General features: G+C 42.4%; 1 protein-coding gene across 1 annotated transcript; it reads right to left on the reverse strand.

Annotated features, from left to right (window-relative positions):
* Nucleotides 1-19599: 19599 nt before the first annotated feature.
* On the reverse strand, nucleotides 19600-32352 carry LOC127218282 (uncharacterized). The gene is given in 3 exon segments (XM_051179322.1): nucleotides 19600-22615; nucleotides 30046-31241; nucleotides 31243-32352. Coding segments are annotated over 3 exon segments (5322 nt in total).
* Between the last annotated feature and the right edge of the window lie 39737 nt (nucleotides 32353-72089).

A 72089-nucleotide genomic window follows, 5' to 3' on the forward strand; every position in this document is an offset into this window, starting at 1 on the left:
GATTGGCATTCACAAATAAATAACAAATCACTTGAAGAGCAGAAGATATAAAACCTTTAAAAATATATTCAGTGGCTAGTAGTTATGAAAAATCCAATCACTAGTTGTTGGGAAAGTGTACATCAAAGTAAACTATAGATACTGTTGCATTTGACCACTGTAATGGGGAAAATGAAAAAGAAGCGACAATATTTGTATAAGAGAGGATATTGGAATGAGCCTCTCCTTTATATGTTCCTGGTAGGAATTCCTAGATTAAGCGTGTGTATTGCTCTTCCAAAGGATCAACTTTGATTCCCAGCACTCATTTCAGGTGGCTCACAACCACCTGTAACTCTAGATCCAGGAGGATTCCCCTGGCTTCTTCAGGTACCTGCATTAACATGCACATCCACATACAGACTCATTGAAAATCATAGAAATAAATCTTAAAAAGAGGAGGAACAGGGAGATGGCCACTTGTTAAAAGCACTTGCCACAGAAGCCTGATGATCTGAGTTTTCTCCCCAGAACACACATAAAATGCCAAATGTAGCGGTGTTCATCCATAATCCCAGCTCTCCTTTGGGTAAATGGGAGGTGGAGACAGGAATAGACATTGCAGTAACAAGAGAGATCTTGCATCAGACAGAAGGTGGAGAGGACACACTCTTCCAAATTTCCTCTTTTCCACATCTGTGCCAAGGCACATGAAACACACACACACACACACACACACACACACACACACACACACACCACAAACAATAGCAGTAACAACAATTTGCAACATAGGTTAGTTGTGGGGTACATGTATGTAATCCCAGCATTTGGGATGTTGACACAAAAGGATCCCAAGTCTGAGGTCAGGTTGAACTGCACGAAGAGTTCCAAGCCATGTGGACCGAAAAGACTGTGTCAAAAATCTGAAAAGGCAAAAAGTAAAATGAACAAGACAGTGCTAAAAAAAGAGCACCTAACTAGTATGTTTCAAAACTCTAGGTTCAATCTTAGCAGTCTAAATATATAAATAAGGATAAAATATTAAGGAAAAAACAAAGAAAAGAAATAATAAAAGGGCAGATATAATCAAGGGCAAAATTTCATGACAAGACAACCATACATAAGGACCAGCCTACTTAAAAAAAATTTTTAAACAGTATTTCAGAAACAAGACTTGTTACTGACCCCTACGTGAATGAGGTCTGATGCCATAGACTTCTATCAGTTTTTCCCCAAAACACACCAAATGAATCCAAGATCATACGTCACAGACCTAACTCACCCTGCAGTGAATTCAGGGATTCTTCGTGCTCACTCACAGACACCCAACACCCTAAAGACCTTGGGTCACTTACTCCAGGGTTTCTTGCCATCTTTCTTCCCACACACTAAGTGATTGCACCACTTTCCCACAAACCCCAGTCAACTCATTGTACCTTCCCATCAGGGACCTCTGAGAAACTTTATTAATCCATGTCCCAACACCCCCAGTATAAAGATCTTACGTCAGTGCTTAACTAGGGTAAATCTGCCTAAGTCACTCAGGTCCTTCGGCTACTTGGAGCAGCCTGAGTCCCTGGACTCGCTGGGCACATGCGCAGTGTCAGCGAACAAGCCACTATTCTTCGCCAACAATAACCCAGGGCACATTTACCGTTATCTGTGTGGGCGTGCCAGTCAAAAGGGAGGCGGGCTTTCCGAGGTTCGTCAGTGACTTCCCTCAGGCTAGGAAGGTGGCTGGGTCCTAGAAAGAATCTCTACCAGAACCGCCATCTTGGGAAGATGGTCATTCGGGTCCCTGGGCACCACCGGTCTTCCCTAGTGGGGTTCCTTGGGAGCGGGAGATGGCAGGCACCATGGGGTTGCTCCATCAGACCTCAGGGGCCAGGGCCCTAGACAGTCAGTCCCCCTCCCCCAGCATCTGGAGTCCTGACACCGCCCATGCCTCTCGTGACACAGTACTGACACACGCGGCTCCTGTGACAGCCCTCAGAGCCCACCTGGCGGCGCCACTGTCATGAGCTCTAACACTGACTGGAGTAAAAAATAGAATGGGTTTTCTGCCGGAAACAACTAGCATCCGGGCAGTCACTGAACTTTTGAAGTTGCAGGGTGTGGGGGATGGAGCAGGGGAAAGGAGGATATGACACAGTGTCAGACTTAGGCCAGGAAGCCAAAGTCTCTGGCAACGGATGTTTCTCCTTTGTAGATGATTACACACTGGGGACCAAGGATCTGTGGAGGAAGTCATGGGGTATGGGTGACAGCTACAGTGGGGGCTACCTTAGCTCACTTTCCAGTTCCAGTCACTAGCCTTTTTGGTTTACTTTTGCTGTTCCTAAGTAGTAAGGTGAATGTTTTATTAAGATCCATCTTTTTTTTTAATGTATTACATTTAAATTGAGTTGACTTCCCTCAGAGTTTGCTTTCAAGTGCTAATTCGTAATGCTTTGACCCCTGAATTATTTAGGAGCCTAGTGAAAAACTTGCAAATATTTTCCAAGGTTCAAAGGGCAGGGGATTGGTGCTTTCTGGAAGGTAGAAAATGAACAGGGTTTCATTCTAGAAGGGTAAAAAGCAGTTAAGTGCAGATGTGTTCACTGACCTTTGCTTCCAGAAGTGAAAATGCTGCTGATGACGACTATTCCTGATTTGGCCTTGTTCACTCTATTGAGTCTCTGTTCTCAGAATTAATATCTCAAAGAAGGAATGTAGAGGGAGTACCAAAAATGTTACAGTTCTTAACACAATGTTTCATTTCCAAAACAAATAAAACATGAATTTTGTTCTCAGTGCTCTGGAGGCTGAGTATCACAAGTTTACGCCAGCCTGAACTACAGAGCATGACTTTGTCTCAAGAGAGAGAGAGAGAGAAAAAGGAAGTTAATCCTATGAGACTTGTTTCTTTCTTTCTTTTCTTCTTTCTTTTTATTATTATTTTTTCTTATTTTATAAATTGATCCTAGTTCCCTCTCCCCCTCATCCTCCCACTCCCCCCACACCCCACCCCAGAGAGTTAATTCTAACCTGGTTTGTGGACTGAAAGTTTGTTTAAATTATGCTGAGGATGAACTTCGATGAAACTCCTCTGAAATCTCAAGTACATGGCCAGTTTTCAAAACTATTTCATGTTTTATTTGAAAATGTTGTTGAGTTCAGCATTATGTGCACATGTTAGTTGGAGTGTTTAACTTGAGTTTATCTTGTCAGCTTCAAGAACATACAGGTGCTGGCAGCATTATAGATGGAAGCCAACCTGGGTAACATAGCAAGATCCAATGTCAAACAGCTGAAGGGCTAGAGGTGTAGATCAGTGGTGTATCATTGCCTAGCATGTGCAAAATACTGTAAAAAATGATTTCTGTTTGCTTATTAACTATGTGGTACAGATAAATATTCTTTTTATTTTTACAGGGTCTCTCTGTGTAGCCTTGGCTGACCTGGAACTCACTCTATAGACCAGACTGGCCTTGAACTCAGAGATCCACATGCCTCTGCCTCTTATGTGCTAGAATTAAAAGCATGTGCCACCACTATCCAGCTTCAGATAAATATTCTTTATTGTTGATTGGTCATGTTTTCTTTGTGTCAGTCAATTTGTGCTTCGGATAGTTTGAAGTTTAATTACTAAATGTATGTACCACAGAGGTGGGAGGACCAAATCATCCAGGGCTACACAATGAGAACTTATCTCAACGCGCCCCCCCCCTGCAACCATCTAACCTCAACATATTGATTCAACTTCCTTTTTAACCCTCAGCAAGGAAGAAACAAGAGAGACATAGAAAAGGGTTACTAACTGGAGACTTACAGCCATTGCTTGAGCTTCTGATGTTTGCAATGAGACACAGGGAAATCTGTTCATTGATATGCCATAATCCAAGGTCATGATACACCTGTTAGCCTTGAAAATATATTAATTATTCTAGCTTTGGGATCATCAGCATAGGAGAGAAACAAGAGGTAAGGGAAATTCGAGGTATATTAATTTTGTTCCACCAGAGCCCCACAAATATTCATTTAAGGGTCAAGATGTCTACATGCAAAATTGAGCAGAAAGGTCTGTTCCAAAGAGTATAGTTGCAAACAAGACACTATGTATGCAGAGATGCCAGGTAGTACTAGAAAATAGTCTTGCTTGTTTTAATAGAACCCACCATTATGAGCTTCTTTCATACCCAAATGGTGAAGGTGGCCAGGATCGTCATCTAGAAGTACTACTACTATAGTTGGACCAGCTCCCTAGTAATGACACGGACACTTACTATTAATTATAAAATTATAAATTATAAAAGATCAGCCATAGCTTAGTCTTATCACTAGCTAACTCTTACAACTTAAATTAATCAATTTCTATTAATCTACATACTGCCATGGGCTTGTGGCTTTACCTGTCCTCCAGCATGCCTTGCTCTCTTTGCATCTCCTGGAGACCCTGTCTTTCTTCTTCGAAGCATCCTCTGTGTATGACTGTCCTGCCTATACCACCTGCCTAGCCTAATGGCTGTTAAGTTTTTATTAAGCCAATAAGAAGGAGCCTTGGCAAAAAGACACACCTTCACAGTGCACGAATAGATTATTCCACAACATACCTATTCTACAACATACCACTATATGTGCCTGGTTAAGCACTTCCACAATAAGATACCAAGAAGTGACTATACAATGACATTGCTATTATCCCCAAGAAGAAACTCCCCTATAAGCTAACAGGCTATGTTATGCATCCACAGCAGATTCTGAGGAAGTTCTATCAAGTTGCAGGAGAAGAAGAAAAATAATTATGTTCCTGAGATCTCAACCTTGGATTGGAAGATCATAGAGATAGATCCTGTAAACATCGGAGCTTCTGAACATTAGCAGTTTGTCCAATATGTCTGTGTGCCACCACTACCTGGCAGGACAACTTTTTAAAAAGGAAAATTGTCTTAACATTTTCTAAATATTTAATTAAAATTCCTTAATCTAATCGGAATTTAGTCTGGTGCATGGTATGACATGCAACATCAAGCTTCTTTCACTGAAGCAAATAAGGTAAGGAGAGACTGACTAGAAAGAAAAGCTATAAATGCAGTATAATTTAGAATCATGATAGCTTTATTGTGTTATGGTTTAGAGGAACATTCATTTTGAAATGTGACAGAATGACTTGAAACTTTAGAGACCTTACAGAAAATAAGTTGGCTGGTGGTACATGCCTTTAATCCCAGCACTTGGGAGGCAGAGGCAGGTGGATCTCTGTGAGTTTGAGGCCAGCCTGGTCTACAGAGTGAGTTGCAGGACAGCCAAGAAACCCTGTCTTTAAAAACCAAGTAAACAAACAAACAAATAAATAGAAATAAAAATATATAATAAATAAATTTGCAAGAACAAAATTCCTTTGAAACTGAATATATTTCAGCGGGATAGTTTCCTGTCAGAATTCTCCATTCATTTCTCTTGTTTATATAGTTTCTTGCCACATATTTGATTTATCTTTGCATGTCTCTATCTTACCTACTTTTTTAAAAATCAGAGTCTCTCTATGTAGCTCTGGCTAGCCACACCTGATTTTCTTCCTTACTTTCATAAAGCCTTTTATGTTTGGTTTTGAGATGCTTGCAGATTTCTAAGGTGCCATTGAACTGATACAATAACAAAAGAAATAAACCTGGCAGAGGCAGGCAGACCTCTGAGTCTGAGACCAGCCTGGTCTACATAGTGAGTTCCAAGGCAGACAGAACTATGTAGAGATACCCTGTTGTAAAAATAAAAATAAACACAAACAATGGAGCTGGAGAGATGGCTTAGTGGTTAAGAGCACTTACTGCTCTTTCAGAGGACCAAGGTTTGATTCCAGAACCCACATGATGGCTCACAACTATCCACAACTCTAGCTCTAAGGGATCTGATCTTTTTTTGAGTGGGGAGGAATCTGATCTTTGTGGACACTGGGAACACAGGTGGTGCACATACATTCATACAGGCAAAATTCTCATACACGTAAAAATAAACCTTTCAAAAAGAAATGATCTTATCAAATATCAGATAATATTGTCTATATTTAATATGATCGAACAATTAGAAAAGTAAAGGAAGCATACAATGAAGCTACCAGAATTGATAGGTAGTTTTAAAAGATTTGTTTTTAATGTATGTGTCTGTGTCTGCATGTCTGCCACATATGTGCAGGTGTCCACAATGCCAGAAGAAGATGTCAGATCTGCTAGAGCTGAAGATAGAAGCACTTGTGAATTTTTGTCAGTAGGCTGACTTGGGGGCCAAGGCACATGCGGGAAATGAAGCCTATGGTGCCTTACTATACCTGGCTTTTTGATGCTTTTGACCTTGGATTTTTTTCTAATTCAAAATAATATTTGAGATTATAATTTAATCACAACTTTTCTTCCCTTTCCTTGCTCCAAATCCTCACATTTACCCCTCCTTTCTCTCCTTCAAATCTATGGCCTCTCTTTTGTTTATTCGGCTTTTTTTTTTTCTTTATTGAGGTGGGGAAGTTTAAAGTTAGTCTGTGTTTTGGGGGATTGCTTTTTTGAGAAAAGATATATATATGCTGTCTTGGTAGTTGAAGCTGTCTTTGAATTTCTGATCCTCTGCCTTGGCCACCAGGCTCAGCGGGTGGATGCTTTGGGTCTTAGATTTGTTTGGGAGTAATTATTTTATTTGGGGAAGATTTTTGTTTTGATTGCATTGGAGTTTTGTTTGTTTTGTATTTGTTTGTTGAGATAAGGTCTCCTGTAACTAGGGCTGTGCTCAGACTTGCTCTGTAGATTAGGATGATCTTGACCTCCTGATCGCCTTTCCTTCACCTCACAAGAGCTGGGATTACAGGTGTGTGCCACTACACCTAGGTTTTGTATGTGTTAGGAAAGAAGTTTACCAACTGAAGTACATCTCCAGTCCTCTATGTGGGTATTGGGACCCCAACTCCAGTTCTCTGCGAGAGCAGCAGCATTCTCAACCTCAGAGCCATCTCTCCAGCACCTCCTTTGGTTTCTAGTAACTTGTTCTTTATTTTTTTTCTGGGCCCTCTTTATTAGCATCTGTATATTTATATAGCCTCCTGATGATAAATGAATTATCTAACATAGTCCATTGAGTTTTTCTACTACATTCCTCTCTCAAAGTGGTTTCAACATTCATGTTTCTACCAAAAGTTTGTTTTAGGTAATCTAGAATTTTAAAGTCATGTTTCTCAACAAGCTTACAGCCTCCACCTATTCCAAAGCTGCATTTTAGGTGTTTGTTACAATAACACTCTTCTGGTGTCTAACTGTGTTAGTTTCATATTTTAACAAACAAATCACTTAAAACAGAAATTTGTCCAGTAAGCATGATAGTTCATGTCTTTAATCCCAGCTCTCAGAAGGTGGAGGCAGACATGGATCTCTGTGAGTTTAGGGTCAGTCTGGTTTACATAGGAAGTTCCAGGCTAGCCAGGCTTACATTGTATGACCCTGTCTAAAAATTCATATCATGAATTTAAGGCTGGGGATACTTGCCTAGCATGCAGGAGACCATTCAGTCACTCCTCAGCATGGACAAACAAACACAAAACAGAAATTTACTTTTTCATAACTAGAGTTCATAAATCTAAAATCATACCATCCAACCAAGATTAGAATATTGACTAGGCAATGGTCCCTATGAGCTTTAAGGGAACCTATTCTTGCTTTGTCTAGTTTCTGGTGGTTGCTGGCTTTCTTTGGCTTGTGACTACATAACTCTAATCTTTGTCTCTGTTGTTGAGATGATCATTTTGTACACTGTGTGAAAATGTCTCTGTTTAACCTCACCTGCATAGGCACCTTCTGATGGGTTTAATAAGAGCTGAGTGGTCAATAGCAAGGCAGAAGAGGATAGGCAGGACTACTGGGGAGAGATAGGATCTCTGGGAAAGAATCTGAGGTGCAGGAAATTAGCCACCCAGGCACAGAGGAAGTCAGATATATGGTACAGAGGAGAGGTAACAAGCCATGTGGCAGAATGTAGATTAATATAAACATATTAATTTAAGATTTAAGAGCTAGTTGAGAACAAGCCTAAGATAAGGCCAAGCTTTCATACTTAATAACAAGTCTCCTGTGGTTATTTGGGAGCTGGCAATTTAAAGAAAGTCCTGTTACATTCTGTAGTCGCATTTCTCCTCTTCCAATTATGCCACTTATTGCTGCTTCTTCCCTGTGATTTGTATTTAAGGGCCAGATGGATAATCCAGGATAATTTCTCCATCTCAAAATGCTTAATGCAATCTCAGTGGAAAAACCTCTTTTGTCATATGACACTACTGACATGGTTAAGACATGGATCTCTATTAGGGTTACCAATATTAGGTTTGGGTTACCTTAGGATAAAAGAATGTCTATTTCAACATGGCGGAAGAGAGCAAAGAAAACTCATATTAACTTGCATAATTTTTAGCACTATGCAAAAACAACAGAAGAGGGAGCTCTGACATTTGAAAATCTACCCTGAACCCCACCTTCTTCAGAAAGTTTAGGAACATTAATTTAATATAAAGAAGAGCAACATAAATATACAGGGGATATCTCACACAGCTATAAGAGTGGGAGAGTAAGGGATAAGATTCCATTTTTACAGACAATGAAAGCATGCCAGGAACACTAGCTCACAAAAAAAAAAAAAAAACTGTAGCCAGCTCGTTGGAACAAGTTAAGAGACATCATGAAAATTATTCAAGACAATGAAAGAAAAACTTGGAAACTACCAGAAAAGCCTGGGTGGTGGTGGCATGCGCCTTCAATCCCAGCACTCAGGAGGCAGAGGCAGATGAACCTCATTGAGTTTAAGGCGAGCCTGGTCTATAAAGCAAGTTCCAGTATAGCCAGGGCTGTTACACAGGGAAACCCTGTCTCAAAAAAAAAAAAAAAAAAAAAAAAAACCTACCAGGAAACCTCAGAAATAATGGTAAGAGTTAAGTGAATATTTGGGAATGAAAGAAAAAAATTCAGACGAGTAGACTAAACTGCAAATGACATGAAGCAAATAAGCACTTCAAATAGGTGGATTGCAAGTTCAAGGCCAGCTTGAGCTGTCAAGTGACTTCAAGGCCAGCCTGAGACATGTAATAAGGCTCAAAAAGAGAACTAGAAAAGTAAAAGAGAAGTATTTATTTATTTATTTGTGTATGTAATTTTGTTTTTTCCAAGACAGGGTTTCTCTGTGTAGCCCTGCTGTACTGAAACTTATTTTGAGGCTGGGCTCAAAATAAGATATCCGCCTGCCTCTGCCTCCTGAGAGCTGGGATTAAAGGTGTATGTCACCACTGCTTGGCAAGAAATATGCTTTAAAATGAGAAAGAGGGGACTACGAAGATGGCTGAGTTGTTAAAGTGCCCAATGTGTAAGCATTTGGGTGTGAGTGGATTCTCAGTACCCAAGTAAAAAGTGGTATTACATGATGCCTATAATCCTAGAGCTGGAAAGGCATAGACAGGGCTGTTCCTGAGTTAAGGAAGTGCCTGGAGAGTGAGGCAGCTGGAACACATAGAGCAGGGCACCAGAGAGGAAAGCGCTAGGTGGAAAGAGAAAGCTCTGCAGACCTCTGCAGCAGGTCTCCTTGAATCTTCAGCTGAGTCTTCCTCAGCTCATGATCCATCGGGACAAAGAACTACCAGAAATGATCAGTCCTGGTGGTTACTACATTTCGGATTGGAAATAGTTTCTGTTCACTGTGACTGGAATAAAAAGCATTAGCAGGGAATTAAGTACAGCACTTAAAAGGCTTTTACCTCAGTACTGGGGACAAAAATCAACCTCAGACCAAATGTACTTGAGTATTTTTCCCAAGTGAGGTAAAATTTACTGTGGCTCACACCTAATCAAAAATAACTAGGCATAGAGTGGGAAATGAAGCTCATGAAGCTCAATGGTAAAATGCTTACCTTGCCTGAGTGAGGCTGTGGATTCCAACACACACACACACACACACACACACATACACACACACACACACACACACACACACACACACACACTAACCAATAGCCATGGCAGGAGGGGTAGTCCAGAACACAGAAAGCAGAGGCAGAATTTAAGGCTATGTGAGTTTGAGTTCAACCTGGGCTACACAGTCCTAATAATCAGGAATATTAAAACAATCACTATAGCTCCATCTCAGACGCTCAAAAGGATATTTTTAAAGGCTCAAATAGAAAGAAAAAATGCAATGAGTTAGATATTATTAAATGTAGGTTCAATTTTACAGATGCAAACCTCAAGGAATTTGATATACTAGTAGAAAGTATCCACAATTGAAATGCAGAAGAAAGACAAAAATGAACTAAATATCAGCTGAAGGATAAATTCAAGTGTGTGTTGGGGGAAAGGAATATTTTGTTGGAGAAATGTGTGGTACACAAGAAATAATTGAGATACCATGTATCTTAGAACAAGAATATCTATCTACAATAACAGGAAGAAGTTCTTCTCTCAGCAATTGTTAGACAATAGACCGTCATCAGGTTTGAAAGGAACTCTTGGTACCAGAATAAACTGGAATCACAGGCTATATCCAGAAATGAAATGTGAGCCAGGCATTGGTGGTGCATGCCTTTAATCCCAGCACTCGGGAGGCCCAGGTAGGACAGGCTCCAAAGCTACATAGAGAAACCCTGTCTTGAAAACAAAAAAAAAAACAAAAAAAAAAAAAAAAAAAAAAAAAAAAAAGAAAAGAAAAAGAAAAAAAAAAAAAAAAAAGAAAGAAATTGTGAGCCAAGGAACCAAGGGATTTCTACCAAGCAAAACTACCTTTTAACTCTATGGGACTTGGACAAACTGTTCTCAATGTGCAAGAATTCAAGAGCTGTTTTCATAAGTCCTTCCCGAGGCATCTATTAAAGAACAGAGCATCTGGATTGATGATAGGCAATACCAGCTAAAAACAAGTTGTGTGGCAATAGCTCTGGTAGAATAGCTACTATATCACTGAAATATATATTGCTGTGATTGGTGTGATAAAAACCTGAGTGGCCAATAATTAGGCAGGGTTAATTTAAACTGTAAGAGCTACTGGTACAAGCCTAAGTTAAGGCTGAGCTTTCATGATTAATAAGTCCACATGAACTGGTGGTCCAAAGAAAAATCCATCTACAAATAGCGCTCAACATGCATTTCCACATAGGGCCTAAGAAAGCTGAAAAAAATTTAAAAAGAAAGAAAACAAAACAAAACAAAATAGATACTGCTCCTTTAAGAGGCCTTGCTGTGCAGCAGAGCACTTGAGCAGCCAATGTGCTAGGTAAAAAAAAAAAAAACAAAATGCCTGCTGCTCAGACTCAGGCAGAGCCAGCTGCCAGAGCCACACAGCAGCTGCTTAGCAGTGTAAGGTTTGCCTTGCAGTCAGAGAATGCTACAGGCACTTAGTAAAGTCAGCTCCAGACCAAGAGAACCTTTGAACGGATACAGAATGTTTAAAAATGAGGTTTGCTGCTAAAGAAAGAAAACAAGTATAGGCAGTCTTAGAAAAAACTAGTTTTAAAATACTAAAGTAATGCATTTTAAGAAAGAATAAAGTAACATAAGAAGAATTGTTTCCAGATATTTGATTACACTGTGTAAAGATTTGCCAAGCATTGGGCTGAGATCCAGGAGTCCTCCTGAAGAAAGGGAGGAGGAATTGTATGAGTCAGGGAGGTCATGACAGAGGAACCCACAGAGACAGCTGACCTGAGCTCCTGGGAGTATATGGACTCTGGACCAAGTTAGGGAGTCTGCATAGAATTGATCTAGGCCCTCTGCATGTGTCTGACAGTTGTGTAGCTTGGTCTGTTTATAAGGTTCCTGGCAGTGAGATCAGGACCTGTCACTGGCACTTAGCTGGCTTTTGGGAGCCTGTTTCCCATGCTGGATTACTTCACCCAGCCTTGATGCAGGGAGAGAAGTACAGTCCTGCCTCAACTTGATATGCTATGCTTTGTTCAAGCTCATGGAAGGCCTGCTCCATTCTGAATGGAGAGGGAAAAGGAGTAGAAGGGGAGGTAGGGAGGTGAGAAGGGGGAAAGGGAGGAGAGGAGGGAGGGAAAGCTACTGTTGTTATGTAAAATAAATAAATAGTTATTTAAATAAAGGAAAGATATGTCAGTGTGATTGGTTTAATAAAAAGCTGAATGGCCAATAGCTAGGGAGGATTTGGGGGGCAGAGAGGACATTGGGAAGAGTCTTGAGGAGACACCATGGAAGCAGAGCATGCAGCATGGGCTTTACAAAGTAAAGGCAACCAAGTCATGTAAAAGATCATAGATTAAAAGATACAAACTTGGTACATGTGCTAGCTTGTTGGAGCCTATTTTCAATGTGGATGCCATGCTCAGCCTTAATGCATGGGACAGGGGTTTGGCTCTGCTCCAACCTATGGGAGCCCATACCTATGAGGAGGAGTGGACTAGGGGTGGGCTAGGGAGAAGATGGGGGGCAGAAGGATGGGTGGGAGTGAGAACTGTGGTTGGAATGTAAAATAAAATCTAAAAGAATAAATAAATTATTTCTAAAAAGATATGGGTTAATTTAAGTTATAAGAAATAGTTAGAAACAAGCCTAAGCTATCAGCTGAGCATTCATAATCAATAGGCACTCTCTGTGTGGTTATTTGAGAGATACTGGAGGGACAAAGAAAGACTCACAACAAATGGCTTCCAATGTGAGAAACATATTTCCACATAAGACCTGAGAAAGCTTTAAAACAAGGTTCCAAACACACAAAAATGGAGCCAAACAAGGTTTCCTGGTTTCACAGTCTTCTTATGTGGGCTGCAAAACAGAGACACATCTCTTGGCCACAGCCTGCAGGCTTGAGCCAGCAAAGCAACAGGAGCTAAGCCAAAGCCCTCATCTATTTTTGTCCTTGTCAACTCAAGGAAGGAAAAAATACAACTCAAATGATAACTTTGGGTTGTAGTCTGTCTTTGTTAGGGTTTTATTGCTATAAAGGGACAACATGACCACCACCATTCTTATAAAGGAAAACATTTATTGGGGTGGCTCACTTACAGTTTCAGAGGTTAGTACAGGTAGCAAGGTAGCACAAGGCAGACATGGTGGTAGAGAGGTAGCTGAGAAGTGTACATCTGGATCTTCAGGCAGCAGGAAGAGAGAGTCACCAGGCATGGCTTGAGCTTCTGAAACCCCAAAGCCATCTCCTAATGGCATACTTCCTCCCACAAGGCCACACCTCCTGATAGTGCCATGGGTCTCTCTCCCATGTGAGAGGAGAAAGGGCTCTAATGTAATGTCCCTCCCAAATAAGTTTCCAGTGAGCTAAAGACAACAAAAATATGTTAGTGGCTGTTCTCTTCTTGCAGTGGATAGTGAGTGAGGAATTGAAAAATTTCTGAAGGTGGGCTTTGGGAGAATCAGATATGTTTCTTGGGGGCTGGTGGTGGGGCAGTACTGGATGTGGTGATGCACACCTTTAGTCTCCTCATTCAGGAGGCAGAACAGAGAGATCTCTGTGGGACCGTAGAAAGTTCCATGCCAGTGAAAGCTGCATACAAGAGTCCTTACAAGTGCCACAGCTGCCAGGGAACACTCCAGGTGAGGTAAGCTCTGCTAGGTTCAGCTCTACTTCAGTTAGTAGGAGCTGAGCCAAAACTTCTGGAATCTGACACCAAGTCATTAATTTTATTACACATTTAAACAGTAAAACTTTGGGAAAGTTTCCACTTGACATCACTACAAAGCTTTAGGCATGGCTACATTGAAACTCCCTTGCAAAGTGCATCTCTTTAGCAAAGGACCTTCGACTTTTTCCACTAGAATGGGTTCTATTGACAGAGAAATGGCATACAGAAGTCAGGGCCTAGGGAGGAATGATTTGACTCTGCATAATAGCAAACTCTTTTGCAGAGTTTGTGGGACCTTTTCAGTCCTATCGACTGAGAAATAACACTCAGGATTCTGGAGGATTCGATGAGGGCTGGCTTTTACAGAATAGCAAAGATTCCCTGGTATTAGCACATCCAGTCACAGCCTTCTGAATGATAAGCAGGTATTGATTACTTCTGTTGAAGAAAAAAGCCTGTGTGTTTAACAATTCTTGTTTTCCTAGTGCTTATCTGAGCTCATGCCCTCTACAGCTGTACAGTGAGACTGTGTCTCAAAAAGAAAGCAAACATTTAAAGTTTGCATTGCTCTCTTCCCCAGTTGGAAGGACAACAGAAAAACTAATTTCCCTTACTAGAGTAAGGATTGAGATAAATCAGAGGCTTAAAGGGTTAAAAAGGAAAAACAAATGCCAGCTGGAATGGTAAAAATCTGTATCTTTGTAGTCAGGCAAGAGAGACCTACAAGTCTGAGATAGGTCTAAATGACATGAGTTCCAGGCTTGCCTGGGCAATTTAGCGAGAGCCTGTCTGAAAACAAGCAACCAAACAAAAGACAAAAATGGTAAAATGAAACAAACTACAACAACAACAAAAGCGAACTAAGCAGCTGCCTTTGCAGCATAGTTGCCTCTCCTTAATTCAGCTTAGATTTCAAGGACTCTATGAGGCTAAGAGGAAAAAAAAATTTTGGTACTGGACATACAATATAAATTGATGTAAAATGTTACATGCATCACATTTTCAAATACACGATGACTTGCTCTGATAAAGCTGGAAAGAGAAAAAGCCAGTGTTGGTGTCTTGGGGAGAGCTCCCTTGCTTTTTGCTGCCTGTGGGAGAATTGCAATTTCAACTGAGGATTGGAAATAGAACAAATCTCTGTAAGTAATTATTTCTGTCGATTGCAGCCTCAAGAAAAAGAAAACCAGAAGAGAGGAAATTTCTACATTGAAATCCACTGTTAGAGTCTTCAAAAGCAGTGTTAAGTTTGCTAATGTGTTCTTGTTGCCCTGGAAAGTCTGAAGGATTTCTAGACCCATGTACATGTTTTGAATGGGTCTGTTTGGACTTTCCAATTGATTAGATAAATAGGACTTTTAGGAAAACCTGGTCTGTTATTTGTGCCCCAAACACAGCTGTCTGCTTTGCTGCCATAGAAATTAAACCACTGCATTTGTAAAGTCTTTGGTTGACTGATCAAATGACCTGGGCTTGACTGAAACCAGATAGTGTATTCTGTGCTGGTTCTGCTCCTAGGTGGCAGAGCAGAAGTGGAAGATCAGCTTAACAATAACACAAAGCTTAAGACAGACTCTGTGGGGCCATAAAACGATGGAAATATGAGTGCTGATGGGACTGTCTGGGTCATAGACAAATGATGACAGGAAAGGGCATGTCCCCAAAACACCATTTGAAAATGCAGTGCTAAATGACTCTACAATCAGCTAAAAGACAAATTGCATTCCTGAACTGTGATTCCTCACACACCCTCTTGGGGGAGGACACATCACATGGAGCGTGATTCCTGTACCCACTCCCCATACATCAGACTTGGGACCCTACCTGGAGATGTCTCTTCACTGTTGACCTGTGCTCTGGGTGTAGATTAGCTACAGTTCATACTAAGGGACTAGAAGCCTGGGAGGGGGGGGGGGCTTTCCTGTGATACATGCTTTCCTAAGGTGTGATTAGCCACAGCAAGGGGTTGTATTGTGGTTTTTAAAAGGTTACTCCCTGGGTAAATGAGCTGGACAAAATGAATGGGAAGTTAAAAGTTGTAAAACAATGCTTTACAATTGTGAAACAATCCAATTCTTACCAATTCCTGTCTTTCCCGTTATATTGCCTAAAGGCATTTTCCTAGGGAAGTATGTCTTGCCTCCTTGCATTCAACTCTCCCAGGGAAAGTGAGTGAGACTCACTGCTTTTGTAACAATGGAGTAAAAAGGGAAACTCTGAGAGGCTCAGCAGAGGAGACAGTGAGCCAGTGACAAGCTTCAGTTTCCCCATAACTCCTTAAATTTCTCCCTTCTCCCTTCTGGAAGCCTAATGGCTTGTTTTCAAGCTGTTGCTGAGTGGTCTGTAGTAAAACATTTGCCAAGCCTCCCATCACCCATGGCTGCACAGATGAGACAGGAGTGAAGCTTACTCCTACGATTAGCACACAATTCATGAAGCCACCACCCACATGTGTGGGAAGGAGTGACCAAAGTTTTGGATAAGCCAAACCGATGGAACCTATCTTCCTTTAGACAGTTCCTCTGAAAACAATCAATAAACTGAATGATATGGATTGAAGTGGGTGGCAGGCTCTTCCAGAAACCGATAATCAGTAATACCTAGTGTCCACTGTGCTTCGTGCACACCCTTGAATTTTGCTTGCATCAGCACCTGCCTATGCTGGCCTTGTCTCAGCACTGGAGGGCATTCGGATCCACTTGAACTTATTGACCAGAGTTTGCCTGAGCCAAAACTGATGCTTTGGCTACGCAAAAGAGAAATTTAAGAAGAAAGCCACCTTGTTTTTGAAAGACCAAAAAAGTAATGTTAATGATGGACTGACCTGGAAACCAATATCTGTTCCTTGGAATTTGCTAACTTCCTCTCACAAGGTCCTGAGATAACAAAAGTTCACACTGCCCCTCCTTTCTGCCCCTCCTTTCCTGTGAGTCAACAGGTGGTAAATAGGATCCTTAGGAAACAAAGAGATAGCTGCAACTCTGGTTTGCCCAGACAAAATTAATTAGCACACCCTGAGGCCCTAAGGTCTGTTGACCCTAATAGCAGACCATCCGACCTCCAAGGGTCACGTACTCAATGGACAGAGGGTCCCACCCCCTCCCTAAGCTTGTGGGTTTGCCTTTAAAAACACCTGGGCCCAGGGGAGGAGGCTTCTTTCTAGCCTGCATGCTGGAGGAGACCGTTTGTGCAAACGTTTTCTGTTCATTAAAGCCTCTTGCGTGTTGCAGCAACTGGACTGGACATTGAGTTCTTGGGTATCGACCCAACCTGGAAGACTCCTCATTCTGAGGGTCTTACAGTTTTCTAAGGCAGAGTTTTGTGGCTAATGATGTTTTAAGTGGTTAAATCCAGGCTCTCTGAGGGTTGTGAATTGTTTTTAAAAAATCAGCTTAGGGACTCAAAGAAGGAGACCACAATTTTAAATGAAGCAAGCATCTGAACAAGGTGAGCTTTACTCTTGATCAAGAGGGTGTGCCAGAGAAGAGCAAACACACAGAGGCTGGACAAAAGTCCTGGGTTTTTTTATTCTAACTCAGGTGGTGACAGCGTCTTTTCCCCATTGGCTGGGCTCTGATCTCACAATCTTACTCATTTGACTAGTCTGAAAAGAATTGGAACCCAGTGAAAGACCCCCAGAGACCCCAAGAGTTTGGAGCCTGTCAGGGGGAAGGCCCTTGCCCCCAAGAGACGAGACCGGACCACTGGATGCAAGTGCAAGAGGTTATTTATTGTTTACACACAGGTACCTATGGACACCCCAGTCTTTTGAGAGACTGAGAGAGCGTGCCTGGTTAAAGCATATGCAGTTTATATAAATAAGGTTGGTGTGGCAAGAAGCAGGCTTACAGAAGCAGAAGCATGGTTACAGGGACTTCATTGTTTCATCTAAATGTAGCAGTTGTAGTTAACCAAGGACAGTTGGTTATTCGGGTTGGGCACAAAGAATACAAAGAATTCAGTTATGACTGTCTCAGCATACTGGACACTGTCCTGCTGACCTTGCTTTAGTCCAAGCTGCAGACCACAGATATCTGGTTGGCGTTGGATGAGAGCAGCACCTGGTTCCCTCCTGTACTTTTCTCATAACTTGACCTTGGCAAATTAGCAAGAGCAATTTAAACAGGCAATAAGCATAGTGGGGGTCTTTCATTCCCCCCTTTTTCTATTAAATGAATAAAACCTTTTATTCACTGTTGTTCAGTTTCTAATTGTTTTAGTCTCTGATATTGTTGGGTCAAAACTAAGGCTTGAATTACTGACAAGCGTTCCTTCATGAACTGTATTAGCCTGTTCAGAATGCAGGGACCAAAGGTGAGAATCAAAAGGAATATAATTAGCGGTCCCGTGATGGTGGATATCAGGGTTGTAAACCAAGGGGAGCGATTATAAAGTTTTTCAAACCATCCTTGTTGGGCCTCAAATTCTTTTTGTCTCTTCTCCAACCGATCCCGTAGTTTGTCTAGGGTCTCAGTCACAACTCCTGTTTTGTCCACATAAAAACAACATTCCTCTTTGAGGGCAGCACATATGCCCCCTTCCTTTAAAAATAGGAGGTCAAGTCCCCTCTGGTTTTGGAGAACTACCTCAGATAAGGAGACTAGGGAGTCTTTGAGATCTCTAATGGATCTTTCTATTGCCTTTAGGTCTGCAGTCATAGCAGTATGAAGAGACTCATACTGGCTGACTCGACTCAAGGCTGCTGCTCCTGTGCCTATTCCTGCTGTTATTCCAGCCCCTAGAAGAAGGGCCAAGGTTATATTGACAGGCTCTCTCCTGTACCTATGTTTGTTTTCAAAGAATTTATAAACAGTTTAAGAAGTATGATAGATTATACGAGGGTATAATTCAACCAGAGCACAATAATCAGAAGCCTTATTCAGGATTTGTGCTGAAATGCAAGGAGTCAGTCCAGTGCTACATGCCCAGTAGGTTCCATTGGGAGCTGAAAGAAAATAATTGCCAGGGGTAATTGGCAGTGTCTGATTACATAGCTTTTGGTGGGTCTTGGGTATTGTGCCTAGGCAGAGCCCCTGCCCTGTGACTTCAGGGAGAGTCAAACTAAGACCTGGTGAGTCCAAGCATTGCTGAGGGGGACTGGTATGGTTTAAAAATTTTTCATTAATAGCTATACCTTCATAATGGGGGGGGGTTGGAAGGAGACAGAGCCAACAGTCTTTGGCCTGGTCAGGGCGTGTAGCATTGAGGGCTGTGTAAGCCCCTCTAATTAATTTTAATAGTCTATCCCCGGTACCTGGGATTGAGAATAAGTGGGTGTTTTTAGGGAGAGTTGGCTGTGGCCTGGAGGGAAGTTTTTGGTCTGTAAGCACAGAGTTTGGCCCTATGGCTTGTGGGTCAGGATCTCTAATTTTTAGGCGAAGTTTAAAGACAACTCCTTTATCCAGGCCTGGCAGATACCACCTTAGCCCCCATGTCTTCCCTTGTGTCCAAACCGCATAGTCCTTTTTCCCATGGATGGTGAAGTCAATTCTCAAAGGGAGACAACGGGCTGACTCACAGACCCAACCCCCCCACATTGATGGGAGGGTGGCAGCTTTTCCTGCCCAAGGGGGGGCGAGTGTAATTTTGGCGCACTGTTATTAGATCCCAGGACGAGCTGGGCTTCCAATAGGCACTCCCGGTGGTCTCACATCCCCAATTTTTACAAAAGTATTCCTGATGCCCCCCACATCCTGACCCCCTGGTTTGACTCAGCTGAGGACAGACATAGAAGTCTGATTGGGCTAGAAAACATCGGGTCTGGGGGTTGCTACATCCTATCCATCCGTCTTCTGTTCTAGGCATGTCCTTTTTAAGGGAGTCTGCACCATAAGTGGGGATGTCCCAAGTGTCCAGTCCAGAAGCTAGTTGGCAAAAGTCAGGGGTGAGGCTAGGCCACCAGGTGCCAGGTAGATTAAGGCCAGAGGTTGACCAGACGACCTCACCAGTTTGGGAAATCACTTGCCAGGTTAAGAGCAGGGGGGCATGGGGAGATCCCGCTTCAGAAGCATTTAAACCTATGTACAAAAGCATGCTTGCTAATGTTGGGAACGTAAAAGTCTTATCTTTAAGGGGTTTTGAGAGCGTTGAACTTTCCATGTTGTTTTAGATGGGGCCTGGTCCTGGGTCCGATGTTCTGGTTGTGCGGCCTTCACGTGGGATGCGTGGATCCAGGCAGCAATCCTGTCCACCTTCAGGGCGGTGGGAGTTGTCAGGAGCACAGTGTAGGGGCCCTTCCAGCGGGGCTCTAAGTTTTTAGTCTGATGCCTCCGAACCCAGATGGAATCGCCAATCTGGAAAGAGTGGGGCTGACAAGAGGTTCTTTGTTCCTCCTGGTATGCGGCTGCCAGAGGTTTCCAGACCTCTTCTTGGACTATCTGTAAGGATCGTAGATGTGCCTGCATGGAGGGGGTGTTTGCAAAATCAGAAATGTCAGCATCAAAGAATGATACAGCTGGCGGTGGACTGCCATATAGGATTTCAAAGGGAGTTAGGCCATGAGGGCCTGGAGTGTTTCTGGCCCGATAGAGGGCCAGAGGTAGGAGTTGCACCCAGTCCTTAGAGCCAGTTTCAAGCGTTAATTTGGATAAAGCCTCCTTAATGGTTCTATTCATTCTTTCTACCTGTCCTGAACTCTGGGGTCTGTAAACACAATGTAATTTCCAGTTTATCCCCAGCAACCTGGCCACCAGCTGACTTACCTGGGAGACGAAGGCAGGCCCATTGTCTGATCCTATTACCTGTGGCATCCCATATCTGGGAAAGATTTCTTCCAATAGTTTCTTGGTGACCATTTTTGCAGTCTCATGTTTGGTAGGAAACGCTTCCACCCATCCTGAAAAGGTGTCTATAAAAACCAGTAAATATTTATAACCATACATTCCAGGTTTGACTTCAGTAAAGTCTATTTCCCAATGGACACCAGGCCTATGGCCACGAAGCCAGGTTCCAGGATCCAGTTTGGTTTTTCCTTGGTTGATCTGGGCACAGGCCAGACAGTTAGCAGTTACTTGTTCCAGTAATAAATTCCGATTGGGAAGGTAAGTTCCAATTTCTTGTTTATCTAGCAAAGTTTTCATCTTTTTGGCACTCAAATGAGTCAGTTTATGGAGGTGGTCTATTAACATTTTTGCCATTTTTATAGGCAGTATAGTCTTTCCTTGGTAGACCCAGCATTGCCGATTGGGGTCATAATCTGCACCTAGTTTCTGAACAATGTCCAAATCCGTTTCATCATAGTCCCAATCTGGAGTCTTAGCTGTTTCCTTTTCAGTCAATATGCTTATAGTCAATAGTTGGGGGCCTAAGGCTGCTTGTTTGGCTGCTTCATCAGCCAGGCGATTTCCTTTTGCCTCCAGGCTTTCCCCCTTTTGATGTCCAGGGCAATGCATTATGCTCAATTTCTTAGGAAGGAACAGGGCCTTTAATAATGTCAAGATTTCATTTTTATTTTTGATTTCTTTGCCTTCTGATGTTAAAAGGCCTCTTCTCCGATAAATTTCTCCATGGACATGGGCAGTGGCAAAGGCATACCGGCTATCAGTGTACACATTAAGCTTCTTACCTGCTGCCATCTGGAGAGCCTGAGTCAGAGCAATGAGTTCAGTTCGCTGAGCAGAGGTGCCTCCGGGGAGTGCAGTGGCCCATATGACCTCTGAGGCATTTGTCACTGCAGCCCCTGCCCGTCTCTCACCATTTAGCAAGTAGCTGCTGCCGTCTGTGAACCAGGTGTAGTCTGCATCTTTCAAGGGCTGATCGGTCAGATCAGGCCGTGTTCCATGCATCTCTGCAAGGATCTGCTGACAGTCATGGGACACTGGTCCCTCTGGCAGCGGTAACAAGGTGGCTGGGTTCAGGGTTACTATTGGCCCAAACTGAACCCTGTCTACATTCAGGAGCAGGGATTGATAGTGAGTTAGATGGGCGTTAGATAGCCATCTATCTGGTGGCTGACAGATGAGGGACTCAACTGCGTGTGGTGCCAGTATGGTCATTGGCTGTCCCAGAGTCAATTTGGTGGCGTCCTTGATTAGAACTGCAATCGCTGCCACCATCTGGAGACATGGAGGCCATCCTGATGCAACTGGGTCTAATTTCTTAGACAAGTAGGCAATGGGCCGTCTCCAGGGTCCTAACTTTTGGTTTAAGACTCCTTTTGCATAGCCCTGTTTTTCATCAACAAAGAGTTCAAAAGGCTTGGTGACATCTGGCAAGCCCAGGGCTGGTGAGGACAGCAGGGCCTGTTTGATAGCATCAAAAGCCTGCTGTTGTTCCTCAGTCCATTTAAAAGGTGTGTCTTGCTTGGTTAGTGGGTAAAGGGGGGCTGCTATTTCTGCGAACCCCAGAATCCAGAGTCTACAGAAGCCTGCAGTCCCCAAAAATTCCCTAAGTTGGCGTTGGTTTTGGGGAATGGGTATACGAGATATAGTTTCTTTGCGGGCAGGTGTCAACCATCTTTGCCCATCCATTAGCTTGTATCCCAAATAGGTGACTTCCTGTCTACATATTTGAGCCTTTTTGGCAGAGGCTCGATACCCCAGGTTCCCCAGTGTTTGTAATAGGGCCCCAGTACCTGTTGTGCAGTCCTGTTCAGTGGTGGCTGCAAGGAGGAGGTCATCCACGTATTGCAGCAGGATCAGAGATGGATGCTTGATCCGGAAATCTGCCAGGTCTTGGTGAAGGGCCTCGTCAAAGAGAGTGCTGCTATTCTTGAACCCCTGGGGTAGGCGTGTCCAGGTCAATTGCCCTGAAATGCCCAGTTCTGGATCCTTCCATTCAAAAGCAAATAAAGGCTGGCTCTGGGGGCTCAGCCTCAGGCAGAAGAAAGCATCTTTCAAGTCCAGGACAGTGTACCAGGGATGAATAGGAGGCAGGGTGCTTAGTAGGTTATAGGGATTTGGCACCGTGGGGTGAATGTCCTCCACTCACTTATTGACTTCCCTAAGATCTTGGACTGGCCTGTAATCCCCGGTTCCTGGCTTCTTTACAGGCAGAAGTGGAGTGTTCCATGGGGATCGGCAGGGGATCAAGATCCCTTGGTCTAATAGTCTCTTTTTTTTTCTTTTTATTTATTTCTTTTTTTTTATTTAATTTTATATAACAAAGTCCAATTAAATGAAAACAAACATTTATACACAATATTTGGGAATTTGGGCGTCGTTCTTTCCAAACTACTTCCTGCTGGTAAGGGGCGCTGTCTTGGGGGATTCGAAGAAGATTCAGATATCCTAGCTGTAGTCTGTAGGGCTGTTTTGTCCAGCTGTTGGGAATGTAGGATCAGCTTGTACTCTGTTTCAGGCGGTCTGGTGTGATCAAACCACATTAGTCTGGAAGGAATCCACATCTTTTCATTTTCTGTGGAAACAAAAATAGAAATACTTTTCCCCAGTAACTTGTTCTTCAACTTAAATTTTGGAGTCAAAGCGTTTTTTTTTTTTTAATTTATTATTTTACATGTTGATCCCAGTTCCCTCTCCCTCCCTCCCTCCCTCCCCTCCAGCCCTCCCTCCCTCCTTCCCTCTCTTTTGCCCTCTCTGCCCTCTCCCATGCACTCTAAACACCCTCCCCTCCCAACCCCCCACCACAATACCATATGTAGGGGAATGCCATCCAGTTGGGGTCATGTAGATCTGACAGGTCCTGTGAAGTAGGGACTAGGGCTTCTCTCCTATCTCTAGAATAAGGCAGTTATCCCTCCATGGGGGATATGTTTGCAAAGTCCTTTTGTGCACCAGGGATACATCCTGGCTCCACTGTCTGAGGTCTCTTAGACTGCTCAGACCTTCTGGCTGAGACCCATATTCAGGGGGGTCCGAGTCAGTCCCCTGTTGGCTTCCCAGCTATCAGTCTAGTGGCCCTTAGCTCCTCCTTGTTCAGGTAAGCTGTCTCTATGTACTTCTACCGCATGGTCTTGTCCTCTCCATCTGCTTCTGGGTTCTAGTTTGACTCAGTGTTTATGTATGGGTGTTTGCTCCTGTTTTCAACAGGCATTAGTTGAGGACTCCATGGAGAAGTTAGTTGTTGATCTCACTCTCCGGGAAGGGCATTTATGATAGCCTTTCCACGGAAGCTGAGATTGTTAGTTGGGAGCAGTCTTGTAGTTCCCTCGACCTTTCTTTGTGTTTAACTTTATCTTCAAACCAATATTGGCTCCCTCTTTTATGTCTCTCTCTGTCTCTCTCTGTCTCTGTCTCTGTCTCTGTCTCTGTCTCTCTCTCTCTCTCTCTCTCTCTCTCTCTCTCTCTCTCTCTCTTTCCTATTTTCCATTCCTAACCAGGCTCAATCCTCCTGGTCGCATATGCCTTCCTCTCCTCCCTCTCATTTTCTCCTACTTCTCTCTCCATTAGCTGTCCTCCCCCACTTTACCTGAGGTCTGGGGGACTTGTCCCTTCCCAGTTCTGTGAGGGACTTTATATGAATCTCTTAGAATACAACTTGTATCCTAGTTCCTCTGGTGATGTGAATTATAGGCTGGTGATCATTTGATCTAGTTCTAAAATCCATATATGAGTGAGTACATACTGTGTTTCTCTTTTTGTGACTGGGTTACCTCATTCAGGATGGTTTCTTCAAGTGCCATCCACTTGCCTGCGAATTTCAAGATACCATTATTTTTTTCTGCAGAGTAGTATTCCATTGTGTAGATGTGCCACATCTTCATTAACCATTCTTCAATTGAAGGGCATCTAGGTTGCTTCCAGGTTCTTGCTATTACAAATAGTGCTGCTATGAACATAGTTGAACAGATGTCTTTGTTGCAATGATGTGAATCCTTTGGGTATATGCCTAAGAGGGGGGATTGCCAGGTCCTGTGGTAAACTAATTCCCATTTTCCTGAGGAACCGCCATACTGATCTCCAAAATGGCTGTATGAGTTTGCACTCCCACCAGCAGTGGAGGAGTGTTCCACTTTCTCCACATCCTCTCCAACATAAGTCATCACTGGTGTTTCTAATTTTAGCCATTCTGGCAGGGGTAAGATGGTATCTCAAAGTTGTTTTGATTTGCATTTCCCTGATAGCTAAGGATGTGGAGCATTTTCTTAAGTGTCTTTCAGTCTTTTTGATTTCCTCTATTGAGAATTCTTTCTTCAGTTCTGTACCCCATTTTTTTTAATAGAGTCATTTGGTGTTTTGTTGACTAGTTTCTTGAGTTCTTTGTATATTTTGGAGATCAGCCCTTTGTCGGATATAGGATTAGTGAAAATCTTTTCCCAGTCTGTGGGCTGCCATTTGGTCTTGTCCACTGTGTCCTTTGCCTTACAGAAGCTTCTAAGTTTGAAGAGGTCCCATTTATTAATTGTTTCTTTCAGTGTCTGTGCCCCTGGAGTTATGTTCAAGAAGCGGTCTCCTATACCAATTTGTTCAAGGGTACCTCCTACTTTCTCTTCTAAGAGGTTCAATGTGGCTGGATTGATGTTGAGGTCTTTGATCCATTTGGACTTGAGTTTTGTGCATGGCGACAGACATGGGTCTATCTGCAGTCTTCTACACACCCTCATCCAATTGTGCCAGCACCATTTGTTGAAGATGCTGTCTTTGCCCCATTGTATAATTTTAGCTGTTTTGTCGAAAATCAGGTGTTCATAGGTGCGTGGATTAATATCAGGATTTTCAATTCGATTCCATTGGTCTACCTGTCTATTTTTATGCCAATACCAGGCTGTTTTCAGAACTATAGCTCTGTAGTAGAGCTTAAAGTCAGGAATGGTGATGCCTCCTGAAGTTCTTTTATTGTATAGGGTTGTTTTGGCTATCCTGGGTCTTTTGTTTTTCCATATAAAGTTGATTATTATCCTTTCAAGGTCGGTGAAGAATTGTGGTGGGATTTTAATGGGGATTGCATTGAATCTGTAGATTGCTTTTGGTAAGATTGCCATGTTTACTATGTTTATCCTACCTAACCAAGAGCATGGGAGGTCTTTCCATTTTCTGGTATCTTCTTTAATTTCTTTCTTTAGAGCCACAAAGTTCTTGTTATATTGGTCTTTTACTTGTTTGGTAAGCATTACACCAAGATACTTTATGTTGCTTGTGGCTATTGTAAAGGGTGATGTTTCTCTGATTTCTTTCTCTGTCTCTTTATTGTCTGAAAAAAGTAGGGCTACTGAATGTTTTGAGTTTATCTTGTATCCTGCTAGTTTGCTGAAGGTGTTTATCAGCTGTAGGAGTTCCCTGGTAGAGTTTATTGGGTCGCTTATGTAAACTATCATATCATCTGCAAATAGAGACAGTTTGACTTCTTCCTTTCCAATTTGGATGCCCTTGATCTCCTTTTGTTGTCTTATAGCATTAGCTAGAACTTCTAGTACGATATTGAAGAGATATGGAGAGAGAGGACAGCCTTGTCTTGTTCCTGATTTTAGAGGAATTGGCTTAAGTTTCTCTCCATTCAGTTTGATGTTGGCAGTTGGTTTGCTGCATATTGCTCTTATTATGTTTAGGTATGTTCCTGTTATCCCTGACCTCTCTAATACCTTTATCATGAAAGGGTGTTGAATTTTGTCGAAGGCTTTTTCCGCATCTAGGGAGATAATCATATGGTTTTTCTTTTTCAGTTTGTTTATATGGTGGATCACGTTGATAGATTTTCATATGTTAAACCATCCCTGCAATCCAGGTATGAAGCCTACTTGATCATGGTGGATGATTTCTCTGATGTATTTTTGAATTCGGTTTGCCATTATTTTATTGAGTATTTTTGCATCAATGTTCATCAGGGATATTGGTCTGTAGTTTTCTTTCTTAGTTGTGTCTTTGTGAGGTTTGGGTACCAAAGTTATTGTGGCCTCATAAAAAGAGTTTGGCAATAAACCTTCTGTTTCTATCTTGTGGAACAGTTTGAGGAGTAGTGGTATTAATTCTTCCTTGAATGTCTGGTAGAATTCTGCACTGAATCCATCTGGCCCTGGACTTTTTTTCGTTGGAAGGCTTTCGATGACTGCTTCTATTTCATTTCGGGTTATAGGTCTATTTAAGTTGTTTGTCTGTTCTTGATTTAATTTTGGTAAGTGATAGTTATCCAGAAACTTGTCCATTTCCTTTGAATTTTCAATTTTTGTGGAATACAGATTTTCGAAGTATGACCTGAAAATTGACTGGATTTCCTGTGTCTGTTGTTATGTTACCCATTTCGTTTCTGATTTTGTTAATTTGCATGTTCTGTCTCTGCTTTTTCATTAATTTGGATAAAGGTTTATCTATCTTGTTGATTTTCTCAAAAAACCAACTCTTTGTTGCATTGATTTTTTGTATTGTTTTCCTGGTTTCTATTTTGTTGATTTCAGCCCTCAAGTTGATTATTTCCTGGCGTCTGCTCCTGCGGGGTGAATTCGCTTCTGTCTGTTCTAAGGTTTTCAGTTGGGCTGTTAATTCATTTATGTGACTATCCTCTGTTTTCTTCATATGTGCACTTAGTGCAATGAACTTCCCTCGTAGCACTGCTTTCAAGGTGTCCCATAAGTTCGGGTATGTTGTATCCTCATTCTCGTTGAATATTAGAAAGTCTTTAATTTCTTTCTTTATTTCTCCTTTGACCCAGGAGTGGTGCAATTGCACATTGTTAAGTTTCCATGAGTTTGCAGGTTTTCTGCTATGTGTGTTCTTGTTGAATTCCAATTTTAAAGCATGGTGGTCCGATAAGATACAGGGGACTATTCCTATTCTCTTGTATCTGTTGAGGTTTCTTATGTCTCCTAGTATGTGGTCGATTTTAGAGAAGGTTCCATGTGGAGCAGAGAAGAAGGTATATTCTTTTGTCTTTGGATGGAATGTTCTATAGATGTCTGTTAGCCCCAGTTGAGACATAACTTCTGTTAATTCTTTTGTTTCTTTGTTGAGTTTCTGATTTGTGGTCCTGTCTAGTGTTGAGAGTGGTGTATTGAAGTCTCCCACTATAAGTGTGTGAGGTTTTATATGAGCTTTGAGTTTTAGTAGTGTTTCTTTTACGAATGTGGGTGACTTTGTATTAGGGGCATAGGTGTTCAGAATTGAGACTTTGTGTTGATGGATTTCTCCTGAGATGAATATGAAATGACCGTCTTCATCTCTTTTGACTAGTTTTGGTTTGAAGTCTAGCTTGTTAGATATTAGGATAGCTAAGCCTGCTTGCTTCTTATTTCCATTTGATTGGAAAATCTTTTCCCAACCCTTTACCCTGAGGTAATGTCTATCTTTGGAGCTAAGATGTGTTTCTTGTATGCAGCAGAAGGATGGAGTCTGTCTTCGTATCCATTCTGTTAGCCTGTGTCTTTTTATAGGTTAGTTAAGACCATTAATGTTGAGGGTGAGTAAGGTCCATTGATTGTTGATGCTTGTTTGGTTTAGGTTTGTTGTTGTCAGTGGTATTGTGAATATATTTGTTCTGCTTCACCCTAGGTTTCTGGTGTAGTTGGATTATCTGTTGCCTACATTTTCGTGGGCGTAGTTACCTTCCTTGGGTTGGAATTTTCCTTCCAATACTTTCTGTAGGGCTGGATTTGTAGATACATATTGGGAAAATCTGGTTTTGTCATTGAATATCTTGTTCTCTCCATCTATATTGACTGAGAGTTTTGCTGGATATAGTAGCCTAGGCTGGCATCCATGTTCTCTTAATACTTTTAGAACATCTATCCAGGACCTTCTGGCCTTGAGGGTTTCCATGGAGAAGTCAGGTGTAATTTTGATAGGTCTGCCTTTATATGTTACCTGTCCTTTTTCCTTTGCTGCTCTTAATATTCTTTCTTTATTCTGTATGCTAGGTGTTTTGATTATTATATGTCGAGGGGTCTTTTTTTCTTTGGTCCAGCCTATTTGGGGTTCGGTATGCTTCTTGTACTTTCATGGGCATGTCCTTCTTCAGATTTGGAAAGTTTTCCTCGATGATTTTGTTGAATATGTTTTCGGCACCTTTGAGCTGGGCTTCCTCACCTTCCTCTATGCCTATTATTCTTAGGTTTGGCCTTTTCATGGTGTCCCACATTTCCTGGATTTTGTGTGTTAAGGATTTGTTGGATTCCTGATTTTCTTTGGTCGATGAATCTATTTCTTTTAGTTTATCTTCTGCGCCTGAGATTCTCTCTTCCATCTCTTGAATTCTATTGGTTATGCTTGTGTCCGTGGTTTCCGATTTTTTGCCCAGCTTTTCAATTTCCAGCTTTCCTTCCATTTGTGTTGCCTTTATTTTCTCAATTTCAGTTTTCAAATCTTGAACCGTTTCCTTCACCTGGTTAATTGTTTTTTCTTGGCTTTCTGTACTTTCCTTAAGGAATTTGTTCATTTCTTCCACTTTTTTGTTTGTTTTTTCCTCCATTTCTTTAAGGGATTTTCTCATATCTTCTTTGAGGGCGTCTATCATTTTTATGATGGTGATTTTTAAGTCGTACCCTTCTGCTTCCTCTGCTTTGTTGTTGTGTTCCATTCTAGTTGGTGTAGATTCCCTAGATTCTGGTGGTGTCATGTTTGTCTTTCTGTTGTTAGGTGTTCTCTTGTATTGCCTTCTTCCCATAGTTTCTTCCAGTAGGTGTTGGTGGTGTCTCTTCCCTCTCTCTATGGTCCTTCCCGATGGGCTTATGTGGATCAAAGATTCAATGTCTGCAGCTCTGTGTGGTCCAAGCTCTCTAGGAGGTTTCTCTGCAGACAGGGATCCAGGGATGGGGTCAAGGATGAGGATCCAGAAGAAGATGCCAGCAGGTACTCACAGTGGTCCTCTGGCCAATAGCTCTGGCCAATGACCAGCAGAAGAGGACGAGGGCTGAGCTTGAACTTGAGAAGGTTTTGCAGGGTAGTGGGATCTCACTGAAAACTGGCGCTCTCCAGCTGAGACCTTGTTCTTTGGCAGGGGCCCGGATTTGGGGGTCAAGGATCTTGCCCGCAGGAACTCTGAGTGAACCCGCAGAGATAGGCAGATCTCTGGGAGGGGCCCGGGACTCCAGCAGAGGACTGGAGGCGGGGTCAGAGACCAAGCAGGTGGAAATTACAGGTGGTCCCACGTGGATAGTCAGGTCTCCTTTGTTCGGAGTTGCTCCGAGAGGTCTCCGAAGTAGGGTGGACTGTTGGCTCTACCCTCTGTCCCAGTGCTCAACCAGAGCGGCAGGACCTTAGGTGGGGTAGGGCACAGGGGGGGGGGGGTAGGCTGGAGGTTGGGATGGGTGGGGGTGTATCAGAGCTCCAAGGGTGCTCTCAATGGGGACTGGAGACAGGAGCAGCAGGATCAGGGGCCAATCCAGTGAGTTCAGGCGGGGGAGGGGGGAAAAGAGGTTGAAGGGGACAGGCAGCCCCAATTGGGCCCAAACTCACCTCTGGCCAATAGCCGGCAGAAGAGGACGAGGGCTGGGCTGGAACTTGAGAAGGTTTTGCAGGGTAGTGGGATCTCACTGGAAACTGGCGCTCTCCAGCTGAGACCTCGTTCTTTGGCAGGGGCCCGGATTTGGGGTTCAAGGATCTTGCCCGCAGGAACTCCGAGTGGACCCGCAGAGATAGGCGGATCAGTCTAATAGTCTCTTAATGTGAGGCTTGATTCCTTGATATGCCTCATTTGACATAGGATACTGTTTAATTGAGACAGGGGTGGCTGTTGCCTTCAGGAGAATTATTAGGGGTGATTGTTGTATGGCCAGCCCCATGCCCCCTGTTTCTGCCCAGGCCAGGGGATGTTGTTTTAACCATAAGTCCATTCCTTCCTGCTGTTCAGGAGGCTTTTCAAAAAGTCTATATTCATTTTCCAATTGTAAAGTTAATATTTGAAGTGGAGCCCCTTGTGGGCCAGAGACTTTAGCTCCTGATCCTTCAAAATGGATCTGGGCTTTTAATTTAGTCAGTAGATCTCGACCCAGTAATGGATATGGACAGTCCGGTACATGCAAAAAGGAATGTGAGACTTTACCTGATGCGAGATGAACTTTTCTCTCCGTGGTCCATCGGTATTGTTTTCCTCCGGTGGCTCCTTGTACCCAAGCTGTTTTGGTACTCAATGGCCCGTTCGTTTCAGTGAGAACTGAATGTTGGGCTCCAGTGTCCACCTAGAAGGTGACTGGCTGCCTCCCGACTCTTAAGGTTAGCCTGGGCTCAGGGCGGGGGGGCTCCTGGCCCCGACTGCCCTAGTCTTCATCTAGGGCTAGAAGCTGAGTTGGTCTTGGGAGTCCGTCTCCACGCCTCTGAGTTTTAGGTCTCTTAGGGCAATCTTTGACCCAATGGCCTTTTTCTTTGCAGTAGGCACACTGGTCTCGATCTACCCTGGGCCTCCTTCCTTCTCCCTTCCTTTCCTGACTTCCTGCTCTATGATTATTCTGAGCTACAGTGGCCAGGATTTTGCTTAATTCTTTCCGGTTTCTACGATCCCTCTCTTCTAGCTCCTTTTTTAACTTGTCCTCTCTTTCCTCCTGCAACTTTCTAAGTCTTTCTTCTTTTTCCTCAGGTGTTTCTCTCTTATTAAAGATCTTTTCTGCTTCCTTTACGAGATCCTGCAGGCTATAATCTTGTAAATTATCTAGTCTCTGCAACTTAGTCCTAATATCTGGAGCCGACTGCCAAATGAAAGCCATAGAAACATTGCCCCTTTGCTCGTTACTATCAGGATCAAAGGGTGTATACATACGGTAGGCTTCCTTTAGCCTCTCCAAAAATGCAGTCGGAGTTTCCTCCGGTCCCTGGGTTATCTGTCTTACCTGAGCCAAATTCGTGGGACGGCGTCCAGCGCCGCGGGAGGCCCGCTATGAGTAACTGGCGATAAAGGCGCAGGTGTCCCCTACCTGCAGCAGTATTGAAGTCCCAGTCAGGACGATTTAGGGGAAAAGCTTCCTCAATTTCATTAGGCAACTGAGTGGGTCTCCCATCATCTCCTAAGACGTTCTTTCGAGCCTCCAGGAAGACACGTTGTTTTTCTTCTGAGGTTAGAAGGACCTGCAAAAGCTGTTGGCAGTCATCCCAAGTGGGTTGATGGGTTATTAGGATGGATTCAATTAGATTAGAGAGAGCTACAGGGTCTTTGGAGAAGGAGGGGTTGTTAGATTTCCAATTATAGAGGTCGGACGCTGAGAAAGGCCAGTATTGAAATTGGCCTCCTGGTCCAGCAGTCTGGCACAGGGGAAAGGCTCGGGAGGTTCCTTCTGTGGCTGTCTCCCTTCGACCATGGAGTCTGCCAGCTACTGGGGAGTCTGCAGTAGTCTCTTCTTGTCTGTAGTCCAGGGCAGGAGTGGTACTGGTACTGTCTGGTTTGTCCGGACCCCTTTGCCGGGCATCACCGCCACCTACAGTGCCCTGGGTAGGGGGCTGATAAGGGGGGGTGGTTCCGTCTTCTGAAAGTAAATCTATAAGATCAGACTCATCAGCAGGAAGAATAGATTTGGAGTGAGGGGTTTTCTCTTTCTTGAGGACAGGATATAATTGAGATTTGGCAGGTGCCTGAGAGGGAATGAGTGGTACAGAAGAAGGCAAAGGAGGAGCAGTGGGTCCCTGTGAAAGTGGGGCCACATCAGTCTTGGGGAGAGATTTGGAAGGGGGTTTGGGGGTGACAAAGGGAGCCACCCAAGAGGGTGGGTCAGAGGCCAGATTTTCCCAGGTGACAATATAGGCCACCTCGTCAGGGCGTCCGTGGGGCCCGGCATCGAAGACTCGTTCCTTCACCTGCAAGATAATACCAAGGTCGAAAGTCCCATCACAGGGCCAGCTGACGTTAAATGTCGGCCATTCAGAAGCACAGAGGTTTTGCCATCTCTTTTTCTTTACGTCCATTGACTGGTTGTGCGCTCGGCCCTGGACTTCGCTCCAGTGACCTAGGGTCAGACTCAAAGGGGTAGTTACAGATTGTCCCATGTCTTTTTCAAAATAAAGAAGCAAGTAAATAGACAAGGCAAACAGAACACACAGACAGCCGGCACAGAGACGCGCTGCGCGACTTCGGTGTAAAACCGAAACCAGATACTGAGTTGGAGGCACAGAGGGTCTTAAGCCCCCCTCTGGCCCCTCCAAAACCACGAATCCCCGGGACTCGTTGTGGGCCCCGAAAAATCGGACACCCCAGATCCCTGAGACGTCTCCCAGGGTGGTGGGTGGAAGTCCGAGCTCGTCAGCTCCTTCTCAAGCTGCCTACAGACTCGACTAGCCTAGCCGATTACCGATCGCTGCGCAACAAGCAACAAGTAAAAGACATATGAACAAGACAACAAAGAACAGAAATTAAGCGCTGGCCAGCTTACCTCCCTGTGGGTGTCAGTGTCAGTCTCCAGGGGGAAGGGTCTCCAATCTCGGTGGGACCTCCAATGAAAGACCCCCAGAGACCCCAAGAGTTTGGAGCCTGTCAGGGGGAAGGCCCTTGCCCCCAAGAGACGAGACCGGACCACTGGATGCAAGTGCAAGAGGTTATTTATTGTTTACACACAGGTACCTATGGACACCCCAGTCTTTTGAGAGACTGAGAGAGTGTGCCTGGTTAAAGCATATGCAGTTTATATAAGGTTGGTGTGGCAAGAAGCAGGCTTACAGAAGCAGAAGCATGGTTACAGGGACTTCATTGTTTCATCTAAATGTAGCAGTTGTAGTTAACCAAGAACAGTTGGTTATTCGGGTTGGGCACAAAGAATACAAAGAATTCAGTTATGACTATCTCAGCATACTGGATACTGTCCTGCTGACCTTGCTTTAGTCCAAGCTGCAGACCACAGATATCTGGTTGGCGTTGGATGAGAGCAGCACCTGGTTCCCTCCTGTACTTTTCTCATAACTTGACCTTGGCAAATTAGCAAGAGCAATTTAAACAGGCAATAAGCATAGTGGGGGTCTTTCAGGAGAAAAGGTCACTGGCCAGGCCATCAGCTTCCTAGAATTAGAGAAGTGGACCTATGTGTAAACAAAATTTTACTAGAGAAAGAGGGCTTCAAAATGCTTACATAAAAGTGTGGTGGTGGAACGCTACATCTGACAGAGGGCTGATCTCCAAAATATACGAAGAACTAAAGAAACTAGTCACCAAAACACCAAATAACCCTATTAAAAATGGGGTACAGAACTGAATAGAGAACTCTCAATAGAGGAAATAAAAAAGGCTGAAAGACACTTAAGAAAGTGCTCAATACTTAGCTATCAGGGAAATGCAAATCAAAACAACTCTGAGACACAATATTACTCCTGCCAGAATGGCTAAAATTAGAAACACCAATGACAACTTATGCTGGAGAGGATGTGGAGAAGTGGGAACACTCCTCCACTGCTGGTGGGAGTGCAAACTTATATAGCCATTTTGGAGATCAATATGGCAGTTCCTCAGGAAAATGGGAAACAGTCTACCACAGGAACTGGCAATCCCACTCTTAGACATATACCCAAATGATCCACATCCATGCAACAAATACATGTTCTCAACTATGTTCATAGCAGCATTATTTGTAATAACAAGAATCTGGAAGCAAGCTAGATGCCCCTCAACTGAAGAATGGATAAAGAAGATGTGGCACATTTACACAATGGAATACTACTCTGCGGGGAAAAAAATGTAATCTTGAAATTTTCAGGCAAATGGATGGAACTTGAAGAAACCATCCTGAATGAGGTAACCCAGTCACAAAAGAGGAACATGGTATGTACTCACTCATATATGGATTTTAGACATAGAGAAAAGGATCACCAGCCTATAATTCATATCGCCAGAGAAACTAGGATACAAGGAGAATTCTAAGAGATTCATACAAGGTCCCTCACAGAAGGGGGAAGGGACAGGTTCTCCTGAGCATATTGGGAGTGGGGGGGGGCAATGAGTGGAGAGGGAGCTAGGAGAAAGAGAAGGGGAGGACAGGAAAGTACTTGGGACTAGGAAGATTGAGTTGGGGAGGAATAGATGAGAGAGAGAGAGAGAGAGAGAGAGAGAGATACCATAAAAGAGGGAGCCATTATAGGTTTTTTTTATTTATAATTTTTTATTTAATTTTATATAACAAAGTCCAATTAAATGAAAACAAACATTTATACACAATATTTGGGAATTTGGGCGTCGTTCTTTCCAAACTACTTCCTGCTGGTAAGGGGCGCTGTCTTGGGGGATTCGAAGAAGATTCAGATACGAGAGAGAGACAGAGACAGAGAGAGAGAACATAAAAGAGGGAGCCAATATTGGTTTGAATATAAAGTTGAACACAAAGAAAGGTCAAGAGAACTACAAGACTGCTCCCAACTAACAATCTCAGCTTCCGTGGAAAGGCTATCATAAATGCCCTTCCCGGAGAGTGAGATCAACAACTAACTTCGCCATTATAGGTTTGAAGAGAAAACTGAACCTAGAGAAATGTCCAGAGACCTACAAGGATGACCCCAACTAACAATTTGAGCAACAGTGGAAAGGCTACCATAAATGCCCTTCCCTCATAATGAGATTGGTGACTAACTTATCCACCATCATAAAGCCCTCATCTAATAGCTGATTTTGGAAACAGACGCAGATACTCACAACTAAACACTGATCCCAACTGGAACCCAGATGCAGAGAGGGAGGACAAGACCAGGCTACAGAAACACATAGAGACAGCTGACCTGAACAAGGAAGAGCCAATGGGTCCCCAGACTGATAGCTGGGAAACCAGCATTGGACTGACTCAGACCACCTGAATATGGGTCTCAGTTAGAAGGCCTGGACCTCTGAGAGTGGAACCAGGATGTATCCCTGGTGCACAAAAGGACTTTGGGAGCACATTCCCCATGGAGGGATACTCTCTTAACCTAGAGACAGGAGAGAAGGCCTAGTCCCTACTCCAAATGACTTGACAAATTTAGATGACCCCTCCTGGAAGGCATCATCCCACATGTGGAATGGGGGGATGGGATGGGAGGGTGGAAGACAGGGAGGGAGGGAGAGGTATCTGGGATCGATATGTAAAGTATGAAAAAACAAATTATTTAATTAAAAGTAATAAAAAATAGTGTGGTGGTGGTAAATAAAAAGATTTTTAACAAGTTTGTTTCCTGTTAGTTTGTTCTGTTTTGCTTTTTAGTATTGTATAGAAAAACACATATTTGATACTTCTTTCAAAGTGAGGTCATTACTGCAATATGGCCTCATCCTGTTGCTGGGCTCCTACTGATAATTGTGCTACAACAATGCCTTGGTTACTTGGACATAGTAGAACACACACCTGTAGTCCTATATAGTATGAAGGTTGAGGCAAGAAGAGCTTTTCTGGATCTCAGAGTCAGCCTTGGCTGCACAGACTGACTCCTTATGTCAAAAATGCCTTGTCCACCATCCAAGGGACAGACCTGGGACTGCAGTCCTTTGAAAGGCTGGCATTTGGCTGACCTCGAGGAATATGACTCTTCTCTGCTAAGGATGGTACACTGTCTAAACTACACAAATGGTAGGTTAGGCTGATCCTGTGCTTACTCTGATCACCTAGAATTTTAGTAAACACTGTCTAAGACTGGCTCTGGTGGGTGGAGGTGGTTCGGGTCCCAAAGAGGATGTGTGGAGTTGGGAGGGGGGACATTATCTTAGGATGAACCAGGTTGGCTGCCAGCAGCATTTAATTGAAAAAAAAAAAAAAAGAATACAGCATGTGAGCATGGCTGTGGCTTGTGATCAGGGGTTGAGGAATTCAGCATTGATCTTGACAATAGGCACCAGTCGCATGTTAATGGAGGGCCACAAGCCTTCCACAAGAATGACTGCTTTTTCAAGCAAGAACTTTCCTCAAGCCCCCAAGGGAATTGAGAACCTTATCTAAATGCCTGAATTGGGAAAAGGACTTCTGGGGAGCAAACACTATACTACAGTTTCTTAGTATTTTTATATGAGCCTGCTCCCCTCATAACTAACACTGCAAAAGGGAAGGTTCTAATGTCTTACTCTTTTCCCATTATATGGTACCATTCTAATTTCTCTGTGTTTATTAAACCAACTCTTGACCTTAATGGCCTCAGGCTCTGGATCTGAATTGTAGGTGTCTCATCCTTGGGATCAGGTATGTCTAGTAAATCTCTAATTTTCCTGTTCTTGTTGTAACTAGGAGGGCACAATGGTATTCCTGGTTCCTCGGTGCTGGGGATTTTTTTCCCAAATAATTATTTTGTTTAGGAGAGGCTACTGTAAGGATGGAAAAATACAGCCTAACTCTCCAATGACCCTAGGAAGCTAGAAGTTTAAAAATACTAAATACCTTAAATTCCAGACCCTGCCCTCAGCCAGTAAATAGGTGAAAGGTCACACTCCTTGCAGCTTACCCGACTTTATAAACTGCTTGTGAACCCCCCCCCCAGTGACCTAACCTAACTGCCATTTGTCACCCCACCTAGGAACCCACACAAATGCAGACCTCCAGGGCTATAGAAAACTGATTGGTCTATGAAGTGCGGGCTTGGATGGTTTAAGTTGATTGGTCCAAACCGCACGGGCTCTGGATACTATGAGATGATTGGTTTACAATGCGTGGGCTTTGTTGTAATCCTATAATAAAAGCTGTCTCAATTCTGTACTCAGGATCTTCAGTCCTCTACCCCTGCATGGCACATGACTGTGGACCCCAGTGCACTTGGAATATAAAAGACCTCATGCTTTTACATCAAGACCATTTCTCCTTCTTGTGAGTGATTTGGGGTGTCACCTTTCCTGAGTGGGAGCTTGAAAGTCCACGCTCTGCGGGTCTTTCACTACCATTGTACACATTTTTTATCCTTTACCAAAGCCCGCACAGAATTTCCCAAAGGGAAATGCATTAATATTGAGAATCATTAAAAATGAAAGTAAAAAGGTGCTGGAGAAGTGTGGTCTGCAATGCCGAAAAGCTGGAACTTTGTCAAATAGCAATGGTTGCCGTGCAGTCCACGTGAAAACACAAACCAGAGGGTGCTTTGGAAGAAAACCCTTGGTGGTAAGTTTTGAAACCCTGGCTATTGTATATCTGCTTGTGGTTGATGTAATAAGCCAATAAAACCAAATTAATAAACCCAGGTTTAATGAACAGATCAAAGCACTCTTGAATTAAGTCACCTCAGGAGGGCAGAGAGGAATCACACAGCAAATATGGAGGCCAGATCTTAAGTAGCCTATAGGTGTGGTCTTGAGCAGCCCTGGGGAGGGGCTAACTCTTGTCAGGCTTTCTGAGGTGAGGAACCACTGTTTGGTGGGCTCTCTGAGGGGAGCATGGTCTGGGAAGAGAGAGAGAGAGAGGTGGAGCTTCTACCTAACCATACCAGACTCTTTGGGTATATGGGGACTCATTGCAATGAACACTTGCAAGTAAAGCTGTTTGGGCAAAAGGGTACACTGTGTGACACATTGCAGTTTCCACTTTGAGATTTTTTTTTTTGTTTGTTGCCTTTTTGAGGAGAAGTTGCAGGAGCCAAGGGGTAGATATGGAGGGACTGGGAGCTGAGTGGGATTGGAGGATGTGTGATGCAAAATTCAGAAAGTACCAATGAAAAGGCAAATTCCTATAAACTAGTCTTTATTCTAATAATTATCTTCAATTTGCTATTTTGTTTCATATATTCTTGTAGCGCCCGTGCTACGATCTATTCCACTAATCAGGCAAAGGCCTAGAGATTAAAACAAAGAGACAAGACAGCGGGTCATTCGTTCAATGGCAATGTCGGAACACCGAATGCCATTTATTGAGGGGATGGAACAGACTTAAATACTGACTTACAGCACAATGGAAAACTACAGGAATAAATTTTAGGCTTAGCTCCTCCACACAAGATGTGTGTTGTCACGAGGTGTGTTATCACTGGGTGTGTTGTTACGAGGTGTGTTATCAAAACGGGAAGAGTACCAACAACAGCTTTGGGGCAAGGAGTTCTAGCCAACAGCTTCAGGCTTGCTCAAGGTGCCTTGGTGGGGGTCCATGCAGGGCCCTACATATTCTGAGTCATTCATATTAAGGTTTTCCCCAATATTTTACTATGCAAAGTTTCAAATACACAAAGAAGTTTAATATCTTTATTATCTAGGTTCTATATTTAGTATTTTGTCATATATATTTTATCCGGTTCTATATTTAGTATTTTGTCATATATATTTTATCTGTGCAGCCTTTGCTTACACCTACCTGTTCATCCTTACATCCCTCTCTTCATTGCTTCAAATTGCCCTTGAAGTACTTTTAAAGATGTTATTTCAGTGATAAGCAGTTTATTATATAGCCTATGTATAACATTAAAACCATGCCCATGCCTAAATAATTTCTTGATATCATATCATCTTATATCCAGTATGTTTAATGCTTTGGCAGTTTATACTGAGCAACATTTGATCGTGGATTTCCAGATATCTTTAACTTTCTGCATGGTCCCTGGGCCAGATTCTCAGTAAAGGCCAGAAGATCTTCCTTTTGACCCTAGCATCTCCAGTTCAGGCCATGGACTCTACCAGAATTGGAACTCCTAGAAACAGTATCATCCAGAGAACATGGCATGTTATGAACATGACAGCCAATGGCAACTGTAGGTGGATTTTTCTGCCCCACCTGCCAGCTCCCAAATAACCCCATAGAGACTTCTTATTAATTATGAAAGCACACATTTAATCCCAAATCACTCAGGAGGCAGAAGAAAATGGATCTCTGAATTCAAGGTTAGCCCAGTCTGCAGAGTTTGTTCCAGGACAGCCAGAGCTGCCTACACAGTGAAACCTTGTCTTGGAAAAAGAAAACAAAATAAGCAAAAAATTAAATTAAAAAAGTAATCCATTAGCTGGGTAGTGCTATGCACACCTTTAATCCCTGAGCTGTTACACAGAGAAACTGTCTTGAAAAACCCAAAGAAGTAACCTAAACCTATTAAAATTAAAAAATGGTTAAGAAAGTAATAATAATAATAATTAAACCTCATTGAGCATGGAGGCACATATCTTTAATCTTAACACTAGGGATGCAGAAACAAAGACAGTTCACACTGTATCCTACAATAAGGATAAGTAAATACAGTATTGCTTCTTTGAGACAGGTTTCATGCTGTGGCTGGCCTTGACTCCCAGCAATCTTCTTGTCTCTGCCTCCTAGATGCTCTGTACTTTTTTCTTTAAAAATACTATTGAATGGATGGAAAGATGGTTTAGTAGCTTGGAGCATATGCTGTTCTTGCAGAGGACCCAAATTTAGTTTCCAGAGCCTGCACTAGGTGGCTGATAATCACCTGTGACGCAAATTCCAGGGTAATCAGACATCTCTGGCCTCCATGGACACTGGGTCATACATGCACATATTCACCAGCAGATTTATACATGTATACATAATTTAAAATAAATGTTACTGAAGTGAAATGTATCTAACATAAAGCTAATCTTTTTTAAAAAAACAGTTTTGTGGAGCTTGAGAGACAGCTCCATGGTTAAGAGCACTTGTTACTCTTGTAGAGGACCTGGGTTCAATTTCCAACACCCACATCATGACTCACAACCATTCATAACTGCAGTTCCAGAGGATGAGACACCTTGTACTGACCTCTGAGAGCACTTAGCATGCATGTGGTGCACATACATACATGCTGGCAAAATACTCATAAACATAAAATAAATAATTATTAAAAATATTTTGGGGACAAGTCTCATTATGTAGTCCTAGCTGGGTAGAACTTACTGTGTAGACCAGGCTGCCATCAAACTTAGAAAACTGTCTACTTCTGTCTCTAGGGTGCTAAAATTACAGACACCTGGACCATAATTGATGATGATGATGATGAAATAGTCTGGCTATGTGGCCCAGGTCTGCCTCAAACTTGAGATTTTCTTGCCTAAATTTCTGGAATACTGGGGTTATGGGCATGTGCCAACCACACCAGACCAAAATTAATCTGCTAAAGTAAATAATTATGTAGTAGTTAGTAATTTACAATGTTGTCCAACCACATCGTTACTTTTAAAAAGGATTAATTTTTATCATTTATAATTATGTGTTTGGAGGTATATGTGCATGTACAAAGGGAGTGCTTGTGGAAGCCAGAAGAATGTGTTAGATCCCCTGGAACTAGAGTTACTGAGGAATGCGAACTATCTGCTGTGGGTTCTGGGAAGTGAACTGAGGTCCCCTGGAAGAACAACAAAAGCTCTAACCTCTCACTCACCTATCAAGCCCCACATGCCTTTACTCCCAAAACATTCCTTATTTATTTACTTACTTACTTATTTATTTTGTGTTTTTGAGACAGGGTTTCTCTGTGTATCCCTGGCTCTCCTGGGACTCTGTGACCACCTGGCATTCCCTTATTCTTAAATATTAACCTTTATTTATTAAGTAGTTTCTCCACATTCATTCCTCTCTGTAGCTCGTGGGAATCACTGATCTGAATTCAGTTTCTGTGGATTTGCCAATTCTTGATATTTCATATAATGTAATCATACTAAATGTGATATTTTTGTCTGGCTTCTTTTACTTAGCATAATGTTTTGGAAGCTCATCCATGTTTCAGCATATATCTGCATTTCATTCCTTTTATGTATGGTAACATGACATTTCATTTATCCACTTCCTCTTTTAATGAACATCTGAACCACTTTGTGGCTATGGTGAATCACAATAGATATTGTTCTTAGTTCATGTAAGGTGTAGAAACATCTAACTTTTCATGTCTTAATAGTTTATCTATGGTTTCCTTTATTGAGCAAATACTCATGTCATGTAATAATATTGGTCAGATTTTACCTTATAGATTGTGATTGTGATTTTTTTCTTTACAGCTTTACTTTAGTTAAACAAGATTTTATTCTTTATTTTATATATATGCATATATTTTTCTACTGGCTTTGGAGACCAGGCTGGTCTCAAACTCACTGCCTCCAAGGTGCTGGGATTAAAGGCTTGTGCTGCCACTGACCACCTATATTTTTTTTAATTTAAAAAATTGTATTTTTGTTATTTAAGGCATGTTTCACAATGTAGCTCTGGCTGTCCTGAAACTCATATGTAGACCAGCCTGGCCTTGAACTCACAGAAATCCATGTCCCTCTGCCTCTAGCGTGCTGGAATTAAATGTGTGAACCACCATGCCCTACTGTGAAGATACCTTTTTGAAAAAGAAATCCTTGTTATAACTGGAAAGATGACCCAGCAGTCAAGAGTACTTCCTACCCATCCAGAGGACCCAGGCTTTATTACCAACCCCCATGTGAATATTCACAAGTATTTATACCTCCAGTTCCCAGGAATCCAGTGCCCTCCTTTGGCTTCTGCAAGCACTAAGCAAGCACAGAACACCCATATATTCAGGTAAAATACACACATTAAATAAAAATAATTTTTGTTTGATTTTTCGAGACAGGGTTTCTCTGTGTAGCCCTGAATGTCTTGGAACTCACTCTGTAGACCAGGCTGGCCTTGAAGTTAGAGACCTGCATTCCTCTTTTCAGTATGCTGGAATTAAAAGTGTGTGCCACCACCACCCAGCTAAATTTTTGTTGCTGTTTGTTTTTAGAAATCCTTGCTGAGCAGTGGTAGTTCATGCCTTTAATTCCAGTATTTGGGAGATAGAGGCAGATCTCTGTGAGTTCAGGGCCAGCCTGTTGTACATAGTGAGTTCCAGGTCAGCCAGGGTTACATAGAGAAACCCTGTCTCAAAAATAAATAAATAAATAAATAAATAAATAAATAAATAAATAAGAAAAAGAAATCCTTGCTGAGCTGGGGAGATGGCTCAGCAGTTAAAGTTCACGCTGAGTTGAGCATGGTGGCATACACTTTTAATCCCAGAGGCAAGTTTTCTAATCTACAAAGCTAGTTCCAGGACATCCATGGCTACACAGAGAAATAATATCTCAACAAACAAACAAACAAACAAACAAACAAACAAACAAAAATGTCCATTGTTCTTGAAGAGGACCCGAGTTTGATTCTCAGTACCCTGGTGGGCTTCAGTAACTTCAGGGGGATCTGACACTTATTTTCGGACTCTGTATGCACCTGCACGGACCCATACACATACATCAGACTGAAAATCATAAAAATAAGTCTTAAAATAATCCTTCTTATTTATGGCTGCATATCCCATTGTATGTATTTGTGACATTCTGCTTGTCTATTTGTCTACTGATAGACATTTGGGTTTCTACCACTTTGAGCTGCTGCTCTGAACTTGAGTGTGTAAATATTCCTTTAAGACCCTCTTTTCATACTTTTCTGTGCTTGCTTTTTTGTGTCATAGTTCTTGTACACTTACCTTTTGTTCAATATACTGTACAGTGCATATGAAATAAAGAAAGACAAAAGTGAAATGATTGGCCAATTTAAAAATTAATTTAATGGGGAAATCCTCATCTTGCCTACAAAAGAATAGATAATTCATAGACTTATGCTATTTAATTAGTAGCCAGTAGCCACAAGATCTAAGGTGTATGATACATGATGGATACTAAAATTTTATTATGAAAAAATAATATAGACCCCTGACCTCTGGAAAGAGACTGCGTTCACCAAGTCTCCTTATCAGGAATTCACTGACCATCTTGTGAAAGCCCATACCAGAGTCTCTGTTCAGAGGACCCAGGCTCCAGCTGTTGCCACCACATAAGGGGTTTTATATAAGAAAAATAAAGTGAATTGAGTCTGTTTAAATAAAAAAAGAAAAGAAAAAATAATGTAGAATATCTCATTAGTATTTTATATTAAAATATAATACATGGTGATGTACTCTTGTAACCCCAGTACTTGGCAGACTGAGGCAGGAAGACTGCAAGGTTGTTAGCAGCCTAGTCTCCCTCCCTGCCTCCTAATTTTTTAAATATTGGAAAAATGTTGAGCTGAAATGATTTAAAATATATTGGGTTAACCATAATACATGGTTAACTTCATTTGTTTCTTGTTGTTTTCCTTTTTGTAGTGGAAATAGGAAAATTTTAACTATTTATGGCTAATGATAAATTTCTGTTGGACAATGCTAGAATTGTCAGTGAAGATAACAGTAGGCTTAGCTTAACAGCAATTTACAAAATTCTCAATCCAATTACAAAAGCCAAATGTCAGGGGTTGTAGAGATGGCTGAGCAGTTAAGAATACTTGGTGCTCAATCATGAGTACTAGAGTTTAGATTCTGGCACCCATTTTGGGCAGCTCACAAATCCCCAAACTCCATCTCCAAGGGGGTAGATGCCCTTTTCTGCACACTTCCTCACACAGAAACACATGCAGTCACACAGACACATACATACAGAAACACATACACAGGGACGCATGGACACAGGAATAAACGAAAATATTTTAAAAACTACAACTGTAAGTTCCCTCAGCTCAGGTCATTGGAGCCAGCTCTCCCATGAGGGTCAGGACCAATTCTTTTGCTGCAGTGTCCAGAAAGGGTCAGGGACAGCTTTCCCAGGGCCAGTGAAGGGCAAGGGCCGCTCAGTATGGCCTTCAGATTTCATCATCCATGGTTCCTATGGACCCCTGTGGCAACACAAGCCACAGACATCAACACAGCAGGACCATGGTCCTAGACATGCCTCACCTCTCACCAAGGGTGTGGGAGAGCAGGCCCTGATGCCTGGGCATAGGAGAGCTGGCTCAGCTAAGGTGGGTGGCCCTAGCAGCCAGGACTGACCAGCTCAACTACCACGCAGTCCCATATCCAGGGTCCCGAGGTGGCCCACTCTAACATCTGTCCCATCTATGACCTGCTGGAGCTCGTGAATGGACTGGTCCTGCTGAGAGATACCTGAAGGACATCTGTGACTTGCAGCAGCCTTGGGAGATCTGAGAACAGTTTTGGTGAGGGTCCAGTGATGATGGTGTGCCAATAACCAGAGGCCTTGAACCAGACCAGTGACTCACTAGAATGAACATTTACAAGTAAAACCACAGGACATGTGTGACACACCATGACTCCCATTAACACTATGAATAAAGAGGTGGGAAAGATGGAGGAGCGAAGTGTTTTTGATTGTTCGGGTATTGTTTGATTTTTTTTTTTAAATTTCTTTTGAGGGGTGATGTGCTGTAAGGGTGAAGGGCAGATATGGAGGAGCTGTAAAATGAGCAGAATTGGGATTCATGATGTGAAATTCACAAAGAATCATTAAAAATATGTTATAAAAATAATAAAATAAAAAGCAAAGATGTCACACACGACCAAAAGCTCACTGCGTAAAACAATACACTAATGCCGATTTGAATACTAAAGCTTAGGATTATAGTCCATAGGGAATGGGTTCTAGGAGTCCCTGTGGATACCCAAATCCCAAGATGTTCAAATCCCGTGTGCAAACTGTTATAATGCTTTCTGTGGTCTACATGCATCCTCTCATACACTTTAAATAGTTTTTGGCTTGTATGTGATACCTGACACAAAGCAAGTACTGTCCAGTTATAGGGGATGATAAGGGCAAAGCTTGTACATACTTATTGCAGACATTAAATTTTTTTGCTGGGCCTGGTGGAGCATGCCTTTAATCCCAGGACTGAGGAGGCAGAGGCAGGCAGATTGCTGTGAGTTCAAGGCTAGCCTGGTCTACATAGAAAGTTCCATAACAGCAGGAGCTAGTCAGTGAGATCCTGTCTCATAAACCAAAAAAAAAAAAAAAAAAAAAAAAATCACCCCATAGTTGGTTGAATCATGGATACGGAACTCATAGATGTGAAAGACCATATTAAAAATGATGAATAAACGGAGTGGGGAGGGTACCACAATGATCAGATGCTAGATTCTTTCATTTATACATATATGGGTCTCAAATTGCCATTTCTACCTTAATTTTGACAATTGGAGAAACGTCATGTGTTTTTGGTTCTAAAGTACATAGTTCTCATTCTAATGGGTTCTGGATGAGATTCTCATGAACAGCATGGGTGAGATGAGAGAGAAATCCTTCTGGATACTAGGGCAATGGGGCTGGATGTTAGGGTGGCCTAGGACATATAGTACAAATAGCAGCCACAGATAGTTTCAGGAAGTAGGGAAAATGACAAATGTCATTTCTTGGTTCCCTTATTGCCTTCTTCTAGACATGTGTAGTGGTGGAAGGCATAAGTTTTACTTGTGCCCTGTAGCTTGGCACAAGAACAGGAAGTAATGTAGACTGATCCACCCTCTCCCTTCCACGACTAGTCACTTCCAGATCCTGACTCATCTCTCCACTGAGTCAATTCATAGTAACAAGTTGGAAGAGAAAAGACATGTCAGGTACAGAGAACAATAGAGGTCAGTACTTTTCTGAGGCAGGAATGAATCAGGGTGGCTCCACTTCCCATCTCTACTCCTCCAGCATTTTACTTACAGGTCCCCTCTGACTCCAGGTCAACCAGACAGGTAGGGGTGGAGAGAAGGACAAATTCATTCAGTATGTTCAACAGACTTAGACCTCAGCCCAGCTAAACTAGAGCTGTGCATCAAGTTCCTTGCACAGAGAGACCACTCTTTCTATAACCCATTCAGGCAAAAGAACTAAGGCAGAGTGCTCCTCCGCATTTGCATGGAAGATGTCAAGGCTTTCTCCATGTGGTGTTATCTGCTGAAGTTTTCCTTCTGCACCTTTGTGGGGAGTGCCTGAAAGCAGATTCCTCCCTTAGTCCTGTCCCCTCACTCATATAGAACCATATATAGTCTTTAGGGACTAGCTTGAGAGATGCTTAAAAGTTATTGCTGCTTATTTGTAAGAAGAATTTTCCCTACCATTCATTTCCCAAAATAATCACATGGAAACTTAATTTTTTTCTTTTTGAACAAGACAGGTTTTCTCTGTGTAGCCCTGGCTGTCCTGGAACTCACTCTGTAGACCAGGCTGGCCTCGAACTCGGAGATCTGCCTGCCTCTGCCTCCCAAGTGCTGGGATTAAGGATGTGTGCTATCACCAGCCAGAAACTTAATATTAAATATAAATGCTCAGCAATAGCTCAGGATTATCACTAACTAGCCTTTACAATTTAAACCAACTCATTTATATTAATCTACATTCTGTCACATGGTGTTACCTCTCTCTTTCAGCTTGCATCTCCTGTTTCCTCTCTGTCTCACTGGTAACTCCTCTGACTCTGTCCTTCTTCCCAGCATTCTCTCTGCCCCTAAAATCTTTCCTAGCCATCGGCCAATCAGTTTTTTAATTGACAATGAGAGACATACATATTTACAGTATACAAAGATTGTTCCACAGCACTTATTTGGTTGGGAGGGGGTGTTGCACATGCACATGTGTGTGATAAGGTCTTGCAATATAGCCCAGACTGGCCCTACTAACTCATCTTCCTGAGTAGCTGGGACTACAGGTATTGCCCCCCATTCTTGCCTTGGTGCCATTATTTTATTTTAAATGTTTTATTCATTTTATATACCAACCATAGTTTACGCTTCCCCCTTCTCTTGCTTTCCCCCACCCCCATCCACTCCCAAAAAGGGTAAGGCCTCCCATGGGGAGTTAACAAACATTCAGTTGAGGCAGGACTAAGCCCTCCTCCCCACATCAAGGCTGAGCAAGGCATCCCACCATAGAGAATAGACTCCAAAAATCCAGGGATAGATCCTGGCCTCGCTGCCAGGGGCCCCATAAACAGACCAAGCCACATTACTGTCACCCACATGCAGAAGGCTTAGTTTGGTCCCATGTAGGCTCTTCGGCTGTCCATCCAGAGTCCATGAGGTCCCATGAGCTTGGGTCAGCTGTCTCTGTAAGTTTCACATCATGATCTTTATCCCTTTGCTCATATATTTACTCCCCCTTTCTTCAACTGGACCTGACAGCTCTGGCCAGTGCTTGCCTGTGAATCTCTGCATCTGCTTCCATCAGTTACTAGATGTAGATTCTGTGATGACAATTAGGGTAGTCAGCAATCTGATTAGAGGAGAAGGCCAGTTCAGATACCCTCTCCACTATTGTTAGGGGTCCTTGTGGGTTCCAGGGAATTTCCCTGGCACCAGGTTTCTCCCTAACCCTATAATGACCCCCTCTATCAAGACTGCTCTTTCACTGCTCCCTCTCCATCCCTCCCAAAAACTCGACCATCCTGATCCCTCATATTCCCATCCTCCATCACCTTCCCTCTACCTCCTCAGCCCCCAGTTTACCCAGGAGATCTCATCTATTTCCTATTCGCAGTAGGATCCATGTGTCCCTCTTAGGGTCCTCCTTGTTACCTAGGTTCTCTGGGGGCCTTGGTACCTTTTTAATGTCAATTGTTTTCACAATGGCGTATTCAACACTAAATTGTGCCTGAAACATTATCAACCGTGTCTCTTTAAGAAAGTTCCATTTATCACTCTGAAGTCTCACTGCGCAGGTGCTCTAAAGCTCCTCATTAGGAAACATGAACTTCCCTGAACACCATCAGCCAGGGGATGATTACAGGGACATGGAAAGCTGCCTCATCTGTCTGATACATTCTCGTGCTTCGTGTATGTGGGAAAATGGTAGTTACTAGGAAGCTGTAAGTTGGAGCTTAATTGCCTGTGCTTCTAGGGCCAGGTGTGAATAGACTTGATCAGTTTATTAGATAACTGAGAAATTCTTAACTATTTGCAGCAGAGAAATGTTAATAGGATTTTCAGTTTGGTGTAGGGGCAGAGAGGTGGGTGTTCTTGGTAAAAAGAAGGAATGGTTGAGTAGAAGCAAAAAAGAAACATGTGTCTCCCTGAAAGCTGAGGTTTAATGAGGAACCCACATACCTTCCTCAAGCTCTACCACAACCCAACATGCAGCTTACATCTCTTTATTTGTAAACAAAGGGAGTTTTATACTTCACTTGAGTGTGAGTTTACCCACACTCTACCAATTTCAAAGATATGGAAAAGTACTTCAACACTTACAAAAAATTATTAATATTTTGGGAAATTTTTTATTGTCTTGCCTTTTTATTATTGTTTGATTTTGATACAAGGTCTTTACAGCCCAGGTTATCCTAGAACTCTCATTACATAGCCCAGGCTGGTCAGGAATTTGTGATCCTGCCTCAGATTCCCTAGTAACAGGATTATAGGAGTGAACCACTATGTTCAATTTCTCATCACTTTTCTTTGTGTAGATGACATTTATACTAGGAGATTTGGCTGTACCCTGCACCCCCCACGCAAAGTGAAGTCCTACCTGTTCTGGAACTCACTCGGTAGAACAGGCTGGCCTGGAACTCACAGAGATCCACCTACCTCTGCCTCCAGAGTGCTGTGATTAAAGGTGTGTGCCACCAATGCCTGGCAATTTTTTTACATTAATAGTATTTTAAAATAGGCTTCCTGTGTTGGTAATATTTTTAATGGTTTCATAACATTTTGGAGACTATGGGTTTCCTTAATTCCTTTGTCCTTTTTTTCACATGATGTTTGAAATTCAAGTTTCTTCTTTTACAAATACAAATATCTCTACCTATATTTATCAAGAGAAGACGAGCATGGAAAAGAAGACGGAGAAGATGCGAAGAGGTGGGAAAAGGAACAGAAGGTTACTCCACATAGCAAATGCAGATCCTGGTCGTGGTGCTTAGGCAGGCAGAACTGTCGCCATCACTGCAGAGCGAGATGCGGAGGAAGCCCCTCCCTGGGACTGCGGATTGCAAGGCTACTCCCTTGCCACTGCAGTTTGGCCTTGGCCTCAAGCGGTCTCTGGCGCCCCCTGCCGTTCACGCCACAACCCTCAGTTTCTGGTACCCCACCCTCCTCTCCGCCCCCTCCTCCATTTTGCATCTCCTGGGCTTTCTCCTGGCAGTTTCCTACCCTGCTCCTTCCAGACCTCTCGCGTGTTAATTTCAGGGTTCTCTCCCGCAGACACTCTTGCGGAACTAGTTGATGTCACTAGGCGCAGAGGAAATGGACAGACCAAGAGAAGCCCAGAATGGCCAGCAGGGCCAAAGCTCCAGGAACCCTGCATTCTGATTCTAAGAGGAGGTGCCAAGAAGAACAGAACATTTAGGGGTTTGATGATTGTGGCACTTGTAGCGTTATGGATTCCATTTCCCTACATGCAGGCATAGGTCTCTGGGCACTGCGAGTCGCCGCAACTCCTTGGTTCAGGTCACCATAAATGCCTAAATGGCATCTCAAGATGGTAAGACAACTATTCAGGAGACAGCAGAGGGGGTTGTTGGTGCTAGGAAGCAGTCTCCTCCTCCCCAAGTCTTTTTCACCAGCTAATAACTCTCCCTATTTATTTTGCATCCCCTTTCCCCTTTTTCTCAAATCCAACCGAGTCTAGTTCCAAAATCTACTCCCAGGACACACGCTCACACTCTGCCACCAGTGCTGCACAAATCTGGTAGGAAATCACCCCAAGTGGTGATTGCATCTCACCTAGAATCATCCTTTACCATGCCTCTATTTGCACGGACCAGACTATCTCTGCTGCCACCACAGGTGTGTTTTTCAGGCAGGAGACATGACCCTCAGTATACAAATATGAAGACTCATACCAAAAAGCACCAAGCTACTCCTCTAGGGACCCCAGAGTCCTAGAACAGAGGGCCAGTTCACCTGTGGAGTTGCCTGGAGAGAAGGGAAGCTACCAACACTGGAGCTATAGAATCCAGCCAAGACACTGATTCACTAGAACATTTTAGATCTCCAAACTTAAATGCCTGACTGGAGCACACAAAGACTTGGGATCCACACACCTATTCTCATTTATTCTTCTACCAACTGAGCTAACTAAGTCATCTTCATTTGTGGGTTTACACATTCACATGAGTAGTGATTTTTGGCCATTGAAATGCAAAGAAGACCTGCTGTAAGTTGGGGGTGGGAAGGGGGGTGTTACCTTTCTTGCACTTCATAAAGGGCCATGGCTAACACTTTATAGTAGTTAACACAAAGAAAGCACAAAAAAGTTTCATCATAGTTTAACTCCAGTGTTGCTGGGGGAATTGGGGTTCCCATTTGGATTTTTAGTCTCCATAATAAAAGAAGTTTAAAACAGACTGGGGACCATTTTATTAGTGTTTAAAAGAAACACAATAAGTAGGTGGGCTGTAATCTTGCCAGCTGCCAAGCAAAGGGAGAGTCAGGGTCTGAGAAAGCTGGCATGTTCATTGATGAAAGTCAGCATGGCAGATAAAGGAATTTCAGAGAGCAAGTGAGAAAACCCAGTGTTTGGAAAAGATGCTTAGGCTTTTGGCCAGTGTCCAAAAAAGAGATAGAAAGGAGGGAAAGTTATACTTTTTAACTAGGCTGGCATGGCAGAAACTCCTTGAGGAGGGGCTTTTGGGATGTACGCACATCACTTCTTTAAGGAAATTTTTTTTTTTCCTATTTTATTAGCCTGCCCTTTGGCAAATCAGCTTCTTGAGACATGGTTTCCTGGCCAGGTGATTGACAGACTCAGTTGGATTAACTCTTATATTGGTTGTGAGCCACCAATGCCTGGCTTTGAGGCCCCTTGGCAGCTATTAAAGACTCCCACCATCAAGAATGATACAGTAAGGGTCATGATCAGGAAGTTCATGACTGTCTAGTTCAGAGGAAACAAATGATCACTGATGTCCATCACCCTGGGGAGGCGACAGTACCAAATCTAGAAATTTAGGGAAAGATAGCCAAATGTACAAAATCACACCAGAAATTATTTTGGTGGTGGCAAGATGACTGGCTTTGGCATGATCTGTGGTCCTTTAAATTATGCAAGAAAAAAAGGAGCTTAAATACAGACTTGCACAGCACAACCTTTATGAGAGGAAAAAGACCTCGGAAAAATAGTGAAAGTAACATGAGAACAGAATGAGGAAGGCCAGGGGGACTGCAAAGGCCAATGTTGGTGTTGGCAAAAACCAAAACAAAATAAAACAAAAGGAATATTCTGTGAATACTTCATCAGCTATGATGATGCAAATTTCTAAGTAGACAAATAAACTAAAAATTTCCAAGGGAAAATCGTTTAAAAAGTTGAGGCTCTAAAATAACTTAGGAGATGGGCCAAAACTAGGGCATAGAAAGGTTTAGAGTCTTCAGTCCTGCCAGGCTTTGGAAGTGGAATCAAAGGCACCCATACTAGAGTAAAAATGCAGCAAAACCATGTGAGTGTAGATTATAAACACAAGGAGCTAACATTAAGGCAGCAGTTGAGTATACAAGGTCCCAAGATTAAAATGTGTCACTCCTAACATTATAATGTATGCAAGCTGTCTCTGAAAACCCAGAGATCAAATTCCATAGCTGTTCACCAAAATGGGAGGGTGTCTGGACTGGAGACTTTGTCACATCATCAAGTATAGCTTCTAGGCATCTTGACAAAAGAAGACACATGAGAAGAAACCAGACCAGAAGCCAGAGTCCCCACATTTGGAATGTTTGTTCACTGCCCAGGACAGAACCAAGGCCATAGCTTCTGACCAAGGACAAAGACAAGAATGTTTGCCAGAATTCTGGCCTAAAACTGCCTGACCAGCTTTTATCTCCTGTCTTCATTGAGGACAGCCTTCAAATTCAAAACCCAGGTCCTCAGGGTGAATTGTCTGACTTTAAGGGTTGATTTGTATTTTATTCATCTGTATTTCAGGCAAACTGGTACTGATTCATCATAACACAGTCAAGTATAAATGATGTTTAAAATCTTCTTTTAAAACAAATCTAAAAGGACAAAGCAGGGTTGGCAAGAAGCTCAGTGGGCAATGGCATTTGTTGCCAAGCCTAGCAACCTTAGTTCAATTCCCAGGGTTCACATGATGGAAGAAGAGAACTGGCTCTCTAGAATTATCTTCTGATCTCCCACATCCTTGCCCTCAACACATGTAATATATACTTGAATGCAATTTTTAAAAAAACATTGTAGTGATTCTTTGTGGATCCCACTCATCTCCCCACCCCCTCACTTCTGCCTTTTGCCTCTGAAACCTGCCCCCAGAACAAAATTTAAAAGTAAAACAAACAACAAACAAAAATTGGCATGGAAGCTTTAATGTGGCCCAGTGAGTCACAGAGTTCACCCTTTAGTCCATATATCTTTACTTGTAAGTGTCCATTGCAATGAGTCATTGGTCTGGTTCTAGGCCTTTGGCTTCTGCTTATTACTACTGGGCCCTCACTTTGGACTACTCTTGGATGTCCTCTTGTTGTCATGTGTCTTGTAGATCCTGTAGCTTTGGATCTGCAGGTTTGGACTCTTTACATGCTTCAGCAGTTCACAGATGAGGTGGGTGTTGAAGTGGGCTCCCTCATAGTCCTGGTTCTGGGCCTGGGTGGTAGCTGGCTTCATCACCCGGATAACTCTCCCCCACTGTTACCACCCAGGTGACCTCTCCAGGACTGCTCTGACTACCTCACCCAATGTATCAGTCAGCAAGGAACAGGGCGCTTCTCCTGCTCTCACACCCTCAATCCAGCTCACCCGCACTCATACCACCCAGGCCAGCTCTACTGTTTTGCTCAAGGGAGGTGCAGGGTCTGCTCTCCCGAGTGCTGCCCCTGGTGGGGGACAGTGCCAATTCTCCCACTGTCATGACCTCAAGGACAGCTCTTCCACCCACCAAATGCAGCAGATGGTACATGGAATGGGAGGTCTCTCCCTCACCCACTCTGTCATATGGAAGATGAAGGGTGGGGCAACTCTCCCATGCATATTCGATGTACTGGATCACCAGCACCTCTGATTATCTGCTCCTCTGCCAATGGGGTCAGCTCCACTATGCTGCCCAGGCTAGGTGCAGGGCCTACTCTCCCAAGTGCTGCAGCCAGTGATGGGCAGGACCAGTTCTCCCACTCTCATGTATATGGCAAGCAACAAGGAGCAAGGGGGTTATCTCTATCTCACCTATTTCACTGCATGACAGACCAGGGGGCTAGCTCTCCCACTCTTACTGTGCTGCCCTGGGGAGGTACATGACCTGCTCTCTAGAGTGGTACAGTTAGGGAGGGGCAGGGGCAGTTCTCCCTAGTGCTGCAGACAGTGAGGGGTGGCGCCAACTCTGTGCAGCTCTATCCTCACTGCTTTCAGTGGTAACAGGAGCCATAGACATCAACACAGAACACAGCTGCAGCAGGGCCAAGGACACAGACATGGCCCCTGGCAGCAGTCCAGGCCTAGAAGACACCATGGCCCTGGGGGGCAGTGCAGGATACTCAGATCTGCATGGCCCTGGCAGAGGTTCCACCCTTGGACACTAACCTGGCCGTAGGTGGCAGCCCAGGCCCCTGATGTCTGTGTGGTCCTTAGTGCCATGGACATTAGTATAGACCCCAGCTGTACTTGGACCATGAACCCAGACATGGTCCTTGATTAAAGTCCAGTCTTGGATGTCACCAAGGTCCTGGTTGGTAGTGCAGATCACTTAGGTTGGCATGAACCCAATGACAGCATGGCCCTTTAGCTTCCACATGGTTCTGGGTCTGGGTCCAGATCCTACGCATCTGCACTGCCTTCCATGAGGACAGGAGCTTTGGCCATCAACACAGGTCCTATCTGCAACAGGGCCACAGGCCCTGCAGCTCAGGCCTGTATGACACCCTGGCTCTGGGTGGCAGCACATGATATTCAGGTCTGTATGGGCCTGGCAGCAGCACAGCTCTCAGGCACTAAGAAAGCCACAGGTGGAGGCAACTGTCTTGACTGAAACTGAACAACATAGTCATCACACCATCAGGCTATGTATGAGCTAAGGACTCAAAGAACAAATCCACACTACTAGAATACGGATGGATTTCCACCACATGTTTCACCATGGCCTCCAAAGCAGTGATGGCATTTTTTCTGGAACACAGAGTAGCTGGAGATTACACTCTGCAGTGCTGGTGGAATGGGATGTTCTGGGCCTGGTTGACCCAGGCCTGGGTGTACAGGGTCTGAGTGTTCCAGGAATGGTCATTGCAGATCTGGCTGATGCAAGTTAAACTGTTTTAGGACTGGGTGCTCTACATGGGAAGGCTTCCAGATGTGTTTGCCAACCCCTCCTTGGTTACTCAATGATGGTCACCATCATGAATGACACAGTTAACAACTGGACCAAGAAGTTCATGACCAGTCATCTACTTCAGAGAAAAAAAAAAATGGTCACTTGTCCTTCACCCTGGGAAGGCAACAGAACAAAAGACAGAAATTTGGGGAAACTAGGCAAAGTGTGCAGTACCACACAGGTTGTTGTGGGATATTTGTACACTGTGTGAAGATGTGTTACTGTGATTGGTTTAATAATAAAGAGCGGAATAGCCAATAGTTAGGCAGGAGAGATAGGCAGGATTTCTGGGGAGAGGAAGAAGAAGAATCTAGGCATGCAGATTATGACAAGGAGATGCCAGGAGACTCTGAAGAAGTCAGACACACATAACAGAGCAGAGGTAACCAAGTCACATGGCTGAATGTAGAGTAATAGATACAGGTTAATTTAAGTTATAAGAGCTAGTGGGACAAGCCTAAGCTAATGTCCAAGCTTTCATAATTAATAATACATGGATGTGAATCATTTGGGTATATGCCTAAGAGTGGAATTGCTGGGTTCTGTGGTAGACTGATTCCCATTTTCCTGAGGAACTGCCATACTGATCTCCAAAATAGCTGTAGAAGTTTGCACATAATTAATAATACATCCCTGTGTCATTATTTGTGAGCTGGAAGTCTTGAAGAGAAAATAGTGCTACACTAAATATCATCTTTGTAGTTGGGAGTTAGAACCCATTTTGGTGGTGGCAATACAACTGGCTTCAGGCTCATTTATAATTTCTTGGATTATTCACAGACAAATGAGCCCAAACATGAACTTTTGAGAGACATGGGCTGCATGAGAATAAAAAGGCCTGAAGAAAACAGCAAAAGGAGGCACAAGAATAGAATGGTGGAGGTTGGGGGACTAGCAAAGGCCAACACAATGAGCTGGGGACTGGATGATAGTAAAAGAAGTAAAGATTCTGCCATGACCTCATCTGCTGCGACAGTACCTGTTGTTCTTTTGCTGCAGCTAATGCCTAAGAAACACAAACATGAGACTCAGTGCCCATGTGGAGTTTATTGAGAGAAGGGAGAGAAAGAGGGGGTAGCTGGTGGCCAACTGAAAGCAGGAGAAAGAGAGAAAGCAGAGAGAGAGCAGGAGAGGGGGCAAGAGAGAAACTAGAGAGAGGAACCAGAGAGAGAGAGAGGGAGAGAGAGAGGAATGGGGATGGGAGGTGGGGGGGTGGGGCACTTGCTTTAAAAGAGGCTTGCTTGCGCATGCGTAACTGAGTCCTCTGGCAGCCAGGTAAAGCTGAAGTAGGGATGACACAGCCATGAGCATACCACCTATCGTCGGGGTGGGGGACAGCTGGCTGCTAGTTCCTAACATTCCCACCTCTTATTGTTATTAAAAAGGTGGGGGTTGGGCATGGCAGGTTAGGGAATAAGGACATTGAGTTCTGGAGACTGCTTCCTGCTGAATTGGGGGCGTAGATTGTCTGTGGGGGATCCTAGAAGGCTGGGGTGCTGCCACATCCTGGTAGCTGGTTGTTTCATCACAGTTCTGACAGTATGGGGCTCTGGCATCTCTTTGAGACCTGGCAAGGTGTTAGCAGAACAGAGGACAAGGTTAGGTTTTTTCTCTTAGGACTTAGTACTTAATGGGAAAAGTGTGAGGTGGGGGAGGGGTTCCCAAGGGGGTCCCAGGACAAGGTTAGGAAGTCCCAAGGCCAGGGAAAAGTTGACTAATCATTATTTGGAGTGGATCTGACCTGTAAATGGATCCAATTCTGCTCCCTGGAACTTAAAAGAATCCTTTGAGTTTGTGAAAACATAAATATTAAGACACATTAGCAGCAAACTCATGTTAGAAATGATTTGGCTGAAAGAATTAACACATGCAGCTGGCAGATTTTTAGCACAATGAAAAGCACCTTAATTGTAAGGTCATAGTTACAGTTATGCTCATATAGTGGCATAGTATGGTGTTTAATACTGTTAAAACTTTATTGATTAATGTTAAGACTATAAACAGTAGCAACCTTAAAATACCCATTTTTTGAAATCTGTTTTGTAACAATTGGAGCCTTGGCTGCTGCTTTAAGCTGACAAAGCTACCAGTCGTCAAAAGCATCAGAGTTCTTGAGAAGGATAAAATTTTATCTGAATGATTAGAAAGTAACAGAGACTTACTAGCTGGCAGCATGGACAGCCACCCCAGGTTCTCCACAGTTGAAGTCAGAGGCTTTAAGGACATCTGCCTTCTGCTGATGGCACGAGACCTGTGGATTAGGAGCTTTTGGAAGACTTACCTACTGTTGGCCCAAGCAACATGGAGAAAGTTGATTTCACTGCCCTCTTGTCCACGGTCCTTAGAGCCCTTTGCAGCAGTTGAGATGAAAGGCAGTATTGCTCAGTGGCTAGCGTTGCCACTTTTGTGGGTGGAGCTTCTTCAGTGCCCATCAGTCTTCTTGGAGGAAATGGGTGGTGCCAGCAGCTGGCCTGTCTGTTATAAAAACTTTTTAGTGAAACATTTCAAATGCCATATTCTCTAGATCTCTGAGCATTTGAGGGCTGTCTGACTGCTTATCATACCTTAGTATACAAAATATCCCTGTAATTAATCTGTTTGGAAAACTGGATCCAAGCTGAGAGCCTGTGGAGGGATGTTTTACTCAGAGCCCTGCAGCCTGACTGTAACTGGTTTTAACTTAGTAGGTTAGACTTATACCCATAGAGGACAAAGAGGTAGAGAAAAACTCCCTTTGATGATAGAGGCTTAACCTTAATAAACAGCTTACAGGAAAGACTGGGTGGCATAAATATTTTGTTAGCTTGAAATAGACATGTATAACCTTAAATGTTTACCACCATTAAAAGGCACATAACAATTTAGAAGTATTTGAGAGTACAGTTGAAATTAAGTTGTATGAAGTTATATATTAAACAGGACTGGGTAAAATTGAGAAAGACTAGAATGTGAAGCTATGTATGACATAGTGAAAAAAGAAATTAGAGACGGAGAATAAAGCAAATAAAAGAATAAAAGCAAAAGGTAAATAAATTACAGGTTCTGTTGGCGGCAGAAGCTGGCTAGACTCCCTCTGCCTAGGTGGCTGGTGTAGCAGAGGGAAGAACCATGGGGGGTGAGGCTAGGCCACATAGTCAAAACAGCGGCTGCCATAAACATATCTCCAACAGCTGGCAGAAATCATAAAGTTTTGAGATAATATTTTGTTGGCTTTTTTCTCTCCACGAGTGAGGCAGAAGGATTTGTGAAACTAAGAGGACACCGGAGTCCAAGGGGTACAAATCCAAAAAGACCACCATAGACCTGAGCAATGTATGTACCAGTCCAAGGGCAGTGCTAGGGTATAAAACCCGAGAGACCCCTCATGGGTCTGTGTAACAAGTACGGTTTTTCTGCCCGCTGCCGCTGGTCTTGTCCCGCCGCCATGCCGCCAGCCCCAAATAATACACAGAGACTTTGTATTTGGTACAATACTGTTGGCCCGGTTACTTGTTTCTTATCGGCTAGCTCTGCCTTTAATTATGAACCCATTTCTGCTGATCTATGTATTTTCACATGGCCTTCTCTTACCGGGGAGGCGGCTGGCGTCCAGCACTCTCCAGACTCTCCATCTCGACTCCTCCTTCCTGCTTCCTATTTCCTCCTTGTCTCCTAGTCCCTCCTATCTTCCTTTCCTATTGGCCAACAGTGCTTTATTATTAACCAGTATGAGAAACATATACAGAATGACAGCTCCCATCAGGTCTGAGAAACGAATGCACCAGTCAGCATGAGTGATGCTAGGGCACAAAATCCGAAAACCTCATTCGTGGGGAAGAATGAAAAACTTGAGCAGATGATGCCTCAGCCCAGCCCACTGCCCTGAGACAGGCTGCAGCTGCAGCAGGCAGGAGAGTTTTAACCTGGCAGGAAGAGAAAGAAACAAGTTTAGGGGGAGATTATTTAGTAGAGAGGTAGAAAAAACTCCTTCCATCTACCTGTTCGCTGGCAGTAATTTTGGCAAATTTGACTTATTTTGTAGGGGATATATAGGCTGGTTTATTTCCCATGGGTGAAGTAAAAACCCGGGTTTCGGCACCAATGTTGTTCTTTTGCTGCAGCTAATGCCTAAGAAACACAAACACAAGACACAGTGCCCATGTGGAGTTTATTGAGAGAGGGGAGAGAAAGAGGGGTAGCTGGTGGCCAACTGAAAGCAGGAGAGAGAGAGAGAAGAGAGAGAGAGCAGGAGAGGGGGCAAGAGAGGAACCAGAGAGAGGGGGGGGGGTATGGGGCACTTGCTTTAAAAGAGGCTTGCGCATGCATAACTGAGTCCTCTGGCAGCCAGGTAAGGCTGATGTAGCGATGACATGGCCACGAGCGTCCCGCCCATCGTAGGGCGGGGGTCAGCTTGCTGCTAGTTCCTTACATTACCAATTTCTAAGGAAAGGACTAATAAATTGTAAAACTTTCAATTTAAAGAATCCAGGATGAAGTATATTCCCCCTCCTGAGGAGGAAGCAGTTGATTCAGTCAAGCCAACCAAAGTTATTATCTCCCTTTGCCACCTACTATGTTTGTGTGCTCCAGTTTCTCTGTGCCCTGTGTTCAGTATCATCACTGTTCTTCACTGGACCTTCTAGTAGGAGTATTAGCTTATTGTGACTATAGTTTGTATTTCCTTAATGTCAGATGCCATCAACCATCTTTTTCATGTACCTGTTTGCCATTTGCTGTTCCTGTTTGGCAAATGTCCTTTTGTATCTTCCATGCTTCCTTTTGTCCATTATTTTCTGCAATTGTTTCTTCATTGTTAATTTTGTTTCTTTGTTTACTTTTATCAATTAAGGTGTTGCTATGTAGCCCAGGCTGGTCTGGAACTTATAGTTCCCCTGTCTCAATTACACATGTGCACCACAACACTCAGCTACTGCCGTGTTCTGAGAAGTCTTTAACATTCTAGACAGCTTTTGCTAATGTGTGGTTACAAATCCCCACCCTATCCACAATATTTCATTTCATTCTGTTTGTAGAGTTTTTCATAAAGTAAGGGTTTCTCATTATCAAATTTATAAGCTGTGTTTTAGGCATCCAGTCCAAATTCTTGATCTGGCTGTATTCACAAGCCTTCCATAACTGTAATAAAATAACTTCTGGCTCCTGTTTCCAGAGTTTCCATTCATAGTCATTTGTCCTTGTTGCTTTGGTCCTATGACAATGTAGGGCATCATGGCATGAAGACTTTGTGGAGAAAGACTATTCACCAAATGGTTGCTGGGAAATAGAGAGAGGAAAGATAGTAAGGAAGGGACTGGAGTTTCAACATCTCCTTCAAGGACACTCTTCTCAGTGGCTTAGCTTCTTCTCAATAGGCCTCACCTTTTAAATGTTACATCATTTCTCAATAGCAACACAGGCTGGCATCAAAGATTTATAACACACTGGCTTTTGGAAGATACTTATCTTACCACAGCAATGTTCCTAATTTCCAAGGTAGCTTCCTAGGTCCTTCTCTTTCCTGAAAGCTTATTGTTTTATGCTTCATAATGAAGCCCACAATGCCTTTGAGTCTGTTGGGGTATAAAGTGGTCACAGGACAATTTCTGAGTTCTCTAGACTTCTCCATTCATCTGTGTCTCTCTGTCTGGTATCACACTGCTTTGATTACTGTAGGATTAAGCCTCGGGTACAGAAATTCTGTATTTAGAGATTGTTTTAGCTATTCTAGAAATTGTAACTTTCTGCACAATTTCTATTTTGGGATAGGGTGGGTTTGCTACTCTGGACTACATACCCACTATGCAGTCCAAGCTGACCTTGAGCTCACAGTAAGCCCCCTGCCTCAGCCTCATGAGTTCTGGGATTACAGATATTCAACACCATGCCAAGATCTGTATATATTTTAGAGTAAAATTATATGTACAAAAAATTGTCACTGGAGATACTGGGTCAGCAGTTAAGAGCACTTGCTATACTTGCAGAAGACCTGGGTTCAGTTCCCAGCACCCACATGATAGCTTTAAACTGTTGGAACATGGAACATGATCAAAGCAATGAGATGTGAGAAAGGCTCCAGAAAAAAAAATAGGCAGAGGGCCTTTACCTCAAGTACATTTTGCTCTCTGGAATGTTCTTGGATGTGATTTCATGCCTCCTGAGACAAACATTGACATTCAATTTATTTTTGTTGGATGTCAGAATATAGCAATAGAACTCAGTCTGGTGAAAGGCTATGCTGAGTGCTGTCCTCAGTGTACCTTGAATTTGGATATAGCCTTCTGCCTTGCTTCTGTGCTTTTCCAGATATAATTTATGGCACTTGCAGGCGATTATGTTTAAATTTGTCTGTCATGAGAAAGTTCTGGGAAAGGACTGCTCTGTTAATATTAAGTATGTGCTTACTGCCTTTTTCTTTGGGGCCACCAAAATCATGATATAGAAACTTAATATTAGTTTTGAATGCTCAGCCTAACTTAGATATTTTCAGGCTAGCTCTTTTAACTTAAATTAACTTGTTTCTCTTTATCTACCCTTTGCCTTGAGGCTTATTACCTTTCTTTTGTATATCTTACTTTCACTGCTTCTCTATGAATAGCTGGCATCTGCCTGGTATGTACCTTGTTCTCCTCCTTCTCTCATTCTTTTCTTCTTCTTTCCATTTTGAGTATAGATTTAACCTATTTATTCTCTTTGCCTGCCAGTCCTGTCTATTCTTTCTTTGCCTCTCTGTTAACCCCACTTAGCTCTTTATTAGAATAATCAGGTGCCTTAGGCAGGTAAGATGAAACAGATGCAACATATCTTTATATAATTAAACAAATGCAGCATAAACAAAAGGAACACATCTTTATACAAGTAAAGTAATATTCTGCAGCATAAACAAATGTAATACATCTTTGTCTAGTTAAAATAATATTTCACAACAATGATGTTATAATTGCAAAATAAAATTAAAATAATATTTTATTTTCTGAAAAATAAAAAGAACACCAAGGCCAGGCATTGTGGTGCACATCTTTAACTTCAGTACTCAGGAGGCAGAGGCAGGTGGATTTCTGTGAATCAAGGCCAAAAGTGAGTTCCTGCTCTACACAGTGAGACACTGTCCCCAAAAAGAGAAAAAATAAAGAAGGAAGGAAGAAAAGAAAGAACACTAAAGAGCCCTTAGCACTAGTGAAGATAATGCAGAAAGAGATCATGAGTCCAAGGCCAACTTGGGTTACATTATGTGACCCTGTCCCTGAACTTCATCATGTCATTGTTAGTTTTTAAAGCTTAGTAATATTGCATTATGCAAATGTACCACATTTTGTTTATTTTTCTCGTGAGGGAAATCTAGATTGTTTCTAGTTTCTGGCTATTGTGAATAGAGCAACAATGAACATGTTTGAACAAGTGTTTCTTTGGAAGGATGAAGTGTCCTTTAAGTATATGACCAAGAGTGGTATAATAGAATCTTGGGGTGGGTGGAATCCTAACATTCTGAGGAATCACTGTATTGATTTCCATTAGGGTTATACAAGTTTGCACCAACACCAACAATGGATGAGTGTTTCCCTTACTCCACATCCTTAAGAACATGAGCTGACTCCGGGCGGTGGTGGCACATGCCTTTAATCCTAGCACTCAGGAGGCAGGGGCATCTCTGTGAGTTTGAGACCAGCCTGTTCTACAAGAGCTAGTTCCAGGACAGTCTCAAAAGCCACAGAGAAATGCTGTCTTGAGAGAAAAAATAAGAATATGAGCTGCCATTTTATTGACATTAGCCATTCTGATTAGTATAAGATAAAGTAGCTTTGATTTGCATTTCCCTGGTGGCTAAGGATGCCAAATATTTCTTTAAGTGTTTCTCACAGAGATCCACCTGCCTTTGCCTCCTAATGGCTGGAATTAAAGGTATGCACCACCTATCTATTTTTTTTTAAAGATTTCCTCCCCCTTCTCTCTTCCTTCCTTCCTTCCTTCCTTCCTTCCTTCCTTCCTTCCTTCCTTCCTTCCTTCCTTTCTTTGTTTCTCTGTGTGTTTATATGCACCATATTTGGACCCAGTACTTGTAAAGCCCAGAGGTGTCACATTTCCTGAAACTGGAATTAGAGGTGGTTGTGAGATGCCTGTGGGTGGGGAGCTGAAGCCAGGACCTCTGAAAGAACAGTAAGTTCTCTTAACCAGTGAGCCATCTCTGTATCCCTCTATTGTTTTCTTTCTTTCTTTTTTTTTTCTTTGTTTTAGTTTTTTGAGACAAGGTTACTCTGTATTGCTTGGAGTCTGTACTGGAGCTCGCGCTGTAGACCAGGCTGGCCTCGAACTCATAGAGATCTACCTGCCTCTGCCTCCCGAGTGCTGGGATTAAAGGCATGCACCAGCAACTCCCAGCTTCATTCTTTCTTTTTTATATTTTGAGGCAGCATCTGTAAGGCTGGTCTGTAATTCATTGTGTAGAACAGGTTGGCTCAAACTCATATACAGTCTTCTGCCTCTTTTACTTGGATTAAAGGCAAGTGGCACCACTCCTGACTTACTATTATTTTAAGTCATGGTTTTGTTATGTTGGGAATACTAGTCTCAAACTTGTGGTCCAAGCAACTGCAGCTACACACCCATCCCTATGTACTGTGCTATGTTGCTTCTTTTAATTAAAAACTATTTTACCTATATGTATGTCCATGCACTAGATGTGTGAAGTATCTGCAAAGGCCAGAAGAGGGCATCAAATCCCCTGGAACTAGAGCTACAGATGTTAATGAGTCACTATGTGGGTGCTGAGAATCAAACCTGGGTCATCCAGAAGAGCAGCCATTGCTCTTAACTGCTGAGCCCTCTTTCCAGGGCTCTGTATTGCTTTTTTTTTTTTTTCATCACAAAAGATAGTTTATTCAAATTCCCTCAAAACAAATGAATTACTCTGGTTTTGAATTATAAATGCAAGACAAACTAAAATATGAAAACAAATAGTTTCCATTTAGTAAGAGTTGAAATAAATGCAGACATTACTAACAACCAAACTTCTGTCCCATGAATACTTTCCAGGGATTTCCTTGGCTCCTCTCTCTCTCTCTCTCTCTCTCTGTCTGTCTGTCTCTCTCTCCGCCTTCAATCTTTTTCTCTGCCTTTGGTTCATCCATACTGGGTACTGTCCATGTTGGTCTAAAAGAGTCTTTTTCTTTCTCTTAATAATTTTAGTCTCCATTTTCATGTCATCCTTTTCCTCATCCACAGCACACTGCATTTTCTCCTGGCGCTGTTTGGGTACCACCACGGTTGCTATTTCTTCAACATCTTTCATTAAAGTATCACCGTCGACTCTGAGGATACTTTTCAGTCTCTTCAGCTCCTTCAGAGCATTCTTCTTTCTTTTCTCAGCACGCATTTTCCGTTTCCACTTACTCCTCAAGCTCTTAGCCATGCTTTACTGGACGAACATGGCTGCCCCGCACGCTTAGGACGCCAAACGGACCTGTATTGCTATTTTAAAAGGCTTGTTTGTTACCAGATTTTCTTTTGAGACAATGTCTCGTGGAGCACAGGTTGGCCTCAAACTTGTTATGCATAGCTAAGGATGACCTTGAAGTCCTCATTCTCTTGCTTCCACCTCCCAAATGATGGGGTTTTAGGCATGAACCATCATTCCTAGCTTGTGTTACCAATGTAAGATAAAAGCAATGCCATCTTTTTCTGCCTTACCAATTTGGAACTTTAGATACCAAAATAGCATGCATTAAGATGTCATGTTGTGCATTTTCTATAAGTAATGTCCTGAGACGGGTCTATTTAGGTAATGATTAGATTGATTACTTGTTCTATAGTCTTCTGGGATGTCACCTCCCCACGTATAGAATAGAATAATTTGAAGAGTTTTGAACGTTTTCTTCCATTAAAAGTTGTCACTAGTGATAGGGGAATTTCTCTAGAAATTCTGAGAGCCTCAGTATTCATACATGAAAATACCTTTCTACTATTTTCTCCATGTGTTCTTTTCCTGAGAAATGCACGTAGCTTCCAAATGTTTCTAGGCCACTCTAGTAGTTGCTTGAGCAGGAAAAAAAACAGGAAAATGTGGTATGTGTCTTATTAGTCCTCACACCAAAATAAAATTCCACCATGATAAAAGCTTTAAATGTAAAACAAAACCCATAATCTGAAGAAAAATGCAACTTGGATGCATGAAATTAAATTAAAAACAAGGGCAGAGCTGTGTATAGTGATGTAAATCTGTTCAATTTATTTATGAAGTATTTCTTAATATATGTTCACCAATCATTTATACATCTGTATCTTTTCGATATATTTTTCTAAGCATTTATTTATCTCTGTATCTTTTAAGTATATTTACAAATAAGAATATGAATCTTAGGGGGATAAAAGGAGGATCCTGGGTTCAAGGCTAGTGTAGGTGACATAGTGAGACCTCCACATCTCAAAAGAGAATAAAAGAAGGGAAAGGATTTTTCATAATTGACAACAGTCATAAAAGAAACAATTAAGTCCCTTAAATTTAATTATTTGCTGTCTCAGGATTTCTATTGCTGTGACAAAACACCATGGCCAAAAAGCAAGTTGGGTATGAAAAAGTTTATTAGGCTTACATTTCAGCATTGCTGTTCATATTACAGGAAGTCAGGACAGGAACTCAAACAGGACAGGATCCTGGATGCAGGAGCTGATGCAGAGGCCATGCTGCTTACTGGCTTGCTCCCCATGTTTTCTTATAGAACCCAGGACCACCAGCCCAGGGATGATATAACCCACAACTTGCTGGGCTCTCCCCCACTGATCACTAATTCAGAATATACCTTACAGCTGGATGTCATAGAGGCATTTCCATGACTGAGGTTTCTTCCTCTCTGATGACTCTAGCTTGGGTCAAGTTGACACAAAGCCAGCCACCACATTTGCTGTGCTTCTGAAGTGCTGTAGAACAAGTTCTGGGTCATGCAATATAAATCGATTTTTCTGACACTGTGGTGTAGACTCAGGCTCTAAAATAATTTTTAAATTAAAATAAGATCAGTGAGTACTTATTGTTCTGCACATTATTTTTATAGCACACAGTATTTTTCCAAGTTAACTCATTCCTTTTAGTGAATATGTTTAATGAGCATGCAAAGTCAATGCAGTGATGTCCTTAATAATTATTCTTTTTAACCATTGACATATGTGAGGAGTGAAGAATCAGCCTTACACTAACAATAATAATGTCTACATATCTGTCCCCAAGGGTTTCAGACTCATAATCCAATTATTTTATGGCATCTTCATTTAAAATATGGCTGGATACAAGGGGTTCTGCAAAGAAAACCGTCATAACATGTTGTACACTACCCAGATAGACATTTAAAAATCAAAAGACAGCAAAATTACAAATATTTGAAGTAGGAGATAGCTCAGTGGGTAAAGGTATCTGATGCCAAGACTCGTCAGTCATTGGAAGGGAACAGCTTACTCTTGCGGTTGTCCTCTGACCTCTACATATACCCCCATGTTCATTAATAGTCTGAAGATAGTAAATTAGGTGTGTTAAAAAGAATCACCATTTTTCTTTTCAGAATGATGGGTTTTAGTCATTCATTTTAAAAGGCAAACTTACATTCAATACACCTCATGTGTCACTAATGCAAAAGAGAGGGAGAGTAAGCTTTCTAATTTGATCACCCAAATAAATCTAAGCTGTTTCCAACTGGCTTACTAGTTTAAATTAATACTTGCTTATTTTTCTTTGGCTCTTAGAATATTGCCCTTCACTATGACTTATTTCTTTCCAGAAAATTCCCAAAATGGAATTTTGTGCATGGCCCAGCAGAGGGCCCCATTTCCATTTTTCTGAGTGGCATACAGCCATTGCAGAAAACAATCAGCAGTTATGGTATTTGTTTTCTTGTTTTCCTCTATTCTTCCCCTGTCTCAATCTTCCTGTTCCCTCATGCCCACCTCTCCCCTCCTCTTCTCCTCTTCTCTTTCTCCTAACTCCCTCTCCCCACCCTCCATGCTCCCAATTTTCTCTGGAGATCTTGTCCCTTTCCCTTCTCTGGGGAACCATGTGTGTATCTCTTAGGGTCCTCCTTGTTTCCTAGCTTTTCTGGTGGTGTAGATTGTAGGCTGGTAATCTTTTGCTCTATATCCACATATAAGTGAGTACATACCGTGTTTGTCTTTTTGTGACTGGGTTACCTCACTCAGGATGGTTTCTTCTAGTTCCATCCATTTCCCTTCGAATTTCAGGATCTCATTGTGTTTTTCTGCTCAGTAATGATCCATTGTGTAAATGTACCACATTTTGTCCATCCATTCTTCAGTTGAGGGACATCTAGGTTGCTTCCAGGCTTTGGCTATTAAAAATAATGCTATGAAAGAGATACCATAATAGAGGGAGCCATAATAGATTCAAGGAGAAATCTGGCATTAGGGAAATGTCCAGAGACGTACAAGGATGAACCCAACTAACAATCTAAACAACAGTGGAAAAGCTACCTTTAATGTCCTTCCACAATAATGAGATTGATGACTACCTTATATACCATCCTAGAGCCTTCATCTAGTAGCTGATGGAAACAGAAGAAGCAGACATCCACAGCTAAACATTGAGCCAAATTCTTGGAATCCAGTTACAGAGATGGGGGAGTGATGAGCAAAGGGGTCAAGACCAGGCTGGACAAACCCACAGAAACAACTGACCTGAACAAGGGGGAGCTCAGGGACTCCAGACTGATAGCTGGGAAACCAGCAGAGTACCGATCCAGATCCCCTGAATGTGGGTGTTAGTTAGGACTGGCCAGTCTACGGGGCCTCTAGTAATGGGTCAGTATTTATCTCTAGTATAGGAATGGACTTTGGGAGCCCATCCCACGTGGAGGAACACTCTCTCAGCCTAGACACATGGGGGAGGGCCTAAGCCCTGCTCCAAATGATATGACAGACTTTGAAGACTCCCCATGGAAGGCCTCACCCTCCCTGGGGAGCAAAAAGGGGATGAGATAGGGGGTTGGTGGGGGTGAAGGGGAGGATGGGTGAGGGAACTGGGATTGACATGTAAAACAACCTTGTTTCAAATTTAAATAAAAAAATAAAAAATAAATATACACATAAAGGGGAAAAAAAAAAGAAAACAATCAGCAAATCAGTGGTGAAGACTGCTGTCCTCCCACATTCCACCCACAGGGCTGGGGCTAATGGGTTCCAGTTCCAGCAGCTGAGCTTGGGACAGATGGTGTCTGCACTTCCTTTTAGTCATGGAGGTGGAGATGATGTGGTTTCTAAGAATAACTAGTGGCTCAGGGAGAGGTGTCCTATTATGTTAAAAGCGTGCAAGTAATTTTTGTTGCAGCGTTTATTCCTCTAAGATTCCTATTCTCATTTTAAAATATACTCAAAAGGTATAGAGACACTGAAATACTTAGAAAAACATATTAAAAAGACACAATGTATAAATGTCTGGTGAACGCACAATGAGACACATTTCATAAGTAAATTGAACAGATTACAACTGAGTTTATTATAGTTTGTTTTTATTTTTGGTTTGTTTTGTCTTGTTTTGAGATATTATGTATATCCCAGGCTGACTTAGAACTCATGACTATATCTTACCTCAGCTTCCCAAGTGATGGGATAACAAGCATGTAACACCAACCTAGTTTAAACCTTTCCTCTCAAGTTGACAAGCTCAGAAGTGTGTGTGTGTGTGTGTGTGTGTGTGTGTGTGTGTAAAAAACAAAACAAAACAAATAAAACACAGGTGTCCATAGGTGTGTAGGTCTATGCCTGAGTCTTCAATTCCATTGATTTATGTGTCTGTTTTTATGCCTAAACCTTGAGGTTTATATTGCCATAACTCTGTAATACAAATTGAAATTGGGAATGGTGATATCTATTGTTTAGAATTGTTTTAGCTATCCTGGTTTTTTGTTTGTTTGTTTGTTTTTCTACATGAAGTTGAGAATTTTCCTTTCAAGATCTATGGAGAAGTTTGTTGGAATTTTGATGGTAATTGCATTGAATATGTAGATTTACTTTAGTATGATGGCCATTTTTACTATATTAATCCCACTGATCCATGGGCATGGGAGATCTTTCCATCTTCTGATATCTTCTTCAATTTCTTTATTCAAAGACTTGAAGATTTTAGCATACAAGTCTTTTACTTGCTCAGCTAGAATTACCACAAGGTATTTCATATTACTTGAGGCTATTGTGAAAGGTGGTGTTTCCCCGAGTTCTTTCTCAGTCCATTTGTCATTTGCATATATAGAAGGGCTACTAGTTTTTGTGAGTTAATTTTGTACCCAGGTACTTTGATGAAATTTTTTATCAGCTATAGGATTTCCCGGATGGCATTTTTAGGGTCCTTATGTATAAATACTATCATGTCATCTGCAAATAAAGAAACTTTGACTTATTCCTTTCCAATCTGTCCCCCCACATTGCCTTCAGTTGTCAAGGGACAACCTTGTCTTGTTCCTTGGTTTTAGTGGGATTGCTTTGAGTTTCTCCTCTCATTTAAATTGATGGTGTCTTTGGGCTTGCTGCAAAGGGCTTTTATTATGTTATGTCCCTTGTATCCCTAATCTCCCCTTGACTTTTATCATGAAGGGGGTTGGATTTTGTCAAAGGCCTTTCCTACATCTAATGAGATGATCATGTGATTTTTGTCTCTCAGTTTGTCTATATGGTTGGTTGTTCATCAATTGACATATGTTGATCCATCCCTGCATCTCTGGAATGAAGCCTACTTGATTATGATGGATGATTCTCGAATTCTGTTTGTAATATTTCATTGGGAATTTTTTCATCTATTTTCATAAGGGTAATTAATCTTTAATTCTCTTTCTTTGTTGGGTCTTTGGGTATCAAGGGTAACTGTGGCCTCATAAAATGAATTGGACAATGCTCCTTGTGTTTCTATTTTGTGAAATAATTTGATAAGTATTAGCATTAACTCTTCTTTGAAAGTCTGGTAGCACTCTGTGCTAAAACCATCTGGTCCTGGTCTTTTTCTGGTCAGGAGACTTTTAATGACTACTTCTATTTCACTAGGGGTGTTTGATTATTTCTTGCTGGGTCTTCTTCACTTTTTTGTTGATGTTCTAGAGCTTTCAGGTGTACTGTTAAGTCTCTAATATGGTATATCTCCAGCTGTTTGATGTAGGCACTTTGTGTTATGAACTTTCCTTTTAGCACTGCTTTCATTGTGTCCCATAAATTTCAGCATGCTGTGTATTCATTTTCATTGAATTCTAGAAAGTCTCTCATTTCTTTCTTTATTCCTGTCTTGACCCACTTTTCATTCAGGAGATAGTTGTTCAGCTTCTTTGAGTTTGTAAGGTTTCTGTTGTTGATGATACCCAGCTTTAATCCACGGTAATGTGATAGGATGCAGGGTGTTATTTCAATTTTCCTGTATCTGTTGAGACTTGCTTTGTGTCTGAGTATGTGGTCAGTTTTTGAGAAAGTTCCATGAGGTGCTGAGAAGAAGGTATATTCTTTTGTGTATGGGTGAAATGTTCTACAAATATCTGTTAGGTCCATTTGGTTTATAACTTCATTTAGCTCCACATTTCTTTGTTTAGGTTTTGTGTGGGTGAGAGTGGGATATTGAAGTCTCTATCAGTTTGTGAGAGGGTCAATATGTGACTTAAGCTGTAGTAGTGTTTCTTTTACCCCTTGTGTTTGGGCATAGGTGTTAGGAATTTAAATGGCATCTTGGCAGATTTTTCCTTTGATGAGAATGTAGTATCCAGTTCTATCTCTATTGATTGGTTTTGGTTTGAAGTCTATTTTGTTAGATATCAAAACTATGACATCAGCTTACTTGTTATGTCCATTTGCTTGACATATCTTATTTTAACCATTTACCCCCAAGGTAATATTAAGGTAATGTCTATCCCTGATATTGATGTGTTTTTCTTAGATGCAGCAGAAGGATGAATCCTATTTTCACATCCATTCTGTTAGTCTGTGTCTTTTTATTAGGGAATTGAGTCCATTAATTTTGAGGGGTATCAATGGCCAATGATTGTTAATCCCTGTTATTTTGTTGTTGGTGGTGGTGATGGTGCTGCTGCTGGTATGTGCAGAGGGGACGAGATTCTCTTTTTTATTTTTGTCTGAGATTATTTATTCACTGTTTTTTCATGGGTGTAGCTAACCCCCATAGGTTGGAGTTTTCTTTCTAGCACCTTCTGTAGGGCTGTATTTGTAGATAGATGTTATTTAAATTGGCTTTATTATATTGGCTATATTAAATTGGCTTTTCTACATCTATAGTGATTGAAAATTTTGCTGGGTATAGTAGTCTTCACTGACTCCTGTGTTCTCTTAGAGTCTGCAGCACATCTCTCCAGGCCCTTCTACCTTTTAGAGTCTCCATTGTGAACTCAGGTATAATTCAATAAAGCTGCCTTTATATGTTGCCTGGTCTTTTCCCCTTGAAGCTTTTAACTATTTCTTTGTTCTGTACATTTTGTATTTTGTTTATTATTTGCTGAGGGGACTTTCTCTTCTGGTCTAATCTATTTGGTGTTCTATAAGATTCCTGTTCCTTTATAGATATCGTCTTTAGGTTAGGAAACTTTTCTGCTATGATTTTGTTGAAAATATTTTCTGGGCCTTTCAACTGGGATTCTTTCCCTTCTTCCAATTTTATTATTCTTAGGTTTGGTCTTATCATAGTGTTCCAGATTTCCTGGATGTTTTGTGTCAGGATTGTTTTTAGATTTAACATTTTCTTTGACCAATGTATCCACTTCTTCTATAGTATCTTCAACACCTGAGATTCTCTCTTCCATCTTGGGTATTCTGTTGATAAAGCTTGCCTCTATACTTCCTATTCAAATTCCTAAATTTTTCATTTCCAGAATTCCCTCAATTTGGGTTTTCTTTGTTGATTATATTTCTACTTCACGTCTTCTATGATTTTATTCATTTCCTTCCACTGTTTATATTTTCCTGAATATCTTCATTTCCTCTTTAAAGACCTCTGTCACTTCATAAAGGCTGTTTTGAGGTCTGTTTCTTGTGCTTCAGCTATGTTGGAATATTCAGGACCTGCTGTGGTAGGAGAGCTGGGCTTTGATGCACACATATTGCCTTGACAGTGATTTTGTTTTGTTGTTGTTTTCAAGACAGGGTTTCTCTGTAGCTTTAGAGGCTGTCCTGGAACTCACTCTGTAGAGCAGGCTGGCCTTGAACTCACAGAAATATGCCTACCTCTGCCTCCCAAGTACTGGAATTAAAGGTACATGCCACCACCGTTCTGTTTGATTTTGTTTTTATGCTAATGAATGTCTAGGCATCTAGGATTAGGAGGATTACAGGTCTTGGTGTTGATTCTTAGGTTCGTCTTTGTTGGGTGGGTGTTTTGTTTCTGTTTCTCTCTGAAATTTCAGAGTGTGATGTCTGTGTGGAGTCTAGTAGGAAATTTTCTGAGAGTTGTGGCCATGGGTGGGGGGTGGGGGTTCCAGGAAAAGTGTTTCTGTATATTGGAAGCTGACACTTAGGAATGGGGATAGACTAGGGTTCACAGGAGAAAGGAGAACGGAGTGTTTAACCAGGATCTGCTTATTTTGTCTCCTCGGAATGGGGGAGACAGTAAAGAGAGGTCAGCCCAGAGGATCTGTTATAAGGATAGGGATGAGGTTGTAGGGTTGGATCTAGAGGAATAGAAGGAGAGGGGAAGATCTACAGACAGCCCAGCACATCTGCTTCCCTGGAAGGAGTGGTCTGAAGGTTAGCAGAGATTAAGAGCCTGTTGAAGTTGGGGGCTGGGATAAAGCAACAATTGGAGTGAGGGGGCTTGGTAGGGGAAAGTCTGTGGGATCCACAGGAGAT

The sequence above is a fragment of the Phodopus roborovskii genome, unplaced genomic scaffold (genome assembly GCF_943737965.1).
Source record: "Phodopus roborovskii unplaced genomic scaffold, PHOROB, whole genome shotgun sequence".
NCBI classification, from domain to species: domain Eukaryota; kingdom Metazoa; phylum Chordata; class Mammalia; order Rodentia; family Cricetidae; genus Phodopus; species Phodopus roborovskii.